Raw genomic sequence first — 72,089 nt, forward strand, 5'->3', positions numbered from 1 at the left:
AGCTGATCCTTCAGGCGAGTGGGAGGTTTGTAACATTTGGGACAAATTAAACAGCTTGACACAAGCAAAACAGCCCTCCTTTCAAAATGAAGTGCTCCTTAAGTGCCTAGACCGTTTCCCACCCAGCCAGGACGTTTCTCCTCCCCGGCTACCCCGTAGGACCACGGGAACCCAGCATCCCGGCCTCATCGGCAGCCACGCTGTCAGTCCTGCCAGGAGATCACAGTAGCACTCTCAGCCTGAACCCTGAGACGTGTGCTTTCCCGCTGTGGGACCCAAGAATTTTGGTGTTCTCCCAGTCTCCTCAGGTCCTGTCCACTGATATGTTTTATTCCACTTGTTCTCCTTCAACAACAGCAGCCGTAACATGCACCTTGAAATTTGGCTTCAAGGTTTTCATGTAAATGAATCTCTCTCCCAAGTCCTCTATTTTCATGAACTGCTGCACCCTGCCTGCAGCTGGAATGAATGTTCTCAGGAATTGAGCTGGTGGATGTCTCCTTCTCCTCAACCTTTAGTGACCAGCCATAGCGACTGGTCACCCACACTTTGATGAACTACTTCCAGGCGCATGAGGCACATCAGCCAAGAGTGTTGGGTTCCCTTGTGGGACAGTATCAGCTGCTCTTCTCAATTACATGGCCAGGCTTGAAAAGAGAATATAGTTCTACTTGCACTGGGGAGATCAGATCATCAGAAACAAGGGATAGATGATTGTGTGGCCCGTCCATCTGTCATTTCAGATGTTAGAGGACTGGATGGCCAGGACATTGGTTCTTGAGAGCTGCTTCGTGTAGCAGCAGCAGCCTGCCCTGGGAGTCTACCTCAGGTGACGTAGCGACAGTAGAGTAAGAGCTCCTATGCTTCGGCTGTCGCCACACTGACTTCACAGCACACTGAATTTCAAGTCAGCACATCTCTTCTTTCCCTTCCACTTGTGGCTGCCTAGAGGTTTCAACTGCTCACTCCCTGAAATGGGCCTGGATTCTGGATGTCACACAAGTACAGGGCATCACACACTCTCCAGGATTTGTCTGTCACTGCCCTAAATTAGGCACAAATCACAGTCAGTTTCAGTCTCCCAGTTTAATAAACACCAGATCTCCCAAATGTCAGAGAGTCTAGTCTTTTGCACAGTCTGTAACTTGTGGCTCATATTCGAGACCAAGGAAAAAAGTGGTCAGTGACATGAAATACGGAGGGGGTGATGGAGGAGCAGATGGGTTCCTCAGTAGGCCAGGAATGGAAAGACAAGTGGTTCGGAGGCCAGGCTCTACCATGTGGTTGGACGACGGACAAGCCTTCTCTGCCAAGGGTCTTGAGTTCTGATTAGGAAATCTGGCCTTGTGCTATGTGATGAGGGGTTCGTTTTTGAGCAACAGGGATGTTTCTAGAATGTGAGCCTTCCAGTTCTTAACAGGACGTCAGTTTTGCAGGGCCCTAGGAAACTTCATCTAGTCTTCATCTTGCAGCTACATGGCAGTGTTGATCTTGGTTTGTGCAGTACCATTACTATGCATCTTTTCTCGCTGGTAGACTTCCCTGGAAGTTTTCTGAAGTTTTGGGATAGGTGTGAAAAATGTAGGATCAAAGTCGATCTCACAGCTGGATCTTGCACAGAGTCCTACTGGGTCCCAAAACAATCGACCCAGGGTTTCTCGACCCTTATTGTTTATGCACAGCCTGAAGATGGCTTCAAATTCATTCACAGCACGTTATAACCTGTGCAGCACTGGGCGCCTCGCCACAGATGGATGAATAATGGCTTCCCACCTCCTCCAAGGCTTGCAGTCTGCGGGCATGTGACCGTGCATAGCAATGGAGGCTTGCAGATGTGATTGAAGATCACGAGATGGGAAGATGACCCTGGACTCTTCGAGTGTACTTAGTGTCATCACACAACTTCTCCCCAGAGGGAGGCAGGTGAGGCAGATAAAAGGAGATGTGTTAGAGAAGCAGAGGAAGTTGGATGGCAAGGTGCTGTGGGAAGCCTGCCCGCAGGCCCCAAGGTCACAGAGGGTGAAAAGGGGGTGCTCCTCAGCTGCAGAACCACCAGAGTCAATCTGGTGAGGAATGTCCGTTTATTGAGCACAAATTCCAGGGCTTTAAAGGTTAAGGAAGGGGAAGAGGGCATCTTCTGGCGGTCCCCTCTCCTCCCCACCCTCCGCCCACCAACCAGACACTCTAATTAGCTAGAAGGCACGTCTATTCCCCTTGACCTTCCAGTCATGTCAGAGGTCATGTTCTGCATACAGGGTTGGAAGCTGTGCCTCAGGTAGGGGCAGGTAAGATGCAAGGCATGCCCCCAGGTAGCAGACAGGCAGCTATCACCTACACCAGTCAAGTAATGCCCGCAGCGTCCAAGGGGAGAAAGACAAGGAAGCAGAATCTACTTTAGAATCTCTCAAACAGCAGCAGCCCGCCTAGCCAACACTTTGGCCTTGGAGTTTCTGACCTTCAAGTGTGACATTTGCATTGTTTTTAGCCATTAATTTAGGGGCGTTCTCCACGGCAGCCATGGGAAATAAATATAGTCAACTAGTATTTGATTTGCACGTTAGGATTTCACCAAGGAGGTCATCTGAGGATGCACTTCCGTGGTTGAATGGGCCAGTTGGTCCCTGTGGCCAACGTCAGTGTGAAATGATTGCGTCTGACTCTTTACTGGCAAAAGATAACTGGGATCTGTGCTGGGACTCTCACAGTATTCATCAGCACTCACACCTCCTGCCACACCCTTCTCTGTGCTATCTAACGCATTCTCAAGGAGGTAGGGCCACTTCTCTTGTTAGCCGTGGTATTTCATCTGCTGCTGCTGAATACTTTTTTTTTTTTTTAACTAACTAGCTAAATAAATGACCAACTGTTGGCTCTGGTGGGAATGTACTGTGGTTCAGCTACTTTGGAATATAGTTTAGAATTCTCTTACAAAATTAAACATTCTTACCATATCATCTAGTTTTCACACATCTTGGCACTCAGATATATTTATTTCACACGATTTTGCACCGAAATAATGTACAGGCTTCTTTTTAGAGATTTATTTTTTTATTTGAAAGGCAAATTTATGGAAAGAAGGAGAGAGACAGAGATCTTCCATCCAGTGATTCATTGCCTCAGTGGCCACCACAGCTGGAGGTGAACCCATCCAAAGCCTGGAGCCAAGAGCCAGGAGCTTCTTCAGGGTCTCCAACATGGATGTATGGCCAAGGACTTGAGCTATCCATCGCTGCTTCCCCAGGCCATAATCAGGGAATTGAAAGTGGCGTAACAGTACTCCTGTGGGATGCTGGTTCTAGCAGGTGGAAGATTAGCCTACTGAGCCAGAGCAACAGCCTCAACTTATGTTTGGAATTCTACTATACATAAACTTTTTAAAAGTACCCTATTTTGCCAAATCAAATTGAAAACTTGTGTCCATGCAAAAGCTTGCAATGGATATTCAAAGCAACTTTACTCATAGTTGTCCCAACTAGAAGCAACCAAGATGCTCTTGGTTGATGAATCCAGCTCCTGAGTGCATTCGGGTAATAGAAAACCATCTTCTGGATGGTTCCAGCAGTGTAATGAAAAAAACTGGGAGGGAATAGAAAAAGATGAGTGACTTTCAGGAGTGAAGGGGAGTGGAGAGATTAACAGAGAGGACTTTTATGATGCTGCATTGATGAACACGAGTTTGTCCAAGTCCACAGAACGTGCAGCCCTGAGAGGGAGCCCTGCTGAACTGCGTGGCGGTGATGTTCTGTCAACACAGGTTCATGGCCTCTCACAGATGCGCTGTGCTGCTGAGGCCTGTCGACAGCGGAGATGGGGAATTGCTACTTGATGCTCATATTGGCCATGAATTTGAAAGTACTCTTTATAAAAAATAAAGCTCATAGAAAGAATTTTTTTTCCCTTCAACAATTTATTTTTATTGGAAAGGCAGACCCACAAAGAGAAGGAGGGAGAAAGAGAAAGACCCTTTATCTGCCTGTCTACTCCCCAAATGGCCACAATGGCTGGAGCTGAGTTGATCCAAAGCCAGGAACCAGGAGCTTGCTCTGGGTCTCTCATGCAGGCACACAGTCCCAAGGTTTTAGGCCATCCTCTGCTCTCCCAGGCCTCAGGCAGGGAGCTGGATGGGAAGTGGAACAGCTAAGACACGAACCAGCATCCACATGGGATCCTGACACTTGCAAGGAGAGGAGTAGCCAGTGGAGCGATCATGCCAGGGTCATAAAAATCATTTTGAAGCCCTCTGACCTGCCTGTGATTTTTCTGAGCAGACCATGGTTTTTGTGTTACCCTAAACAGGGACTTCATTTCCCTTATTCTCTTGCTGTCCCGGAGCTGCTCCTCTTTATCCAAGACTTTGCTGATCTGCTTCTGCCGCCGCCCAGGCTGTCCCCCCTCTGCCCTCTCCACAGCTAACCTCTGGCCCGGCGCTAGTTCACTGTGCTGTCATCATCCACCATTACTCATGTGACTGACTATGCCATGAGTTCCTCAGGGATGGAAATACCTTTTGTTTCTGCATTCCTAAGCTGCAGCATGATTCCTCGCATGTGACGGGCCCTGCTAAATAGCTGTGGGCTGAATGATGGAGGCGAGAAGACCTAGATGTGCCTCATCGCTTCTATTTTGGTGTCAAAATTTCCCTCTTTTGTCTTTTCCAAACTCCTGATTCACTTCTTCAACTGTATTCTTCATGTTCCTTTCTTTCATGTCAGATGTGCTAAAGCATGTGTGCTTTTTTTTTTTTTGTTAAGAAAATACTCATTTTGTTATTTAAAAAGTACCTTGAGGGCGGTGTTGTGGTGTAGTGAGTAAGGCCATCACTTGTGATGCCAACATTCCATTTGGGCACCAGTGTAATGTCCTGGCTGCTCCGTTTCTGATCCAGCTCCCTGCCAATGATCTGGGAAAAGCATTGGAGAAGGATTCAAGTGCTTGGGCATCTGCTACCCATGTGGGGGACTGGAGGAAGCCCCTTGCTTTGGCTTGGCCCGTTGCTGGTTATTGCTGCTCTCTTGGGAATGAATCAGTGCATGGGAGATCTCTCTCTCTCTTTCACTCCTCCCCCCTCCCTACCTGTCTATCCTTTGCTCTGTGTATATCTGACTTTCAGAAAGAAGTTAATCCAAAGCATAAAATAGAGTGTCTTAGAGTGCCCTGAGATGGAAACTAATGTGCACCATTTTCCCGACTAGCATTGGTTTTCTTATTGTCTTTTTGAGGTATATTTGCGATTATAAGATGTATCCACCCTTCTATACTAATGTGATGAGTGATTGGAGGCAATAGGCAAGAATAATAGGCCATTGTGAAATCTGAGGAGTCATCAGACTCTGACCAAGGCATTCCCTGGTTGTAAGCAGTCAGTGGGATTTAGGAAGTGGCTCTTTTAATGAGCAGGTGGGCATCTCCCTATATATTCTCAGCTCCTGGCACATCTTCCATTCTGTTACAGAAGTGTAATATCTGACCCACAACAGGTGTTCTCTTATCGCTCATCTTTCCCTCTACGTGAAAGGTAAATATTCCTTTAATATTAATGATCAGTTATCCCTTGCAGCAGGTAGATTTTAATGTCCAGAAAGTGCCAGGGCCTTTGAGAGAACAAATGTGCATTGTATCTTTAAGAGATAGAGAGGGTTGTAAGAGAATTTCCAGAAGCATATTGAATCCCAATCACAGTTTTTGATTCTGAAGTTCCAGAATGCTAGCGAAAAAACGTGTTCTTGTCATTGGAGGTGTCAGAGAATCTAAAGGTTGGAATGGAACAAGGAATGAGTTTACACATGGACAGAGGCTCTGGTACTGCCTTTCTGGAAGAGGATATGGTTTCCACTCCACTGATAATGGTGAACTGTGGAAGGAATCAGGATGTGAAACTTAGAGCACTCCCAGAAGGTGGGGACCCAAGTGTAATGGGTCTGGATGGCTGTTTGCTGTCACTGGAGGAGATGATGGCAGAGGAGTGGGTATGGCCCAGGAAGAGTCGGCTAGAGGGCAGCTGATCTCAGGTCCTGATGAGAGGTAGTGGGTGCCCAACACTGAAGGCATCCCAGCAGCTTTTCTAATTACAGACTCTCAAGAGCCTTACTTCAGAGATTGTCCAGGAAGGTCCAGAGGGCAGGATTTAAATGCATCTCCAGAAACTGTGCTTCCCTAGGACTTGCAGGAAATTGCCTAATAAAACAATGGACATTCTTTGGGGCCAGGCAAAGCTGAATCTCAACCCTGGATCCTCCAGTAACTATTGTAGGATCTCTGAGGAAACTGAGGCCCAGAAATGCAAATCAACCTGCTCAGTGTGAAAAAGAGGAAAGAAGGGTGTCATGAGGTTAAACAAGGCAAAGTATACAACCCTGGTAGTGAGCAGTAGCCACCTCCCCTGCAATGCTGATGTTGAGTTCTCCTGGGGTCATGGAGGAGACAGGGCTTCATCCTCTGTGATGAAGTTGCTGGGCTGCAGGATTCAAGGTGGGCACCAGTGAGCCATCACTTCCACCTGGTGCTGCAGCCTCGCACCAGGAGGTCCTTATTGACTGCTTGCTTCATCTGGGTGGCAGTGCCAATACAATAGTCTTCATCCCCAAACATTTCTGCATGACCGTAATGCCCTTGTATACACTGCTGATGGATGTGATTCTAAAACACCTGGAAGTCAGAGGGACCCTCTGGATAATGCTCAATTCCATTGAGATTTATTTAATTCTGTTTATTTACCAGGATAGAAAAAGTAGGATTAAGCATTAAAAATTCATTTTCAACAGAATGAAAGTCTGATTCTGCCAAGCTTAATTGAATTCTTCTTTAGTCAAAAACTTGTATTTCTGTTTATCTAGATTTATATGCTGTCTCCATGCCTCTCTTGCCTTATTCCAGAAGTAGCAGACACGGACTGTTCTCACTGCTTTGGAAAGTATGCCCTCTCTCTCCTGACTGACAGCCATAGCAAGGAAGTAGTTGTAAAATATGAACAACAAAATGTCAAGATGCTTTTGTTTTCATTGACACAATTTGGGTGCTTCGAATCTTGGTTGATTGCATACACATAGCTGGATTTGAGAGCTGTTCAGAAACGTGTCTTTCACTAGAAACAAAAATAAACATAAACACTGTTGGATTCTTGATCTGGCAATATTAAACATGAATAATGTCTTTATTTCCTTATTTGTTTCCCCTAGGAAAGTTTGAGAAGGGAGCTTTTCTCCTTCTTTTTTGCATTTACCTTTTGTCACAGCAAACCTTCAAACTGCTATCTCAATAGAAGCTGAAACTCCCCAAGTTCAAGTGTAAAATAGCAGTTTGAATTCAGCTGCTTATCTTAATAGAGATTTGCAAATAAACTACTTATAAGATGTCAAGGAAGGAAGCACTACTCACAAGGTTAAATTTAGTCACTCAGTCAAATCACTTTTGTTTTTTTGTGTTTCTGAGGGAGGGCTATTAGAGAGAGAGAGAGAGAGAGAGAGAGAGAGAGAGAGAGAAGGAGAAATACCGAGACCCTGGTGTGGGTATCTTTGGTTTTCAGCAAGGCATATGATAGTCATTGAGAAAATTAGAAAAATATGCCTGGACTGTAATACATTGGGCAAAGGAGTTGGTATCCAAAATGAAGTTGATGGGTCACAAGTAACTGGAGGTGTTTGATCAAAACCACTCAGTTGGAGCATAGTAGAAGGGACTAGAATGTCTGATGGGAAGTTGGACCAGGTAGGCCTGTAATCTTCCTTCGTTCCTAAAAGTCCGTGATTTTATGAAAATATGTACTCAATTCAGGTATCAGAATTCTCAGGATCACAAAAAGAAAGGGACTTGACCCTCATAATAACAGCAGTCCTTTAGTCTTTTAGGATTTTATTAGCTTAATTCTGGCCAGTTATTTTTTTTACAGCTTTCATGAACCTAATTCAAAACACACGGAAAAGCCAAGACTTTGCCGGGCTTGAGAATATAACTAATAAAAAGTCAAATACGCCAAGGTTGCCAAACACTGCAAAAGAGAAGTATATGACACCAGCTCTAATGTGAGAAATTGTAGAACCTTATTTTTGTTCTCTTGATAGGAAACATAAGAGGTGTGTGTGTGTGTGTGTGTGTGTGTGTGTGTGTGTTTGTGCTCTTGGAGAAAGGCCCTTGTAATACTTAGCAGTGACTTGAAAAATATCCTTAAGATCCAAGGAGAAGAATTTTCATTTTGTGGCAATGGACAAGGCATGATCCATCCACCCACTGCCCTTGTCTCTAGGGAATCTCCATGCAAGGCAATGCCTCTCAAATTTAATGTCCTTTGGTGGCCAGCAAAACCTCAAATCCTGTTGAAAAACACAAATCTCATGTTGTGGTCTCCAAGGTGATGTTGATGTCCTGCAGGTAGCCATAGGAGAGCAGGCAGAGGGACCAGAATGTGTTGGCTGAGGACAAAGGAACCTCCTCTTCATCCCTGATCCTGGTGCCTCCTCATTATCTATGTCTTGTTGCCAGTTCAGGAAATCTATCCAAGACTCCAGCCCCTGCCCATTCGGTTGCAAAATGATGTAAAGTTTTTTAAAGTGAGGGGTGGTTCTGCCAGTTTGTTCTTCTGCTATGGCTTGAATATAGTTTGAGGGTTCCCCACCCGAATGACTTGATGGGATGGAATTTAATCCTCCCTGTGATGTATTCAGAGGGCAGAGACTTAAGTATTTACTGCTTAGACCTTCATGAATTGATTGAATTTGGATAAGGTCATAAGGGTGCAACCCCTACAACTCAATTCTGATGGTTTTATCATCAGAGCAAGAAAGACAGACACACGAGTACTTCCCCTGTCTCTCCCCTGTGCCACCTTGGGACTCTGCTAGCAACAAGGCCACCTGCAGATGAAGGGCCTCAGCCTTGGACCTCCAGAACTGTGAGTCCCAGTAAATCTCCCTTCTTCATAGACTTGCCTGCCTCGATGATTGTGCTATAGTAATAGAAAGTGGACTAATGCACCTTCCAAGTGAGATCCATTAAGCTTTTTCATTTAGAATACATGCATGGGGTGTGTGTCACTTCTCAGAGCCCTTTCTCGATCCAGGGTCCAAGAAGAACGAGTTGGATCTGATTTCTTTAATGAACATGGACATTTTGAAACTGACCCTTGGCAGAACTGTGAGCAATTTTCTACTGTTGGCAAAGAGGCAAATCTGTTTATCACAGCTGCCAAGTCATCTCTTCAACCATCTCTGAACCTTTCATACCCACCTTGTTCCTTCTACAGGCAGGCGTCTCTGCAGTTTGCCCTGTCCATTTGCAATGCTCTCCTTGTTCACCTGGCCAACCCCACTATGACTTTTTTAGATCTCAGCTCAAGCATGCAATCTGCAGGGGAACCTCCCCACCTCTCCTTTCGAACGTGCACTCTAGGCAAACCATTGGTCTCATCTTATAAAGCCAATTAGTGTTCTAACTTTTTGTTCATCTGGGTGATAGTTGGCCAAGGATCATCTCTTCAACTACTGCATTTGACATGAGAACTACTTGCTTTTTGGATATTTTCTCTTATCCTCCACCAAGTGTACGGTATGACCTGAAAACTCAACAACCTGAGCAAAGGGTTGTGTTCACTGTGCACCCAGTTCTACTGCTGCCATTCTGATCAGGTTGGTGCACATTTCTCTGGACTTCAGTTTTTCTAGAAAATCACAGTACATGCATTATAGCGCACGGGTTAGGATGAAACAGAGCATCATTCAGTGTCGTGTGGGAATTCAATGAAATATTCAATTAATGACTTAAAATGTAGCATCTCACTTTGGGGCTGCATGTCATTGTGTATCTTTCACTTATGAAATGTCTCATGTTAGGACATCCTTTTTTCTTCTCACACTAAAAAGTCTCACTGCTTGGTGTTTTACTCCCAGCACTTGTGTGACTGATACATGTGGCCTTAAACATCTTAAAGTTTCTTCTAAGTTTATGAGTTGCTTCGCAGTGCTAATCATGTGTTCCCATCAGTGATGGAATGGATTTAAGAGAGTGTAGTGTGTTCATGTAATGGGATATTTCACAATGAGGACAAGTGATTGAAGTTACAGGTTTTTACTCTAGCGAAAAAGGTGAAAGAGGGACTCAAAGGTGCACATATGTGATATTCTCTTCATGCAAAGAAGGAGGCACAGCTCCTTTGGATTTGAAAGTCAGCATTGCAGCCGTCTTCAATGGGAGAAGAGATTAGAAGGGTGAGAGAGCTGCCAGGCCACCTGTTCTCTAATCTGGGAGCCTGTTCCTTGTGTACACTCAAGGTGGGAAGATTCCCCTGTGCCCATCTCAGGGGCACGCATGTCTATGTGTGTCCTTCACGTAGTTTTCAAGCTGCTTTCCCATACATAATTTCCATATTAATGCTGAGACTTGTTAAGTCAATTTCTAAAATAATTCTATTTGCACACACGCACACGCACACACACACACACACACACACACACGCACATTGGTCCCATTAAACAAAATTTAATTCTCCAACTTCCCCAACATCTAGGGGCTGGCCAGACCAAGGCCGTGAGCATGAACCCAGTCTTGGTCTTACACATGTAAGATGGTGATTTCAGCTGCATGAGAACTTCATTTTTGCTTCCTAAGTGCACATTAACAGGGAGATAGAGTCAGAAATGGAGTGGGATTAAAGCCGCAGCTCTCTGATATGGGATGTTGGTGGCCCAAACAACATCCTAAACACTGTGTTGAACACCCACCCCAGGCAAACATTTCAAGTTCCAGTTTAGAGAAGAACACGTTTCACAAGTTTCACAAAACTTGGATCTAGAGCATATAATAGTTGAGTTTGAAGCCTGTGTTCTTAGAGTCTTTTACCAGCACACGTTATCCACACTAAGTTGTAAAAGGCTATTTAAATGTGCATCTCTTGGAGGTCCATGAGAAGTGGGGTAAGGTAACTGCTGAGGGCCTAACCTTGGCTCGGGGAGGCTTTCCGTTGTACAGCTCTACAGTCGACCAGATGTCGTTGAAATAGAGCAGAGGTGTGTTTCCAGTGGAGAACTCTCCCCGCCTGCATCACCTCCCACTTCAGCTTCTGATGACTGTGCTGGGAGATCCAGATGCATCCCAAAGACTGAGGCAATGACACCCAGGCTGTGTGCCGCACAGGACATACTTGAGCAGATGTTCAACAGCTGGAACCTTGTCTATAGTGTTCAGCCAGGTCCCCGGTGAGCTGATTTTCTATTAGTATTCATCAGCCCCGCACCCCCACGTGCTGATCCTTGCAATGGGATGGCAGAGCTCTGGCTCACACATCATCAAAGAGGGCTTAATGGAGGAGCAGAGATTTAGCAGATCTCTTTATAGACACCACGGGCTTCGTGGTGGATGGGAAGGAAAAGCTTCCAGATGTAAGTTCACTGTAGGAGTGGTCGGAATTCTCGGCAAAACTGATTACAGAATTCTTGAGTGCAGAAGACTTTTTAGAGGAAGAGGCAAGAGAGGATAAAGTTGCTTCTGGAGTAGAAAATAAGCAAAGATTGGAGATGAGATGTTATTTCTTTTTTTTTTTTCCTAGATTTTATTTCGTTTTATTTTATTTTATTTTATTGTTGTTGGAAAGGCAGATACACAGAGAGAAGGAGATGGAGAGAAGAAGATACAGAGAGAAAGATCTTCCGTTCACTGGCCCACTTCTGAAGTGGCCGCAATGGCCAGAGCTGAGTATATCCAAAGCCAGGAGTTTCTTCTGGATCTCTTGCATGGGTGCAGAGTCCCAGGGTTTTGAGCTGTCTTCGGCTGCTTTCCCAGGCCACAAGCAAGGAGCTGGATGGGAAGTAGAGCAGCTGGGGCATGAACTGGCACCCATATGTGATTCCGGCACATGCAAGGCGAGGATTTAGCCACTAGGCTACTGCACTGGGTCCATTAAATGTTAATTCTAAGATATGGAATTTGAGTCTATCAACTTCAAGTCTGAAACCTAAGTCCTCTTAATTTCCAGACCATAATTTTCTCTCTAAAGCACCTGCTGTGTGACCTCAAGCGAGTCATTTTACCTCTCTTGACCAAGAATGTGGTACTTCTACTCCAGACTCTGTGATTCTGCCCCTCATGGGGTGTGATGATGCATCCTAGCAACCGAAGCCTGTTTGTGGACAAGGAACAGAAAAACAAGTTGGAGGGATCATAAAAATATGTTCCACTGAAGGAAAAATGAACATTCCACACTTTTCTTTTGCAAAAACAGCATGCATGTACCTCAAAATATTTTACAGATCACATCTAAATAGAATCATTATTCAAGATAATGCATAGCATTCTTTTGAACTCCTTTTCTTTATGGCTTGAGATGATTTTTAGTTGCTTTTGCATTGCTTGATTTTCTTGCCATTTTCAAAAGTTGCATTGTATCATGGGACTTAGCTTGGACCCTTTTCTCATGTTGGCTTTGTTGAGGAGCAATATTTTTTTTTTTTGAAAATTGAGGTTTCCCGAAATCTGGTTTTATTTTCCCAATAAAAGCAGAAAAATCCATATTTTGATTTTCCTTTCTTATATATCGTTTGCTCCTTTCCTGAATGTTAATAAAACGTTCCATTTGTAATGAAGAAAAATGTTCTTGTGCCCCTTGCAGAAGTTCACTAATCAGAGTTCATGTTCCTTTCACACAAATATTCCAACCTGCCAGGTTTCCGCCGTCTCGGAGGGGCCCAGTGCACACATTTGTGGACATTCATCTTCTATTTTGAGTGGAATGCCTTCGTTCTCGTCCTGAAGGCTCACATAGCTCAGAGCTTATGTTTTTACCTCTGGATGGCTTCAATCAGTGTGATAGACGTGGAGGCATTGGCTGTTGAAAGTGGGTTCTACTCGGGTGGACCACTGCTTATTTTGGCTTTGTCTCTCTCCTGCAATCTCATATTTTATTGAGTGCATAATTTCCTATCAGCTACAGACACCAGAATCACCAACTGAGAAAATGTTGGGAGGCCAGGCTTTGACAGTGGTAAATTTGATTGTGTTTTAAAAAATCCTAACCAACACACACCATATGCTGCCATCCAAAGGGAAGACTTATTTCATGGTTTAAACTTTATGGCCTTAGATTTCAGCATGACATGAGTGATGTGGACGGGAAGTCCATTTGGATGATAAGATGAGGATAATTTGTACTGGGAAATCATTCACAATTGTGATAAATAATCCCTGGCACACCATAACAGAAAAGCTCAACCCTTGAACTGAATTATATATGTTTGTGTCTCATAAACAAGGTAGAAAATACATTTTTTAAACTGCTGTGTTTGCAAAGTTCTCTTACTTCCAACCTACCCTCGTTAATAATCATAAAGAAACACAATTCCAAGTTCAAAATCCCATTAATCTCCCCCCCACGTGACCTGATCATGCACTTGGGGGAGAATGGATGGGATGCAGTTGCCTTTGTATGTAACTGGTTTTTTTCCCCCCTCTCGTTTTCCTGTTGGATATCTTAGAAATACAGAATCTGGGAGAATGATGGAGACTCTAGTAAGATAAAAAATTAGTGTCTGCAGAAAATTGAACTTTCTGTAGTTAATCACTAAAACAATGATGGAGTGAAGAGATAAGGCTCTCCCCCTCTTGCTGCACTCCAGAGAAGGTGAGAAGGAAATAATGTTTCTGTTCTTTCTTGTGAACCCTGCTATCCTATCTGGAGCAGTTGATGGGGAGACTTAACAGGACTTTTCTTTTGGAAGCCTGTGCTTTCCAAGGGGAGGAGGTTATCCAAGGGTTGGCGGACAGGGGACTGGCTGTAGGCAGGAAGGAATGCGAGGATTCCTTGCGAACGGGATGGGGACGGAGGATGATGTAGAGAAGCAGAGGAGAGATGAGACAATTGTGCAAGGGAGCCTCGTGCCTCCGTCCAAGATTGTCTGCCAGAGGAAGAAGGTGCGTGATGATGGGGTCATGTCTGTGGAAGAAACTGGATGCTGAGAGAAATGTTCCTATTGGGTACTGTAGGCCTTGACAGCCAATGGATGACCAGTGCCCTGCGGCGGTGTGCATAGCCTAGCAAGAGGAAAAGGGGCATTGGTGGAAATCTCATGGTACATCATGAACAGGCTCCAAACCCTGCCAGCCTTCCTCCTTGGCATGTCTATGTGTATTTTGGAGGTACTAGAGGATGGAGCCTTTATTATAAAAAATAAACTTTGAAAGCCACTGGTTGAATTTGAGCTCTGTTTTTTTCAGAGACAGAAAAGCCCTAAAGAGATGAATCCCGGTCCATCCGTAGGCCACAGCTTGTGTGGCACCTCAGAGTGGTTCTGAGATGGGGACTTATGTAGCAGGGACAGTGACAATGTCTTGAGTCTTCACACTGCATCACAGTGAATGAATGAGGCTAAGTATCAGGAATCTCTCGGTGTGTGTGTGTATCATTAAGTCTTGGTACCTCTGCTGCCTACTTGGTAAGTAAGACTGTTCCATGCATACATGGGCATTGAAAGCAGTTGGTGTAAAATTTGAATTAGAAGAGGAATTTATTTTGGTGCAAAAATTTGACATCCTTGTCTGCATTTTTTTGAAAATGATCTTTTTTATTCTTTATGAACTTTTTCAAGACCTCTCCTATGAACTTTAACTCTGCCTTACAAAGCTACGATGAGCTGCATCCATGTCATTGGAGGTAAAGGTTGGGGATGCTCAATTACCTGTTAGGGTTTTGATGCGCAGTAAGGTTAAACTTTTCAGCAAAGGCTGAGCAAAGGGGAGTTGATGCTTCGGTATCAAACAGGCTTGTGTTGCATCCTAGCTCTTGCCATTTCATAGTTGAATGATTTAAAGCATTGCTTTCAGTATCAGTTTTCTGGTGTATGAAGTGAGGGCTATTACCTCACACAGAGTGTAGGAATTAAGTTGGAGTCCCTAGACAGTATCATAAAGCACTTAGGAAAGGGTTTGGCATGACTAGGTCTGGAAAATAATATGCTTGCGGAACCTCAGGAGAGGGAAGACAGAAAGGTGGAGCAGTGGCCATGTGTTCACAGGTGTCTGCAGAAGAAAGTGCCATTGTATGAAACAGGATTCGGGAGACCACACTGTAGGTCCAGGTGTCCAGGCTGTTGCCCAAGTGATGACCTTGCATTTGTCCATGTGTCTTGCCCAGAGTGACTGAATCTCAGTACTTTCTTATGTTTGGGACTGGATAAATTCTTACAGAGCTTGTGCAGGGGTAGGGCTTGGGGCCATACTGTGCCTCAAGGCTGTTTAGCAACATGGTTGGTCTCTGTCTGTTGGATGTTGGTAGCACATTCCTCTTTTGAAAGTCAACAATGTCTCCAGACATTGTAGAGTGGCCCCCAGGGAACAAACTTGACCCTGGGTGAGAAGCCTCGGTCTAGCTGGTGAGCATCTTGGCCCAGACTCTCCTTGCCGCTTAGAGCTGGGAATATATAATAACTCTGCTGAAAGCTGTCTTTCCCCCCTGAATTCCCATGATTATACAGTGTTTCTTTTCAGCTTTCAGCTTTGGGAATTTGTTTTTTCTCACTCGCCAAAGCCACAGCTCTGAGCAACCATGAGAAAGTGATTAACACGGTCTGTCTGTGTAGAAGCTCTTGGAGAATCACAAGGTCTATGTGTTCCCGGTAGAGTCCGAGCTTCTATGATCCCACTTGAAGGCCACGTGATTTCGATATTTCTCTTTTACTGTAAGAATACTGAGTGAAATGTTTTTCTTCATTTTGTCTCCTTTACTGTCTGTTGGGAAAATTAACATTTTTATCTCCTCATTCTATTGATCATCTCTTTGCGTCATTGTAAACAATAATGAGAATTCCCTGGAGGAGGTCTTCAGGAAGCACTTGTGTCTGTGTGGACATTGAATGCAGTCTAGCATGAATAGCTGTGGGATATGCCCTTCAACATCTATGTTTCTGATATAAAATGCAAATTTACAAAGAAGAGGAGAGACAAAGAGAAAGATCTTCCATGTACTAGTGCACTCCCCAAATGGCTGCAACAGCTGGAGCTGAGCCAGTCTGAAACCAGGAGCCAGGAGCTTGCTGCAGGTCTCCCATGAGGGCAGAGTCCAAGGCTTTGGGTCATCCTCTGTTGCTTTCCCAGACTACAGGCAGGGAGCTGGATGGGAAGTAGAGCATCTGGGACACGAACTGGCACATATGGGATCTTGGCATGTGCAAGGTGAGGATTTAGCCACAGAGGCATCGTGCTGGGCCCAGTTCCTGCTATTAATCTTAGCAGGAAGGAGGAATCCTGGAAACACAATAGAAGAGGAACTGTAGGGTTGTGAGATTGAGGGTCACCGTGTTAAGCATCTTATACGATGGCCTCATTCAATGCTGTCAGGAGGTCATATGAGTTGGGGTTGCTATTACTTATTCTGTGCAGAAAGTAAATAAGACTTAGATTGGCTTACTGAGCCCATATTACACATTTTGTAATCTCAGCTGGGATTTGCCCCTAGCCTGTGCCCTTTAGAGCAGTCAGCAGGACTTCCATTTGCACGGTCACTGGTGCAGGAGGTTCTAAGTAGCCTGTTGGCACCAAGGCTTTCTTTGACTCTCAGTAGCAGGCAGAACCTCAGACTCAGGAGTAGATTGCTCAGTAAGGGCTGGCCAGGAGGACCAAGTAGTAAATTTGGTTACATCACCAGAAGCTCACAAGTGACCAAGCAGACAGGCCACACCTTGCCTCGTCTTACCAAGCACACTGCGATCTTCTCCGAGTCTCTGAGTGCCTAACACCTTTTAACTCGTGTACTCTCTAAGAAAGCCAAAGAGGCAGGCTTATCAGTTGTTTCATTTTTTTAACTGAGTACACAGGCAGAAGAGGTGAAGTAAATTTCCTGGGGTCATGCAGCTGAGACCTGGGACTGGCTACTAAATCTGACTTTGGCCTGTCTGCCTGGGAAGAACCTTATACAATGACAAGAAGCCCGTGGATTTGTCACCAGGGTAAAAGGACGCTGAACTCTCTTACCAAAAAGAACAAACCACATGACTTGGAGACCTGACTGGGTTCTTCCAGTCTAAGTAGGTTTACTTGAGGGTGTGTTGGATGCCACTCTCAGGGCTTCCACCAACCAGGGGAGCAATTAGAACTGGCAGTCTTCCAAGGAGAGTCTCTTTACCTGGGGTCTCTGGGGGAATAAGCAAAGGTGGCACGCCGGGGTGGGCTCAGCAAGTATGCTCCACTAACAGCTGACAATGAATGACAAGAATTTCTAGCCTCCCTGTCCTTCCTCATCCTCTCTGCTCTCCTTCAGAAACAGCCCACACCCCTGCGATTCCTTGTATTCTTCCTCCCTTCTTCCTAGACAAATCATGCATTTTGCCTGTGGATTTCATTGTTGGTCATTGAATATAATCTCGGTACAGAATCTCTGCTTATATGTTTGTATCATGAGTCTGAACAGTTCTGATTGTTACCCTATTGTGGAAATCGGCCTAAATCCTGCTTTTTTCATCTAAGCCCTTTTCTTTTTTTCTTTTTCTTTTTTTTTTTTTTTTGTCAATAGCAAGTTCATATTTTATTAAACGGTTTCTTAAAAAAAAAACCCTCGGGATGGCTACCTGAGCAGAAGACCCACACTGTAAACTGTCCTCCTATGGTTGGATGTCTAGCTTATTTCCCTTGTTTATGCCAAAATAATAAACATTTTTTTTTACATATGTTTCTGTCTGAGTTTTTTCCCCTTTCTTGTCTGGGTAAATATTTTTGTTAAAAAGTACAAAGCGAAGTGGAAGTTTAATTTTTATGGGATAAATATGTTTGGGGCATACAGGAGGCATGAGCTTCTTACAGGATTTTATGCATTTTTATATGTATTTTTCCAGATAATTTGTACCAATTTACACTCCTGTGAGATGAGGATGTTAGTAGTTTCCCAATGTTTGCTTGTGAAAACTCTGTCCGCTTTTAAAGCTTTGTTTATTTGATAAGCGAAACAAAACAAAACTCATTTCAATTCTCATTTCTTGGAAGTGGTCCATTTATTAACGTCATGAGTCACTTCTTATTTAGTTTTCTTATTTGTGTTCTAAAATTTTATCTCTTAATTCAGTTATTTGAGTTATGGAGTGCTTGTTCACTCCATAAATGCCTAAAACAGCAAGGGTTGAGGCCAGGCCAAAGCCTTGAGGACTCGGAGTGGATTTCTTAGGTGGGTGCTGGAGACAACAGTTTGAGCTGTCACCTGCTACCTGACTGGGCACACAAGAATAGGGATTTGAATCTAGATCAGAGATGGGACTCAGGCTCAATTCTTCCCGTGTTTCCCGGGCTCTCTTCACTGCTGCTCCAAAGACCTGCCCCTCCTGTTGTATTTGTTCCTAGTTACTCATTTGTCTTATAGGAAGTGTGCTCATTTTGGTCACATTTTTTCATTGAAAATTGAAGGCTTTAATGATCCATTTTTGTGAGAATATTTGCTGATTTACTTGCCTATGGATCTTATTGATTGATTTTTAGCATATGTTTCCACATAGGGAGGTCCACAGTGTCTCTTCATGATGAATTGAAAAAAACCTTGTGCCTAGGAATATGTTGGTAAAATTTAGAAACAGATCATTTCTTTGTCATCTTTTTGAAAATGCTGGAATTTCGTTTTGTAACTCTGGTGTTGCTGTTCCCATTTACATCAGGAAAAGAATGATGGCTTACACTCTTGTAAGAAGAGTCAGCGTTAGAGGGTGAAAAGTCACTTTTAAAAATTTCCCAAAACATTTTCCTAGTTTCAGCTCCTTTTTTAAAAAATGAGCCTTGATTTTCAAGTCTCCCAGACATATTGACAAGTATTCCTTTCACATCGTCTTCTGTTCCCTGCAGTGTCTCTCTCTCCTGTTCTTTTGGTCTTGGATATTCTTCTCTCTAAAGACTGGTTAATTCAGACTTAGAGTTCTGTGTGAAAAATGGCATTTGTGGATTGGATGGGATAAGGGTTGAATAGACCTCACACGAAGGAGTGCATGCCACGACGTTAGCAGCTGGAAGGTTTGCTGTACAGGGTTCAGGACATCTGTACAAAAATTCAGATTAGCCTCTTTAACCTTCACCCATTCCTGCAACCATCCATTTCCTGTACATTGGTCCAGGGTACCTGGCATTTACAAGTCCAGAACCTTCAGAGGGTTCTGTCAGGTTAACAGATACCCTCCTATGGGACAGCACTCACAGTCTGGGTCCCAGCATCTTTGATCCTGGTCTGTGGACTCACAGCCTTTCTGACTGCCCGTGGGCATCAGCTCTGGTGGTCCTGGGCAGCAGCGGTAAGTCTAGTCTCATTTCACACAGAGTGCAGCTTCCCCTCGAGTTTTCATTCCTTGCAGATGCACGTCAGGGATGCTGGACAAGACTCAATGCTGATGGAGCTCGGTCAGTGCCAGCAGCCCCTGCCAAAGCAAGCGTGTGAATGGAAGGAAGCTTTGCGAAGTCAGCCCTTGGCTGGGCAACTCACTTGATTCCATCCTAAGATCCAGTAGGATCAATTCCGATTGACCTTAGTAATGGCCTTGGGAAATAACCTGTTCTGTGTGGCCATCCTTCCTTCTTTTCTTGTGATGTTAAGCTACATCAAACCCTTGTCTGAAGCTTGTCTTTCCAAGGGATCATACAGAGTTTCTCAGCGATGAATCTTCCATCCTTCCTATCTTCATTTCCGAAGACTCCTCTCGCATTCTGCTCAGGACAGTGGGCTCTCATGTCAAGACAAAGCTTGCGGTTATCATGGTGTGAACTGAATCAGGAGAATTTAACACTATTGGTTCCTCTCTGTGTTTAAAGCATTACATTTGACTTTAGAATGTTTGCCGTTATTCCTCCCTGGTAAGCACGAGCTTACTATCAGTTTTCGCAGAGAAAACAAAAGATATTTCATTCATTTTTACCTGACTCAGCAAATGTTGAAGAAATTGGTATGTTCTCAATGGATATTCTCTTAAGGGGAAAAAGTAAATCAGAAACATGAATTGAGCTCACTAACTTTTTTTTTCTTATTTTAGTAAGGCAAGAGGCACTCCCTGTGGAGCTGTGGGATTTCTTAGAAAGGAGAGATCTGAAGGGACTTGTAGGTTTATGTTAGGAAGTGGCCTTCTACCTCTTGGGGTTCTGTTAGGAGGTAAGGATGCTCCAGCAATTCTTTCCCCCAAAAAAGGTGTGGGAAAAAGCAAAGGTCAAACTTTCATGTGCAAAGGAATAGCAGTCGCTTACATTAGCTGCAAAAGGATGACCCTTGAGGCCATTAAATCTTTGATTCCTTGTTATTATTTGATCTGGACTAGGTATGCGTTTTCATCATTGCTCAGCCAGCATTGTGGAGTGGCTTTGTCTTTGCCTTGCTCCATCAGGGATATTTCTCATCAGAGCTCTTCTCACCGCTGGTTTTCTGTGAAATGATACTGAATGGTCAAGTGTCAGAGCTTTGGTGTGAGTGCTGGGTGTGTCTTATCAGCACCAAGTCTTTGCTATGCTTCCAGGTCAGACCCTGACTGCTCATGGGTACTTCTGAAAGCTGTCATGTGGCATAATTTCAGCCAAGTTTGACTGGTACAGTGCAGGCTATGATGGATAGTAACAAGCCTTAGAGTCCAACTTTGCCCCATTGCTTAAGTATGTCTCCTTAACTATGTTAAGTTCTCTCAGACTACACCGTCCCATGTATATGGTGATTATGGCTGCCATAAGTGAGATAGTAGTAATGGATATAAAAGAATATATGAAGTGCCCAGTAGATGATTTAGTGCCTCACATTACACACATGATATGTATTCTCTCCCTGTCTGTATCAGTCTATGATGCATTACTGCAATGAAGTGTCTGAATCTGGGTAACTTTACATGAAGGTGAGATGTTCCCTGAGCTCACAGTTTTGATGTTTCAAGAGCGAGGACGGTGCTGCCATTAGCTGGGCTCTGGCAAGGGCCTCCTTGGACCCACAATGGCAAGGATGCTCCTGTGAGGAGGCAATGCCATCAACAGACAGGAAGCCAGAGCTGTGGGCGAGGGCCAGGCTTGCTCTTTCCCAAGAACTTGAAGTACTAACCCCAGGGTCCTCTAGGGACTCCTTAATTTCTTACATCAGGCACACCTCCATGGATGAAAGAACCCCACTTCTCAAATATCCCCAGGCTGAGAACCAGTTTCCCAACACATGTCTCCTGGAGAAGCAGCTCACACAGCACCAGCATCTTCTCAGTCTGCCTGAGAACTGACTCCTCCTGGACAGTCACTGTCCCTGGAGGAGCTGCCTGCACCTCAGTGGCTGTGAATGAACCCCTTGAAACTCTGATAAATATGCTCTCCCCTCCCCCTACACCCTCTTCTTGCTCTTGAAGCTGGTTTTAACTGTGACACACAGCTGGATGGCTGAGGCTATTTAAGTCCTAACTCAGATTTGTATTACATATGAAATGTTTTGGATCAGTATTTTTTTTCTTTACAAAGCTGGAAATAATTAATCCCATTCCACTTACAACAATGAAAAAATTGATAGAAATTTAAGAAGCTTTAAAAAAAAATAGCAAACATCCAAGCACAGTCTTAAGCCTTCTCTCAAAATAATGCAGTTGTGACAATTGCGTGTTATATTTAACTTTAAGCATCAACTTCTTGGGCATAACTTTGGAGAATTAAAAAAAAATGTGGATTTGTTTAGAGAAATGGGTGTGATCCTTCAGTGCTGGGATGGAATTTATGGACAGAGTTCACACAGGCACCAAACTTTATTCCTGTGTCTGCTCTAGTTTGGGATTCCCAGAAGCAGAGCCTAAGCAAGGACTGGGATAGAAACAGCTTGCTTGGGAGAAGGAAAAGAGTATTGCCAGTCATGGAGTGGGCATGAGAGACATTTAAGAGAAGGTAACTAAAAAAGGATAGAGTTTCCAACTATGAACTCCTGACCACTGAGTCTGCATCCTCCTGGAGAACCCCAGGAACCAGTGTCTACCAGACAGCTCCCTCTAACTGCTCCAGAATGAAGCAGCAGGGGTCTTTATTTGAGGGTGCTCCTAGGAGATTTTGCTGCACAAACAGGTGGACAGTGAACATCATCAGCCAGAGAGGAGGTGGAAGCCCGCCGGTCCTGAAGTGGTCAGTGCCTGTGGTTGGGAACTAATAGCTGAACACAAATTTTAATTATCAGGAGGATAATTAAATTGTATTCCTCTTTCCTTCCAAATTCCTATGTTGAAACCTAACATCATGTGGTGGTGAAGGTGGGTGCTCATGAATGGAATTAGCATCCTTGAACTATTGGCTCCAGGGTGCTCCTTAGCTCCACCTGTATGAGATCCCAGTGCATGCAAGGTGAGGATTTAACTGTTGAGCCATCACACCAGGCCCCACAATAGGTTTTTGTTTTTGTTTTTGTTTTTTATTTTTATTTTGAAGGTGGGAGTTACAGAGGAGACAGAGGTCTTCTATCTGTGATTCATTCTCTGGCCATAAAGGTGTGATGGCTCAGGAGCTTAACCTGAGTCTTCCATGCGGGTGGCAGGGACCCAAACTACTGTTTTTTTCCCAAGCTATTAGCTAGGAGCTAAATTGGAAACACAGCAGTTAGAACACAAACAGGTGCCCATACTGGAATGCCAGTATTGCAAATGGCAACTTTACCTGCTATGTAACAACTCTGGCCCCTGATTTTTTTTTTTAATTTAAAATGAAATCATACTTTATTTTTAGTTTTCTTTCAGTAAAGAAAGTTTATTAGCCCCATTTGCTCTCAGAAATTAGCTGAGAAGACTGAAGGCTGAACTGAACATGAAGTCTGAAGCAGTGCTTTTGCCCTGCATTGGTCATGGTTGTGTGGTAGCTTGCTGTCGCTCGCTCCTCCGGATGATGCAGACCAGGCCTCTGGTGTCTGGAGCTGCTCTCCGTTTTGCTGTTGTCTTCAATATCACTTCTTCCATTACCATGGGTGGAAGGCATTGATACTGTGGGGTTCCTTTATTCATTAAGAGTTTCTGATTATTGAAATCAAAGCCCCTTTTTTTTCTTCTAATAAAATCTGTTCTGTTCAGGTGACCTCAGTGATAACTTCAAATGCACTAAAAGTGGATAATTTTAATCCTTGTTTGGCCACTGTATATGTGTGCTGATGAAAAGCCAGCATCCTCTTTGCTTCCATGTCACTTGGTTGAGAGATCATTGAGTCTCAGTGTGCCACAGACAACTTCTGCTACTACTGTTACTATTGATGTAGTAGCCCTTGCTTCTGCTGCTGCTAACACTAACATTCCACAACCTGACAGTGGCTACTATGACCACTGTTACAAGTGTCACTACAAAGTTGATGTTGTATTATTACTACTTTCATGCTTGCTACTCTTATTGTCTCTATTAATTAACAAAGAGGAAGAGAAGCAGAGATAAAGAGAGAGGTCAAGAGAAAGCACTTCATTCTATTGGTTCACTCCCCCAAATGACCACAACAGTCAGGACAGGGCCAGGACTGAAGGCAGGAGCTAGGAACTGTATCCAGGACTCCCAATGGCTAGCAAGACCCATGTACTTGGGCTGTCATTTGTTCTTCCTCAGGCCCAATGGCAGAGACACGGATTTGGAGGCAGATCAGCTGGGACTTGAATCAACACTGTGATATGGGATGCCAGGGTTATTAAGCAGTTTAGCCTATTGTGCCACAACACCACCACTGCCAGCACTTTTGCTGACGCTTTTGTTGAGACTTCCAGCTGCTGTGAAGTGGTGCAGAGCTTTTGTCAGTCATCTGTAATGTGGTCGTAGGCTGAGATTGTTTATCCTCCCAGGAGCATCGTGACAGAGCCATTCTTTATATTTCATTTTACAGATAGGGACTGAAGTTATAGGAAGTTAACTTATCTACCATCAAAGCCAGAATCAAAATTTGATGATCAGTCTGCTGCAAACTCACGCTTAGCCGCTCGCCACCAGCCTCAATGCCTCTTTTGGAACCCTTCCTACTTTCTGTTCTTTGCAGAAGGCCAGGCTGCCTGAGCACATGACAAGAGAACAGAGCCCACTAAGATGAATAAGAAGTGTCATGCTATGAAATTTAATGCTCCTTTAATGAAGGAACATGAGAATGGGAAAACCACACAGCTCGAATGCATGGCAAGCACATGACACTGCATTTTCTTGAACCTGTCTCTTAACCTCTGAACCTCGGGTTCCTGCACCTATCATGTTGAAACAGCGACAACACCTGGGCCCAGAGTCATTCCGGGGATCAAAAGGACGATCTTGCCATGAAAGGTCTGTGTAAATTACAGGCCTCTTCCATCGGAAGCTGTTATTACTCTAATAAATTCTGAGGCTATGTGATGATTAGACTAAATATGTTAAGGGAAGTTCTTGAATAAAAGCAATTAAGCAGTAGTTTTAAGCAAATTATTTTATTATTGCTACTTTGTGTATTGTGCCAAGGTCCATCATCACATAAAAAATATTTTAGGGAGACCATTCTTTGATGTTCCTGGTGGTGACTAAACAAGGCACAAAAAGCTTCTTCATTTCCAACTTCTGTCTTCCCTTGTCTCCCCCAGTAAGTACCCTGACCTACTCGTTTCTTCCTACCTCGAGAAGAACTTTGTCCTTTGCCAGACCTCATGTTGAAGAAGCTCAAAGCTGTAGAAAGAGCAGGGGGTGATGTGTCAGAGCTCCCGGAATTTCTGTTGCTTTTCATAACTCAATGGTGATTTGTTGAATGAACCTATGCTTTTGGAGTTCTTGAAGAAGGGACTTCACCCTTCTCATGATTAACTGAGAGCATGTATGGCCCTTGAAGAAGGTACAGTGTAGTCATATCTGTGTTTCCAGTTTAGATTGTATCTTCCAATCCGTTGGTGAGAGGTGACAGAATGACCCATGAACTGTCTTCAACCCATCCCAACTCCATTCCTCAGTGGGAATGGCTGACAAGATACAAACCTTGAGGCTTCTTTTCCCACCCCACTGTCCACAGGGCAGGCAGGAAAACCATTCAGGAAATGCAAATTTCTTCCTCTTCACTTCATGTTGACCGAGATCATTTAGCTAGTCTTTCCTCTTCCTGGAGTGCCACACCTGATAAGCTGTCCATTATTGTTTCCTGCTTTGTGTGAATAAGAATTCAGATGGGGAGTGAGCTCCAAGCCTTTGTCGTTTAGGCAGGATACAACCAGAAGGCCAGGACAAAGCTGTGTTTACCTCTGTGGGGCTAAAGGGGTCATCTTATTTGCATCTCTCTTTGTTATTTGCATTACCAACTCTTCTGTGCCTTGGAATTTTTTTTTTTTTAAATAAAAGCTAAATGTTAAACTTGAAGAAATGTAATCACTAGTACGTGGTCAGTATTCCAAACTTACCTTCCCAGTGGAGAAACGATGGTGTAAATGAAGCCACAGCAGAGAGGGGTTCAGAACACAGCCATTCCCAGAAAGTGGAGACTTTTCATTCTATGCTTTGTTCCCCTGGAAGGTCTTCACCACTCATGTCGTTTTAGTAGTGTTTGAGTTATTTGGTACTTTGCTAAACTTCAGTTGTTATTGAACAAATTGAAGAAATGATTGATTCTTATTATGTTTGACATTGTTTTTATTTTCAGAACATGCTAATTCCTGTTAGATACATGGAGAGTGTTGGTCACGGGGCATATTGGAGATTTCCTTCCCATTTCCTTTTGCCCATTTAATGAGTGTCCCATTAATAAGGGAAGCTTGGTCACCACCATTGTTCTGGCCCTGAGTTCACAGGTGGAACCAGTCCGTCCCAGAGTGAACCATTAAGGACCAATTAGGACAGATGGGCCAAGGTGTTTTATATATCCATCCCTGAGGTCTTAAGAATTTTCCTTTGTAATATAAAACTAGGCCCAGAGTTTACATCATTAAGTTTTGTTATGTATGTGTCCAAATAAATAGACTGTTTTTAACCCATAGAAGTACCCTTATATCCCTTATATATTACATTGTTGGGCTTCTGCCTACTTTTTTTTTTTTTTAACCTAAGATGTAATAGGCTTCAGGGTAATTTGGCAAAATTAGATATATTAAGGAAAATATGGGAGTTTTTTTTTTGAGCTTCCATTTATTTGGATAAAAAATTTCTAGCTCAAATTAAAAAGGTATAATTTTCTCAGCTAATGTAATGCTATGTCCCTGGATCTTCCAGTTTGCAAAAGAAAAAAAAAAGATCTTTTTATAGAAAAATTCAAGAGAACATGAAATCACCTTTAAAACAATGAGTAATCATAAAAATGTTCCTTGAAAGCATTCAAGTTGCTGCCTGGTCCCCCATCACTGAGCTCTGTGAGATTCCCAGTTGTAAGAAGCAACACATAGGAGCCACAGCTGAGGGGCTGGCTGTAGGAAGCAAGCATCAGTTTCAGAACTAGCTTCGCAGAGGGGTGGTTTCTATCTTGTGTGGGGTCCTAACACGGTCTCCAGTGTGATTCTAGAGCCCAGAGGCAAAGCTGCAGTATGCTCTTGCAATTTTCCCTAAGTCTGTGGCGCTTTAGTCATGTGCTCAGACAAATTCCTGGCCACATCCTCTTTGCTTTGCTTAGTTTCTGCTTTCAGTAAACAGAAAGGCCAGGTGTCCCTAGGATGTGCAGCTGCCCCGGGATGCTTCCCACTTGGTTCTCAGAATGTTACTCATCCGGCTCCCTCACCCTCAGAGTCTAAACGCAGCCCTCTGTGGGGCTGTAAATCATGGATGGAATAGTTAAAAGCACACAAATGAAATGCACACCGCTTCTTTCCCCCGGCTACCTATCTGTCTTGCACTTTATTAGGAGACGTGGCAATGGGAGATTCTCTAAGATCTTGCTCAGCCTTGGGAAGTTGCCATAGGATGCCGAAAGATCTGCCCACCCTGAGATGGACCAGAGAAAATAAGAGCTCCTTTAGGACTTGGCTCTGCAGAGCCTCAAAAGGGAGGTCTTACTGAAAGTCACTCCTGCGCACTTTAGCAAGTAGGAATGTGGCTTCCGGTTGACAGATGCTCAGTGGTCCTCACAGGCTTGCTGGCTGAAATGCTGGAGAGAGCTCACTATGCAAGACGTTGGCTAGTTCTTGCAAATAATTGTGATAAATGTAAACCAGTAACTAATATTGATGGCCTTATAAGACCAATACTGCATTTTAGTTGAGTAAACTACTTGCCCCTTGGACCTTGTCCTTCCAGTTCCACAAACAAGTATATAGAAGCCCCCAGGATACACATAGTTGAGCTTCTGAGCATTGTGCCATGGCCATGGTGGTGATTTCCCCACGTGAGCTCTGCTTCTCCCTTTCACATGCTTATGCCAATCCCTTAAAGCAGGCACACCCATCCCTTTTGCTGCTTGCATTCTTCAAGGATCTGCTTGTTTGTGTCTTTCTGAAATTCCTATGTAGAAATTATACCTGCCTGACAAGTCAATGGCATATGGATAGATGGATGTGGGGAGCCAAGCTACCATGGGTGGGAGTAGTACCCAGACATACTTCACCCCATCCACTACATGAGGACATGGCCAGAAGACACCATCTGTGTCCCAGAAAATGATCTCTCAACAGACACCACATCTCCTAGCGCTGTGTACTTGGGCTTTCCACCTTCCAGAAGAATGAGGAATACATTTCCTCTATATGTGAACTAGCTAAATTGGGGCATTTTACTATACCAGTTCTGAAACTTTTTTTCCTAGAGCACACCTATGTTTGAGCCTTTTAATGCAGGATGTATTGCTTAGCCATCTACAGTTACCCTAAGAAGAAAGCATTAGTATTTTCTTGTTGTAGAAATGTAACTTGTAATACTTTCTGTAATCCTATGCCTGGTCAGAAATGACCAAGGGCTCTTCTGACCCAAGGTTCAGTTAATCTAAGGGAAAGAGCATCTTTAGCACATTTGGACATGTATGTTCTAGCTTCACTTGTTCAGCGTTGAATTCCTTGTCTGGACAGCCTATGATAAGACCTTGGCAAATCATCTCCAAGCCGATTAATTCTTTTTCAGCACTTTTAGTATGTAATTCCTTTGTAGCTTAATGTAAAGATATGCTTTTGCCAAGAACTGAATGTGGAAGACATAAGCAACACCTGATTCCTTTCTTGGGCTAGTGTTTATAAGTTCCTGAGGTGTCGAATCGTTGTGTTTTGAGGAACGCAAATCAGGATGTCTAGAGGTGTCTTTGAAGAAGAGAAAAATGAAGACGCTGGAGTTCATTTTCTCGCCCCGTCTCCTCTTTGTCACTGCCAGGGACACGTTTGAACTTTGTTGCTGAATCACTCAAGTTCTCCCACTTCTCTCCAGCAATGAAGTATCTATGCATGTCTCAGGTCAGCAGGCAGGGGTAGTAAGTCATTTTCCCTACTGCTTTTCTTGGAATCCCCCAGCAGGCCAAGCAAGAGGAATTTCTCCTGAATGTGTAATTTACAGTCTTCTCAGAGATGATGGATTTACAGTTTGGTTGTGAAAATGGAGCCTGCATCCCAGCTACCACTTGCTTGGCAGTTGCACTTTGGAAAAAGCACATGTATTGAAGCTGATCTTAAGCTCATACTGAGCCTTACTTTGAGTTTTGGGATTAGAAATTATTTATCTTATAATTGTATTACTGAATGAACAAGCTGCTAATAGTTTAAACATTGGCTAACTGTTTCACTGGGTTAAAGAGAAACTGTTCAAACATGAGAAGTCTGTTGGTGAGTCTCTTTCCACAGGACATAGTAATAAAAATATTCTGAGACTATACTTTGATCTCAAAGTTTAAAAATCTAGTTAGTGTACACAACATTTAAGATGAGTTTCTCCTTTGATGTTTCTTGTCATTAACTGAGTTATGTTTATTTTCTTGAGATCAGAACAGCCCATATGTTCATGAGCATATCAAGAAACCTGCACATGGTGGATACTTTATTATTTAATATTTGAAAGCTATGAAGAAGAAAGTTGTAAAGTAAACTGTAAAGTTTGTTTTTCTATTTTCTACATAAGTGAGGAGTAGCTCCTGTCAAAATCATAAGAAACTGGGGCAGGTGTTTGGTGTCACAGTTAAGAAGCTTCCTGGGGTTGTGGCAGAGTGGGTAAAGCCACTCCCTGTGACACTGGTATCTCATATAGGCACTGGTTCAAGTCCCGGATGCTCTGCATCTGATCGAGCTCCTTGCTGTGTGCCTGGGAAAAGAGTAGATCATGTCCCAAGCATTTGGGCCCCTGCAACGTGCGAGAGACCAAGAAGAAGCTCCAGGCTCCAACTCCATTTGGGGAGTGAACTAATGGATAGAATCTCTCTCTCTCTCTCTCTCTCTCTCTCTTTCTTACCCACTCACTAAGGAATGTTTGCATCCCTTGTTGGAGTAACTAAGTTCAAATCCTTGCTATGCTCCTGGTTCTACACTCTTGATAAAGCACATCTGGGAAGGCAGCCAATGATGGTTCAAGTGCTTGATTCTCTGTCACCCAGTTCTAGGCTGCTAAGTTGGGCCTAGCCCTGACTTGGTCTTTGTGGGCATCTGTGGAGTAAATCAGCAAACAAAAGATGTCTCTTTTTCCTCTCCAATACAAACTTTAAAATGGAAAAAGAAAATAGGTGTGATCTCCTTTGCTCCTACTATCCAGCTTCCAGTTCTGATAGAGCATCTTACAAGGTTGGAAATGGCTTACCCCAGAGGATGCTTACTTATCTTTTTTTTACAATGCCATGGCACAGTTCCACAGGCTCCGAGATTTCCCTTCCCCCTCCCTAATTCCCCATCACCCCCACACTGATTCCCAACCACCTGTATTGTAACAATAGTATAGTCCTTCACAATCAGTCCTGTCCATTATTCTGTATTTAAGCGTATCCCAACGTTGTAGGCATGGACAATGGCAGAGAATCCAGCATCCTATTGTTAAGATACATTCAACAGTTTCACTGGGAGTCCATCTTTGATTTGGAAGTAGAGATGCACACACTGCATTGTATGTTCAAACCTGTATGTGATAATCTCTGCTGTTCAGTTACAATACATCTCCTTAAATGAAAAGCCGCTACCTTATCCTATACCTGTATTCCTTGCTTTGGTTTTTCATCCTAAGCACTAGGGACTTCTCTGCCTGAGCACTAGGGACATGAAGGGACAGATTACTGGGGGCTTTCTTGTGCCTTGTAGGGTGCTCAGTAGCATTCTTAATCTCTAGCCACTCTATGACAATTGAATTTCCTCTTCTTGGGTTATGACAAAATGTCCCCAGATATTGTCAAATGTCTCTATGGGTCCAAAATCACTCTTACATTACACAATGTAAGACAGAGGCTCTTATTTACTCTGTCATTTAGAGTTATTGAGATAGCATCAAGAGTCATGTTCATTGGGGTTGCCGTTAACCATGTGTGTCTGTTGTCTCTCTTGGGCAATTAGTGGTCAGAGAAGGCAGAGTGGTGTAGTAGAAACAGCTCTGTTTTGGAGGGACATTACAGTATTTTAGTTAAGTCTCTACCAATTTTCTAGCCTTTCTGAAATGATACTGCTTTTTCAGCGACTCTCATGGTGTTCCTGCTATCATCCTATGTAAATAGGAAATAAAATAATGCATATGAAAGGACTCTGCAAACTCAAGGGATGGTGCCAAGATCATTTCCAGCAATATAACATTAGGTTGTTAGAGCATCACCTCTTCTGATAACTTGATGTGGAAATTGCTTACATGCACAAGTTTTCCTAGTGTTTTTTTTTTTTTTTAAAGATTTATTTTTATTATTTTTTCATTGGAAAGGCGGATATACAGAGAGGAGAGACAGAGAGGAAGATCTTCCGTCCGATGATTCACTCCCCAAGTGAGCGCAACAGGCCGATACTATGCCGATCCGAAGCCAGGAGCCTCTTCCGGGTCTCCCACGCGGGTGCAGGGTCCCAAAGCTTTGGGCCGTCCTCGACTGCTTTCCCAGGCCACAGGCAGGGAGCTGGAAGGGAAGCGGGGCTGCCGGGATTAGAACCGGTGCCCATATGGGATCCCGGGCGTGCTAGGTGAGGACCTTAACCACTTGCGCCACCGCGCCGGGCCCTTCCTAGTGTTTTACTATGGCTCACACATGTTGGTGTAAGTTCTTATGGTTTGGTGAGTATACACCTGTGTGACTGTTTCAGAAGTGGGAAGGCAAGTTGATAGAGGTGGGATGTCACGGCTCTGTTCAGGAGGACCTCACATTGCGTTTGTGTGTCCAGAATTGAGGGGAGTGGTTTGGAAGTTTTTATACCAGAATGAGCTTCCAGAACTTCAAAATGCAGTGTGATGCAAGAGCTCTGGGAAACACCTGGTAGGCCTCTATTTGGTCATTTATCTATTAAGTCATTGGACTTTGGGTCATTTTCCATCACAGTGACTAGTTTTTGTAAAGTTTAGAAGGAGATATTATGTCCATTTTCTACATCAGAAAACAGATGCTTAGAATAGGCAGATGGTATAAGACTTCTGCAGATTTGTATCCTACCCCATCCTCTTGAAATAATTAGAGGGAAAATAGCCTAGATTTCGGTATTCTTCAGTTCATGTAAAGTTTATGGGGAGCTTATCAGAAGGAATGGTTAACAGTATGGATCAATGCTTGTTATTGCATTTGCTTTGTCATTCATGTTTCCTGAAATGCCTTTTGTCCTCATATAAACTTGAATTTCTACTTGTTCTTCAAAGCAAACTTGAGGTCACCAAGAGGTTGTTTTCATCTCTTTTGGCTCCCAGAGTACCTCTGCTCATCCTTTGGGCCCTCCTGTGTTTCTCTGTAACTTTAGGGTAAACAGCCTTCCAAAATGGACTGGCATCAACTGGTAAATCAACAAAGGAAAACCTGGAAGGGTTAATGAGTGCACCGGAGTAGCTGTAGGCACGCTGCTCAGTGGACTGATCAACTGAAAGTAGCTCGGTTGAAGCTAATTGGTGGGCAGATACACCAACTAACTTTGAAAGAGTTCAAGTCGATTCAGGGAAGGCATGTCATTTTCATTTTCATGTGCCTTTAAGAGAACTAGTCAGCTCAACCCAAGGCGGCAAGGATGCTAATTAACTCTGATTAGAGAATTTATTTTCAGTGCTTTGTAGAGGGATAGATAATTGTAATGTTTGTAGTGAACAAATTACTTATTATCTCTTTGAGGCATTCCCACTTGGCCAAGAGCTCTTTGATCATGGCACATATACACACAGGCGATCATGTATTAGTTTTACATATGAAAGCCTTGAGTTCCTTTAATCCTTATGGGACAGCAAGATTTATCAGTGGAAAACAGATCTGAACTCTTCTGACCTCACCTTTACACAGAAATCCTTAATTCGGGTGTAACGACAGGCTGGAAAGCGCAAATGCTTTTAACTAACGTCAACATACTCTGGCACTCTTTGTAATTAATCAGGGCAGAAAATTTGCAGACAAGAGAGTAACATAGGCTGCTGCAAGTCATATTCCTGTCTAATCAGCAATAGCACACCCTTTTTCTTCACTCCACTTGGCGTTTCAAAAGAGCCATCATTTGAAAATGACAACTGCTATTGTTGGGAATCATTGGAAACTTGGTCAGCCTTTGAAGAATCACTGTTTATTGTTGCAGGCAAGGAATGGTAATGTGCTTTGGTTTCAATTAGTGATCCCAAATAATTCCCCCCTAGAAACCACTAAATCCACCCCTCTTACCGGGACAAAGTCTGTCTCTATTAAATCTATGTATTATTTCATACCAGGGAGGGTAAAAGCATGAAAAACGATGGCCGAGGATGTAAATAAAAATACAAGTGGGAGAGTGGGAGTGCAGAAGTGAATGATTGTATTAGTGCCGTGTGCACAGGAGGTGACTTCACGTTCCCAGCACGTGGGGCGACAGCTCCCACTGCAGTGAGAGTCAGCCTCTTGCCAGAAGCGCCTGGATGCTTCCACATTTTTCTCATGAATTGGTAAACACTTTGGAGATGGCCTCTTAGAATAAAAAATCATTTTGTCTTAAAATGAATGGGAACAGCTGAGAATAAAACTCATATTTTTTAACAGGAAACTTATTTTTTAAAAAATGTTCATTCCACAGACCAGGAGAGATGCCAAGGCATGGCAGAAAAGCTTAGCCTGCACTTTGGCATGAAGGAAGCCATTCAACTCCTCACTGCTTTTCACGAACATGCCCACTCTGCAGGGCTATTTGGGGGTATAAGTGGAACTGTGCCCATCGAGTCCCACCATCGTAGCAATCTATGGGTTCCTTTTGGCTGTAATGGGCTCACGTTTTGTCTAGGTAGTAACTGTGAGCACAGAAAGGAAAAAGAAGCACATGGGTATTGTGAAGTTGAACATCCTCTAAAACATTTCTGTTGGAAGTGGTGATACTCCAGCTGTTTTAACTACTGGAATGACATTGACACCAGCCCCACTGGGTAAAGGTTCCATCCCTGGATCTAAGCACAAACTGGGCCAGGCCAAGTTTTAACTCTTTGGATTCTGCAAAGGTGTTGTCTAGGGCTGCTGGGGAAACGTGGAGCATCTATGGGCTGGAGAAGCAGCTATGGGATAAGACATAGAGCTTCCTTCATGTATGGAAGCATTTAAGTAACCAGGACAGCCATACTGTATGTATTCTGTCTTGTCTATAGAGAAACTAGTGAAAATACTTGCACATGGAAGCTGCGGAATGATGTGACATGTGATGGGTGAGTGCTGAGTGAGCACCATTCTGTGTGGAGAGGGCTCACGAAGGCAAGACTCGAACCCCATGCATCTGGGACCACCAACAGAGCACCGCTTCTCAGAATGTGGCCAGATCTGACTCTCCAGAGGCAACCGAAGCCAGATCTTACCCCTATTTTCTTTCTTTTATCTTTGTAGGGTTATTAAAAATCCTAATACCCTAAGGGTTCAGCCTTTTGGCAGCACCACCTTGGGGAATCCAAGCTGCTCATACACACCTAAAGAAGAACTTTGAAGAGGACCCAAAGGCACCATCCACAATACTACTGAGTGTTTTCCCTTCCAGTCATTCTCCGGGCATGTTTTAGCATCTTTCTGTTCTCTGCTAGGGTTTGTGCATATGCCATGTGTTTGTGTATTTGTGTGTGCAAAGTGAATACATGTGTCTCAAAGGAGAAATCTGTACTCAATATTTTCTTCTCTTTCCTTATCTTTCCTTTCAACACTTTATTATTTAACTCAGATTAATTAATGCTGGACATGAAAGAAACAAAGAGAATACTGGGCTGAGAATCCAAGTATTTTCTCTGGATCGTTGGGTAAAAATAAAAGACAAGGCCCCATATGAATAAAATACCTAGTTTATTACATAAAAAGTGAAGTCCTTTGGTTCAGTGATCACTTAAGTATCTTTTGGATCACAGAATATACTCCATTTTCTCAAAGACATAATTCAATAAAAAATAAATGGAGAATTATATACAGCAATCACGTAAGGAAAAATGCACTATTGTGATGATCTGCCCGATGCACATCCTCCCCAAACTGGCCTCTAGATCCAAAACAATGCCAGTCACTGTCCCAGCAGGAGTTTCTTTTGAGAAATTCACAAACTGATTTTCTCACTTTTGTATATGAAAATGTTGAATACTTTTAAGAGCCAAAGTGATTTTTATAAGGTTTGGAGTTGGCTGATTATTTCAAGAACTACTAAAAATAAGAACTTTCACCTTTTTAAATGATTATTAAACAAATGCTGTACTGATGACCTATGTCTATCAGACTCAAAGCCAGCTGGAGGAGCTAATGTCCCTACTCTGCCTCCGGCCTCAGGGATGCACTGGATTTTCCTCCCTCCCTCCTTCCTCCATCCCTCCCTCCCTCCCTCCCTCCATCCATCCCTCCCTCCCTCTCCCTCCCTCTCTCCCTCCCTCCTTTTCCCTCCCTCCCTCCCTCCCTCCCTTCCTTCCTTCCTTCCTTCCTTCCTTCCTTCTTTCTTCTTAAAGATTCATTTATTTTCATTGGAAAGGCAGGTTTACAACAGAGAGAGAGACAGAGGGAAAGATCTCCCATCTGCTGGTTCACTTCCTAAGTGGCCACAATAGCCAGAGCTGAGCTGATCTGAAGCCAGGAGCCGGAAGCTTCTTAAGGGTCTCCCACAAGGGTACAGAGTCTCAAAGCTTTGGACCATCCTCTGCTGTTTGCCCATGTCACAGGCAGGGAGTTGGATGGGATGTGGAGCAGCCAGGACTCCAACCGGCACCCACATGGGTCTCGGCACATGCAAGGTAAAGATTTACCCACTAGGCTATCCTGCTGGGTCCAGACTGTTTACTCTTCAAAGGCAACCTTCAGGTTAAATAAACATTAAGCCATAGTCTGACAAAAATTTTGTAGTATATACATCTGATAAAAGACTACATACCAAAATATTAAGAAACTCTTAAAACTCCATAATGACTAGATGAAGAGCCTAATAAAAAATCAACAAAATACTTGAACTTTTACTTCATGAAAGATGTGAATAGCTCATAAGTGTATGTGACAATGCATGCAATTGCTAGTTATCAGGAAAATGCAACTTAAAACCAAAATGAGACCCGTTTCTTCATCTACCAAAATTTGAGATGAAAAATACCAACAATAGCCGTGTTGGCAAGGATATGACGCCACTGGAAGATTCGCACATTGCTGATAGGAGGGTAAAATGCTACTACCACTTTTGAAAATTGTTTGACAGTTCCTGGAAAAGTTAAATCTATCCTTCCCATATACGCTAGAAATCCTACTCCTAGAAAATTCCCAAGAAAAATAAAAGCAGATGTTCACATAAAGTCTTACACACCAATGTTCACAGCAGCTTTATTCCTAAAGCCAGAGTGAAAGCAGTTCATCAGAGGGGACATGGGTAAACAAAACCTACCATGCCTGTGAAATGGACTGTTTCTCAGGGGAATGGAAGAGAAATCCTGAGCATGTTACAATGAGAATGAAGCTCAGGTAGAATTGCAGTGACGTGAGGTGCCCAGCCAGGGCACATTGTAGAGAAAGGAGTCTGATTGGCAATTTCCCGAAGGTGAGGATTAAGAATTGATGGTAAGGTGTAGGGAAGCTTCTAAAGAGATGCAAATGTTTTATCTATATCCTGATTAATGGATGATTACCCACAATCTTCTGTGTGTGAATGATGAACCTATGTCATGAAGTTGAGGTAAAATATTTGATTGTTATATAAGCAGACAACTTAACACTTCTTATTACTGCATGGAGCCATGTCTACTTAGTTAGCAAGCACATAGAAAATGCAGGTTATCCTCCCTAAAGCAAAAATCTGAAATGTACAAATGCTTCAAAATTGGAAACTTTTTGAGTATCAACAAAATCTCAAGATCTGAGTGTTTTAAATTAGAGATACCCAATTGGTAACCAATGATCTTAAAATCTGAAAGCGTATTTCAGTGAGGGGATGCTAAGCTTGGGGTAAGCTCTTGAAATTTCCTTACCTCCACCTTATGGCCTCTCTTCTTCCCTCCTCCCTTCCTTTCTTTTCCCATTCTCTCTGTACCGGTTTCTCCTTGACACATATCCAGAGCTAATCTTTGCTAAGGTGTGAACGGCCTAGTATGTCACCAAGTGGTAGCTCTCAAGGGACTCTTAACGATGATCTCTCGAGATGGTCTGTCTGTGGGCTTTATGAGGGATTGGTCTCAGGGGGCAGAGGTTTTTCCATGCAGTAGACTTTGAAGGAGAGCTGTTATTAATTAGCCCCATGTATTGTTGTCTGGGGAAATGTTGTAGCCATTTCTTTAGTAGAAAAACAAACATCAATCTCTAGATAGGCACTCTGTGTTAGGCAGACAAGTGGAATTTCAAGGTTTATTTCTCATGTTTAGTCTTTGTGGTGCTAGGAGGCAGGGTGGCATTTGTGGACAGGATGTCACCTTTTAAGTGTGGTGGAGTTCAGTCTGAATAATAACACCACTTGTAAGCTGTGTGACAGGGAGCCCCAACCTTGAATTCTTGCTACATTTGAACGTTAGGAAAGCAGACATTCAGAGGAGATATGAATTAGACTGAAAGAGGCTCCCATACTGAAATCAACAGACAAGTCTCACTTTCCTGTGTAAAACTAGACATTTCTGTTGAGAGCTCTACCTAAATGGGACATATGGCTATTCTCATGCAATGGTATCTGCGATCAGCTTTTATTTGAATTTTCTATTCCATTCTTTCATGAGGGGGAGGAATGCAGACACAATCGAAAATGCATTTTAGGTTTAGTAAGTTTGCTTAGTTGACCTGGGGTCCAGTTACCTGAACCGGTGGCTGGAAGCCAAGGTCCAGAATGCCAAGAATAGCCAAATATTGCATTCAAAGAGCATCACTTCATTTAACATCCATTTATCCCTCTGAAGATGCGTCTACAGACATTTATCTGTGTGATTATCACACAGGCCTGGAAAGAGGAGGGTACAGGGGGATTCTGCTCATCTGTGTTTTAAAGGTACAGAAACAGACACCTACCTGTGTTGGGTGACTTTTCAGTATTCATAGCTGGAGTGGCGGGGTGGCATTAGGCACAGCGGTTAGATGTTGCCTGGGCCATCAGCGTCACTTAGGAGAAGACCTGGATTCACATCCCAGCTCTGCTCTCAACTGAAGCTCCTGGATACTACACACTCTGGGAAGCAGCAGCTAGTGACCACGGCGTTTCACTCCTTGCCACACAGATGGGAGACCTGCATTTAGTTCCCAGCTTCTGGTTGCAGCCTGGCTCAGCCCCGGCTTCTATGCACATTGGAGAAGTTAACCAACAAATGAAAGATGTCTCATTGTCTCTCTTTCTTTCAAATAAAAGTAAAAAGGGGGCAGGCTGGTAGTGGTGTCATAGCTGCTAGTGGAAAAGGATAGCTCATTAGAAAAGCGATGAGTAAAAATTGCCAATCTTCTATGCCCCTCCTGCACGTGATCCTCTGTGTCATCCCTTGCTTTAGTCTTTGCTGGTGCTCTCTGTGGCCCTTCTGGTTCCATTGAACAATTACAGATGTGGGAGCTGCATATTCAACATCAGATTAGTGTAGCTTTGAGATGCAGCAATATCTTTGTGGATGGCACAAGTCAGATCTTCATGGAGGAAGGTTGGAGTGCTGGAGAGGGGAGAGGCCATATCCACGATGATGTTCTCCATTGAGTTAACTGTTTTGTAAAGCGTCTTATCATTAAGTCTCCATTTCCTCATCGTTCAAAAGGATTTCCTATGAGAAAGGGAGTAACGTACACACAATTCTAGATCTGTAATAATCACCAGAAAATGATGACTCATCACTTCCTCTTCCATTCCTACCCACTCTGGCTAGGATTACACCAAGAGCGACTGCTGTGAGAAGGGTAGTGAAGTCAAAGGAGGCACCAAAAAGAAAACAGAAACCTACTCCTGCCCTCTCTTCTGGCATTACAAAAGAGGTCTTCCTAGTTTATTATGGCTAATTGTTAACCACTGTTTATAGCTTCAGTGAACTTTTAAAACCCAAGACTATACTTTCTCAAAGCTGAGTAGATAGAGGCAGAATTAGGCCATTGGTCTAGTCTCAGTTCTTGATCAAAATATAGCTTTCATTCTTGCTTTGTCTGAAGAAATACCTTATTATTCTGGTCCCATAAACTTCAAAAATTTAACTATGATTTTTTTTTCTCTGGGGAGAACCCACCAGAATTCCTGCGGGTCTGAGACGTAAGGGCTCATTATCTCATCGACCAGGGTGATTTGGAGAGCTGATATAGCACAATCTTTTCATGTCACAGATGAAGCAACTGCTGTAGCTTGAGCAGTTCTCCTAAAACCATGCTGTGGAATGCACATGATGACACCTTAATACAGAATGAAAATTCTAGACGTGATCATCAACCCCTTGACCTTCTTAGTTACTTCATCAGAATGGAAAACTTGTGCTGCTCATTTCAAAGCAACAATAAGGGGCTGGCATCGTGGCTCAATGATTTGAGCTGCCACCTGTGAGGCCAGCATTCCATATTGGAGTTTCAGTTCAAGTCCCAGCTGCTCCACTTCCAGTCCAGCTCCCTGCAAATGTATCTGGGAAATCAGCAAAATAGGACCCCAGTGCTTGGGACCCTACCACCCATGCAAGAGACTTGAATGGGGTTCCAGGCTTGAACCACCAGAAAGATATTCTCCCCCCTCCTCTCTCTCTCTCTCTTTCTCTCCCTGCCTCCCTTCATCCCTCCCTCAGCCTTTCAATTAAGTAAAATACATCATACTGTATGATGGAGATTCTCAGCAAGTATGTGGAAAAGTGAAATTAAAAGACAAGCTTGTTTTTGAGCAAATCACTTTGAAACCCACACACAATTTTCTGATAATATATATTTTTGGGGGATGTTTTTAAATATCCTCATATGTTTGGAGTAATCTACAGACTTTGGGGCAATTAATTTTGTTATCAGTGGTGAGTGAAGCTATGAAAAGCAAGAGATGTTCCTGCTATCAGAAAGATTATAATTTTGCTTTCTTTGCCCATTCCCACCATTCACCGACACTCCTCATGCTAAAGGTATAAGGATAATTCCATTTGTCTTACCTTCAATTCAGTGGCTATTATAGATACATTTAATTGATTTTAAGTTTTCTATTAATTAATTTTTACTTTTCAATTTGAAAGACAGAGAAACAGAGATCTTCCATCCATTGGTTCATTCCCCCAAATGTCTGTAACAGCAAGCACTGAGCCAGCCAAATCCAGGAAGCCAGAACTCAGCCTGCGTCTCCCACATGGGTGGTAGGGAGCGGAGTGACTGAGCCATCACCTGCTGCCTCTCACAGTGAGCATTAGCTAGAGGATGAGTTGGAGTGGAGCAGCTGGAACTTGAACCCAGGCTCTCTGGAACAGGAGACAAGCTTTTCAAGCAACGATTTAATTATTAGACTCATGACCCCTATTTACACATTTGAAAACAGTCAGATTGGATAGTTAGGATTCCAATGCCTTGCACTGTAATTGATACTTTCTATTTAAAATTTTCCAAAAATTTTATTTTTTCTTCTACTTGAAAGGTAGAGATATACATGGATGGATGGAATGATAGGTAGATAGATAATCTTCCATTGATTGGCAGGACTAGGTTGAAGACAGAGACCAGGATCTCCATCTGGGTCCCTCACATGGGTGGCAGACGCCCATGTGTTTGGTGACCTAATTCACCATAACAAATTCTTACCCATCCGTCTTTAATGAGGCCTTTTGGCCAAAGTGGGTGCCAACTCACAGATCAGTTTTACGCGGGGAGCCTTTCCACTTGCCACAGTGTGCAATGTCCACTTCACAGCTGCAGTGCTCATGAGGAATAGGAATCCTTTGTATCCTGTTAAACCACTGGAAAAGAAACTTGTTCCAGCATGCTCTCAGGGCTAGGATTTTACACCTGTGTTGCATTTGATTGGACTGTCTCACTCTTTGAGATACTCCTGGTTAACTCCAAAGTGTTCTTGATGATTCTCTTGGCATATTTTCTGCTTGTAAGCTTTTTAGAATTTTCCAGATGGGATAAATAAGTCTCTTCTGTGCTCTCATGTTCCCTTCTCTTTATATGTGAAATTTATCCATCACACTTAAGGTAATTGCTTATTTTTTTTCTAATCAATCTGAGTACAGAGATTCCTGAGCACAGAGCTCAGCAGGTGTCTGTCGGGTAAATACATCAGGGAGATTAGGCAGTACAAGGTGTCTTGAGATGTGAACTCACAGTGAGCCCTACTTTGTAGCTGTGTGATAGCAAATTATTTAGCATCTCTAAATGTGTTGTTTTGTTTCTAAAATGGTGATGCTTCTACTTTTCTTATAGGACTGTTGACAAGATTAAAAGGAATTTAAAAAAACCACAGCTAATCCGAAGAATGTTTTTTCATGAATGTTTACTATAATATAAATATGAACTATTTACATGGACTGGGAGACAAAATTTGAGAGTGCATCTCACTCTCAACAAGGACAAAAGGAAAAGAATAAGATCCTTCCATATGAGTATTAAGAAAGCCAGCAAAGGTTTTACAAAAGTAAGCTCCACTTCTCAAGCACCTACAGGGAGCTCACAGGCAATGTACTTAGTGTAAGTAATACCATCAGTCCTCATAGTTGGTTTGCAAGATGGGAATTCTGTGTATTTATGAAAAGAAGTAAATAGTCTCATGAAGGGCCATAAGAGTTGTAGACTAAGATTTGGATCCAAGCTTGTCTAGTTCACTCTTTCACAAGAGGCCTGTGGGTGGCACTGGCCATGATTACAAGCTGGGCAAGCAAGTGTGTGTGCTGCAGCCTGCAGTGCTTCTCAGTGTCCTAACAGGTGCAGGGCAGCCCTTGCATTGCAATCACCCAGCGTGAATTGTCAGTCCTGCTGGGTTGTTTTAACTACATGAGGGCTTTCCTCCTTTCATTGCAAAGATCAAAAGATATTTTGCCTTCGTGTAGGTTTCATGATGTAGAATCCCCATCCCAAAGCCTGTTTCTGAAAGGGCTTGGTTCCAATATACTCCGTACATCACAAAGAGGGATGGAATTTAAAAGGTCCCTGTAGGGAGATCTGCAGTAAGGTATTTGGTCCTGACCCTCTGCAGTCAGGGGTCTTGGACGTAGGAGGAATATAAAAGCCTAGGAGCAGGAGGGTTGCAGGGAACTCCCCTCAGTAGCAGCTGGTTGTCCTCGGGACATCTAACAGATCTGTTGGGATCTCTTTTCTACATCTGAACATTGGAAACCTCAGCACCTGTCTCAGAATGTTGCAAAGAGATTCCATGAAACTAGAAAACACAGTGTGGTGAAGGATGCAGTACGTAGCAGATAAACCTCAGATAAACCTTCCCTGAGAAAGTGGTTTGTCTACTTTGCCCTCTGCATGTGAATTGGAGAAACTGGAATCATGGTCCAAGCTCACTCTGAAGCCTGTGCTCTCCTGCCTGCTTTGTAACTTCCCAGGACCCAGCTTTGACTGATGGGCTGGGTGCCTGTGGACTTCAAGAGGCATCTCTTGGTGCCTCAATGAGGTGGAGACAAATGATGCTCTTTGGCTAACAACCCCTCACTATCCTGTTGTCTTTAGCCGCTTTCGTGGTCTTTCCTTCTTTTGCTGGGTAGAAACTTTCTGGTCCCCATGCAGCAGAGAAGGGCCCCAGGAACAAGGGTGCTGAAGACATTGGCTCTCTGTGGTCATCAACATACTGACACCTGCTAGATGTCTTCTTTGACTGTTTTACCTATGGGGTATTCAATTGAGCAAAATACCTTCCACACGCCAAAACGTTTGCTCATTATTTTGTATGCCTTGTATGCTCCTCATAAACCCCAGCGAAATAGTCAATTTATGCTTGTTTAGTGAATAATTCATGCAATAATATTATGTAGTAAGGACCTCACACCCATATCACACAGACTCAAAAATGCTGGTGATGTGTTTAAGGTTAAACATTAATTGTGGGAAAAGACTTGTGCCTAGACCCTGGTTGTTTGACCTCAAATGACCACATTCATAAGCAGGACAAAATAAATATAGTTGCATAATGACTAGAGCTCCAGCTAGCACATCCATATTTGCAGAAATCTGCCTTTTAAGAAAGTTTCTCAGATGTTGCTGCCATAAAACTAGTGTTTTTATCTCATCGGCCAGTACTTGGTCATGTGGATGATCTATTTGCAAGGGAGCCTGGAAAATTGTGGGGGCACATTTCTGCTCTAAATGGAGTTTTTGTTAATAGGGAGTGATGGGAAATAAACAGACGTGGGTAGGCAAAAAAAAAAAAAAACCTTAGTCCAATATGGCTGGTACCTCCATAAGAAAAGAGTCACACACACGGACACAAGGGCAGACATAGAAGGCAGACAGCCACTCAAGGACAGACACAAAGATTGGAACTGTGCACCTGCAAGGCCAGGACCACCAAGGACTACCTTAGTTACCAGCAGCTAAGAGAGAAAGGACAGTTCTGTTGACAATCCATTTTATAACTTTGGCCTCTGGTACTGCCGTTTGACAAGACCCAGGTTGTTGTACTTTGAGGTGCAACCACAGGAAATGAACACAGTTTAAGTCATTATTGGCAGGACCCTTCCCAACTGACCACACTGTGTCAGTTCTTGCAGAATCCCAGTGATTCCTCCCCCAAATGGATTTTGCTAGAAGGGAAGACATGGTGGAGAATGAGAGGCACACTTCCTAGGAGCAGCAAAAGGAGTGGGCAGAGCCGTCTCTGCAGCCTGGCCTCCATCCTGTGTGTAGTACAAACTGAGGACTTGGTTATATCTCTTGGCCCAGTGGAAAGAATTCTCTCTGCCTAAGCTTATTGGCATAATGTCTTCCTTCGTTCCGAAAGAATGAGTGACTGGGGTCACCCCCAGGTCCTCGTATCTCCTGCCGCTGGAGAAAAGGGGATATGGGGTCATCCAGACTGCATCCTCTCTGTGGGGAGGTTTGGATTACCCCAATATGGACTTCATATAATTAAGGAGAAAAATAAAGTTTCATTTGCCCCAGATTACTGCTCTGCTTGAACAAGTGTTCCTCGTTAACTAAACAAGGGCTTTTTTTTTTTTTCTTTCTCCTCTGAGTGGTGATTGCTCTTCTTACCAGCACAATTTTTTTTTTGTCTAAAGAATTGTTTTAAATAATTCGAAGAGAATATATTTCAAGAGTAACAGCAACATGGTGGCAAAAGAGACAGGGAGTCTTCCAGCAGGGGTTCAGACAGACTTGAGTACCTACTCCATGACCTTGGTCAGTGACCTTCCTGAAAGTATGGTTTCTTTATTTAAATGTTCATTTATTTATCTGAGAGGGCAGGGGGAGAAAATATCTCTCATTACTGGTTCCCTCTCCAAAAATCCTGCAACAGCCAGAGCTGGGCAGGGCTGTGATCAGCAATCCAGAATGCAGTTCAGGCTACACACCTGGGTTGGCAGTGCCATCGTTGTCTGCCCCGCAAGGGGCACGGTCCAGGAAAGCTGGGTCAGCACCGCAGGAGCTGGAGCCCAGGGAATCCAGACATGCAATGTGGCCTCCCAAGCAGCAATCTAACTTCTGTGCCAAATATCTGCCCTCATGTTTATTTGTAATGTTATTGCCGAAATGCAACAAAACAGTGTACAGAAAACTCTCAGAAGTATGTTCTTCTTTTAAATAAAGATTTGTTTATCTTTTTTTTTTAAAAAAAATATTTTTATTGGAAAGGCAGATAAAGAGAGGAGAGACATAAATATCTTCCACGTGCTGGTTCACTCCCCAACTGACCGCAATGGCTGGCACGAGCTGATCCGAAGCCAGGAGCCTTCTCTGGGTCTTTCATACAGGTGCAGGGTCCCAAGGCTTTGGGTCATCCTCTACTGCTTTTCCAGGCCACAGGAAGGCAGCTGGATGGGAAGTGGGGCAGCCAGGGCAAGAACCAGAACCCATATGGGATCCTGAGTATGCAAGGCAAGGATTTAGCCACTAGGTTATCGTGCCAGGTCCCTGTTTACCTCTTTGAAAGTCAATTACAGAGAAATCTTCTGTCTGTTGGCACACTCCCCAGAGAGCTACAATGGGTAGGGCTGGGCCAAGCTGAAGCTAGGAGCCAAGAGCTTCATAAAGGTCTCCATGGTGAGTGGTAGGGGCCCAAATTTTTGGTCTGTCTTCTACTGCTTTCCCAAGCCATTAACAGGGAGCTGGATCAGAAGTGGAGTAGCAGGGTACATGAGCCAATGCCCATATGGGATGCCAGTCTCACTCCCAGCATCTTTACCTAATATGCCACAATGCCAGCTCCAATAACCTGTCTTTTCTATTTTCAAAAAAATATTTATTTATTCTTATTGAAGATTTATATTTACAGAATGAGGGAGAGACAGAAAGATCTTCTATCTGATGGTTTGCTCCCCAAGTATCCCCAAGAGCCAGAGCTGAGCCTATCCGAAGCTAGGAGCCAGGAGCCTCTGCTTGGTCTCCCACATGGGTGCAGGGTCCCAACGCTTTGGGTCGTCCTTGACTGCTTTCTCAGCCTAGCAGGGAGCTGGATGGGAAGCAGGGTTACTTAAGACACGAATCAGTGCCCATGTGGGATCCCAGCGTATGCAAGGCAAGGTCTTTAGCCACTAGGCTACAGCACCAGGCCCACCTATCTTTCTTAAGTCAAGTACTATTACTCTGTCTTGAGTATATGGCAGCCTAAACAATGATTATGTTAATCCAGAAACTGAGATGTGGGGAGAACAACTGGGGAAGACCCAAGATATTTCCTGGGTTGTATCACTGAAGGATGCATAAAACACACAGACACTCTAAGAGTGCCACTTGAGAGCATTTGGACTTGGTTTCGGTGCCAAAAGACAAGGAGGAAAGACACTTTCCTGAAGTTTCCATTTCTCATTTGCCCATGAAGTTGCTATGGTACGGTCTCAGATTTGATCTTCCTTGCCAACTAATAAGTTAATCTCACAAGATTTCCTGTACATTGGCAGAAAATATGGAACTCTTGGGTCAGCCACAAAGGATTTTTTTTTTTCTTTTTTACTTGCAGCACACCAAGTAGCCAGAGCTTTGTGTCTGCTTTGGTTTCCCTTCCCCCACTTCCCACAGGTAAGAGCCAAGTAAGCCAAGTAACACCAAGTAAGAGCCACAGTCTTGGGGAACCAGGGTCTTCTACTGGAAGTCAGCATGCCTACCGACTAAGCCACGGGGCCATGTTCTCCCTCCGTGCTAAGCCTGCTTGCTAGAAATCATCTGTAAAAGACAGTGCAGAGCACAAGCCGTCACTCATGAGCTGGGTGAATATGTGTGACTCACAGAACTTCATGTCCCAAAGCAGTATCCATCTCTGGATGTTGTTAAAAGTTTAAAGCATTTCTAGCAGTTTAAACACACACACACACACACACACACACTTCATGTCATTGCGCCATCTTCCTCTTTTCCCAGACCTCTTCTTACATTTGGTTCAGAGACAGGACGATGGTGGCAAGAATGTAGTCCCGGGGATGTGATGTTGCTGGGAGTGCTGGGACTGCATCCTGGATCCGCTTTTGATTCATTGTGGAAATGTAGTCAAGTAACTTGTTCTCACTGAGCCTTAATGTTCATCTGGGAGAGATAAGGTTGCCTGCCTTACAGGGCGAAAATAGGTATGGTTGTGTAACAGGTGCCTAATGAACACCGGCAGTGTTTGATACCTGAATTGGCATGTGTGGATACTCTTGTGTGGACCAGGTACCAGCCTGGAGGGTGTCAGGGCGGGGCTGGCCCAAGGCTAAAGTTGCATGAGAAGCTGGCTTTCCTTTGTCCTCCCTCCTTCTGGGCTTCTTGCGGAAGGGATGTTGTGCTGTGAAGCCGTTGGACTCCCAGCGTGCCAGCTTCTCCTCAGGCTGGAGTGAGGGGACATCTTTGGTTTTTTGAGGTGCCCATGGCCTAGGGCTTCTCAGCGTCCTCTTTTGCTTGTTCACCCGTATACTTCTCCCACAGAAGAATCTCAACACTCCCACTGCATTCCTCCCTGGTCTTCTCTGCCTGCTCAGGGACTGCCCCTTGGATAGCCTCCTTCTCTGGCCCCTCTCCTGGGAGCGGAGCTGTCATTGTCAGCCTCTCCTCCATCTTCCTGCCTTGGCCAGCCCCGAGGAATCCCATTGGCTCTGCCACGCTAGGTCCTCAGACCCCAGGCGTCTCAAGCAGGGAGGACAAAGGGCATCCATGGCTGCTGGAGAGATCTAGAGGGCTGCCTGGAACCAGGGCTTAGATCCCCCCTGAATGGGTAAGAGGCATGTGACAACCCATCTCTTGTTTCTGTCTGTGTTGTGATATTTTGCTGTTCTGTAGGGTCAGAGTTCACCTGAGGACAACGTCTGAGTCCTGGCATTGGTACAGAAAATATGAATTCATTCCAGTAAAGCTAATGATTATCTTGGCCATTAGTCCAACCCATCGATTTATAGATCTCGCTATATAACCCCCTATTGACCCATCTTCTGCCTCTGTGTAGGACATTCTATTTCAGGTGGTCTAAATGTGTGATTAAATGTACCATTGAGAATGAGCATTTATTCTGTTCTAACTTTTGTTTTCTTTCCAATGAGGACTGTTTGCAAGAGCCAAAGTTTGCAGACATTAGTTTCCAGCTCCTAGTAAATCCTTTTATTTGTTGCATTTCTTTCTTTCTTTTTTTTTTTTAACATTTATTTGAAAGGCAGAGTTATGGAGAGAGGGACAAACAGAGACAGAGAAAGATTTTTATCTGCTGGATCACTCCCCAAATGGCTACAATAGCCTGGGGGAATCAGGCCGAAGCCAGGAACCAAGGGGGCTTCTCCCAGGTCTCCCACACAGGAACAAGGGCCCAGGCACTTTGGCCATCTTCCATTGCTTTTCCAGGTGCATTGGCAGGGAGCATGATCCCAAATGGAGCAGCCCAAGCTCAAATTGGTATGTGTGTGAGGAGCCAGGGCTGCAGGTGGCATTCTGTGCCACAAACCCAGCCGTGTTTGTCTCATTTTATATTCTGTCATGCATGTAGAACTTCTGTTTCATGTGTTTCATTTCAGCATGGCAACTATACTTTGCCTATTCAGGGTCCCTCTATTAGAAGGATGTTAGGACCCAATTCTGGACTAGCTGTTAGCCGGACACTTTCCTTTTCCACCTTGAGGAGAAAATGTAAGTTTTCTTTCAGCAAATCATTCACAGGAGCTTGAAGGCCCAGGTATCTGTGCAGTCTCCTTGGGAGCAGGGCATGCGAGGCCTTCACGACACCCCATTTTCCCGTAATTGGGGGAATGGCAAGAAATACCAGCAGGCGAGAGCCCCAACAACCACTAGGAGGACCCGCTGTGAGCGTGGGAGCAGGAAGAACAGTATCTGGGCACACTCAAGGCCGTCTTGCTTGGGTCAGAACAGAAAAGGAGTGGGTGCTGGGTCACAGAGAAAGGTAAAAACAAGTTTTGGACTAACAACTTCTCCAATCTCCTTTGCAATGACTCTAGAATGTTGTAAGGGCGTGAGGTGGGCCCATGGCCTCAGTTACACAGAAAGTGGAATAGAAATGCCAGTAGGGGTCAAAGTTGAGGTGCACTTATACTTATGTGTGTTCATTTTCCTTTACTAAATAACAGAAGAAATATTTTAAACCACAGATGCAGAAATAAATGGGTCATTGGTGGTTTATTGGAAAAAAAATTTCTTGAGAATGTGCATATGAGCTATTGAAAGGTATTTGTTAAGATTGGGCATTTTACACCGAGCTCTAGAACATGTCACAATTGCCAGTCTAGTCTTATTTTTCAGCCTACTAAGCCTTCACCATCAGGGTCACCTGCTGCCAATTCCTACCTATTCCTGAGTCTTCCTTCCACCATTGTTCCTGAGATGGCTCCTCAAAAGTGATGCAGTTGTTGGTCCTTTGCATCCTTGTGTGGTTTGTGCATCCTCCGTGCATGTCAGGGGACATTGTGGTAAAGGAGACTTGCAGGTTGCCTCCGACTGCGAGTCTGCAAAGAAACAGAGGCATCTCCCTGGTTTCTCTAAGAAGATATTCTTTTCCACTTGCCTTCTGTGAGCCCAAGCTTTCTCTTTTGCCAAATGTGTTAGCAAACCAACCTCCACTGACATTAGAGAATAAGAAAGAAAAAGCTGAGCATGTCTGTAAGGGAAGTACCTGGTATAGTTCCTGGCACACAATAAATGTTAAGCAAGGTGGTGATTGTTATTGCTACTTTTATTATCATCATTCATATTAGGTGAGGCTTTCTAAAGCATACTAAATTCTACTTTAAAACCTTAGGAAAGGTGGGTCTGCACGACACTGAACTTCTCACACATTGGAGATTGCACATAAAACGTGCCTGTCGTGGAGGTGTGTGCTTTCAAGTTGACAGAGAACCTTGGCAGTCGTGCAATGCTGATGACAGAGTGGGAAGGTATCAGCTTGGTGCCCCAACAGTGAGGAAGCCACCCTGACCAGACAGAAAAGCTCACAGTCTGGGAGCCCGCCTTCCAAACGCAGAGACGGTGTTTTCCTCCCTGACTTTTATGTCCTGTTCTTTTGAAGACAGATGTGTCCAATTGAGACTGAGGTTCAAAGCTCGTCCTTCCTGCACTCTCTGAAATGTCAGGGGATGTTCAGGTTTCTAATTTTCTGGGTGGGCGTGTTGGAATTTCTCACCAACTGGCGGCCCTCTGGCTGGCCGGGTCCTACAAACATTCCTGCTAAGACTTGGGCAACCTAACGCCCAGGGGGTGCCTACATGAGTGGAAAAGTAAGAGGAGGTAAGAAACAGCTAAGGAGTGTTTGGGGTAGGGGATCTTACCCACCTGGGGGTAGTTCCCACTTGGGCGCTGCTCACAGATGTTGTTGATAAACTGCTGGGTGCCAGCCTTGCCCAGGGGCGATGGTGAGGAAGGAGACAGGCCACCAAGGAGCTCATGGATGAGAACAGTCGCATTTGCGATTCTCACGCATGCTGCACATGCCATTCAAGTCAAGCACCAAAGGGTTACAGAGTGTTGCTGCTTGGGTTTGGGGCAATTTGGTGAAGGCTCCTGAAAAGGGGATTTGATGCCATTTCTTTCAAGGATGAGTAAGAGTTTAGTAGGCAAGGGGTGCTATTTTTAGCAGATGAAATAATACATAGAAGGAATAGCACATGGACAGGTACATCCTAGATTCCACACCCCTTTTCCTTTTCTTTTTCCCTTGGTTTTTAGAGAGTAGAGAAAAGAAAGGAGCTGGAAGGCTGCCAGTTGTCAAGATGTTTTGTGCCAAGGCAAAGGTATCTGGCTTTAGAGCAGAGGCAAATTAGTGCGTTCTGCCACTCTTGTCGCCTTCTCTAGTTTGTTAATTCCACCTTGCTCTTTCCTCCCTGGCAGTAAACTGTAACACGTATGTTGAGTGCCTTATTGAAACCTTCAGCTTCTTGATAATTTCTTGAAATATTGAGGGGTATTTTACCAAATCCTGTCTGATGGGCAGACACAACAAGACTTGCTGAATCAATGAAGAACTGAATATACAGGAACAAACTTTTGGAGGATTCGTCTTAAGTACAAATCTAGTCTTTCTGTTAAGGTTTGCTTATTTGAAAGGCAGAGTTAAAGAGAGGAAAAGGGATATGGCAGAGACAGAGAGAACTTCTCTCTGCTGATTAACCCCCCTCAAACTGGCTGCAGAGGCTAGGGCTGGACCATCTGGGTCTCCCCCGTAGATAGTAGGATGGGACCGAGAAGTCACTCCCTCTTCTGCTTCCTTCCCAGCTACATCAGCAGGGAATTGGACTGGAAGTAGAGCAGTCAGAACCCAAACTGGCACTCATGTGGGATGCTGATTTCACAAGAGGTGGCTGACCAGTCTTATCTTCAGTCCTATGCCACTTAATCATCTGGGTCATTGTATGTGTTGGCAATTCCTGGAGTCTCCAGCTTCTGGAGATTTTCTTATTTTCTGACCAAGGTTCCTGACCAACGTGTAACACATAGTTAGGGGCTCTGTGAAAGGCGATTGTGGTTAGGCTTCTGACGAGAGATGGTGTTTCAGCAGGGCCCAAAGATTGATCAGGAGCCATGTGCAGGAACTGCTGAGAGAGGGCCCTTCCAGGTGATGAGAAGAACTGGCCTAAATGCCACACTTACGCCTTGGTTTACCCCATGTGCTTGCAGGGAGCAGAAAAGGCCTTCAGGAGGTCATGGTGTGTGAGGAGGCTAGAGAGAGAATTTTGACAGAGTTTACTTGTGACCTCTAGGTCTTCTGCTTTAGGGAAGTCCCTAAAGGAAGAGATCGTGGTGAATTCACTGACAGGCACATGAATCCCCCTGCTGGTACTCATACCTTATGTCACCCTCTCCCATCAAGTATCGGCCGAAATCTGCTGTAACCTGCTTCCAGTCAGTAGAAGATGGCTAGAAAAATAGGTGTCCCTGCTGAGCTCAGGCTCTAGAAAACTGGCGGAGGCGGTGTTCAGTGACCCCTTGGAATGCTTGCATCAAGATATCAGAGTGTGAGTTCTCGGTCCTCCCTTTCTGATCCAGCTTCCTGCTGATGGTTTCTGGAAGGCAGCAGAGGAGGACTTTGCATCTCTGCCACCCATGTTGGAGTTTCTGATTCCGGGCTTCAGCCAGGCTCAGTCCTGGTCACTGCGGACATTGTGGGGAATGAAATAATAGATGGAATATCTTGCTTTGTCTGTATTTCTCTCTGTGTGTGTCAAATAAAATGAGAATAAGCAAATGTTTTCTAAAAAGTGTTTTTTGAAGATTGTGACTTATATCTTGCAGCCTTGCTATTTCTCTTACTCTCCTTGCTTTCTTGCTCTGATGAACAAATGGTCCTGTGATGGAGAGGCCTTGAGGTACCATCTCCAGCCACCACAGATCTAGGAACTGGGGCTTTTAGTCCAACAGTTCTCTTGGAGCTGCATTCTGCCAACAGCCACGCCCCTTGACAGGCAAAGCTTCTGCAGCTGTGCTTTTGAATGAGACCCCAGTTCTGGCTGGCACTGCAGTAGTGGCCTGGACAGAAACCTCACACCAGAGCTGGATACCTCAGCCACAGAAAGGGTGCTGTCATAAATGTGTGTGCTTTCAAGCCAGTACTTCTAGGGTCATTCGTTAAGTAGCAATGGATGACTCCTAAGTTTGTATTCCCAAGCCCACTGAGACACAAAGGAGATTGTGGGATGGGAGACAAGCCAGCAGTGTGGCTGAGTCATTGACCTACTGCTCCTTGGAAAACCAGGCCAGGCAAGGTCCTGGGTTTGGCCCTGCAATGGAGCTGGCACCAACCCACTGAGTTCTGTAGAATTCAGGAATGAAGCTTTCCCTAGAGAAAGTCAGTAGATCCAAGTAGGTGCCCCAGTTCTCACACACTTTAACAGGAACATTCTGTGGAATCTTCTGGGATCCCAAGAAAATGGAAGAGCTTCCTTATGTTCCAGAAAATATTCCCAAGAGCTGTAACTGCCCACACAGGCCTATAGAGTCTAGGCAAAGGCTTGGCAGCAAGAGACAAGAAGAACTCGTTTAGAAAAGCTATTGTTTGCTGAACATGTGTTGGATGTGAAAGAACTCTTAAGGGTAGATGATGTCATGAGCAGTGCCGTCTTTGTTTTTCTGTTCTGTTCCACCTCTGAATTCAGCTGTAGGAGTCACTGCAGGCACAGCTTGCGGTTTCCTATGCATGGGACTCGAATGGAAACCAAAAACCATAGGACAGCCAAATCTTCTTTCTCTCTTTTTCAGTGCATGTCTGAACTTGCATCAGATAATGTGATTCTTTCCCCCAGCTCGAGTTTAGAGTTCTGGGTAGGATTACACTTGAAAAGCACAAAAAAATTAAAACCCAGTAAAAAATATAATAAAAAATTTAAATGTCAGCAAAACCATGGATGTTAAGCATCTGTTAAAAAAGGTTGACTATCTAAATTGTAAAAGATGATGCTCATTTTTATATATGAAATACATGTTGACACAATTTGTTCAAGGCTTGCCCTGTTACACACACTTTGATAACTTTATTTCAGACGTTGTGTCATTCATGTAATGCAGATGTATTTCTAACTTCCAACAGGGATTGAAATGAGCTCCCAATGGAGGCACCCTAGTCATCTGAACACCTGCTATTAAGGGTGATGCAGATGAGTTGCAGGGCTTATCATGAATGTGACCCAGAGTACAGTGTGATCCAGTTTCCCAGGCACTTCCCCTATGGCAAGGAATAAGGCTCGACACTCTTTTCATTTTCAGAAAGTTCAGGAGGTATAATATTGTCCACCAGACATGCCAGAAGTCCTTTGTGTGTTATCAGATGTGGTTTTTTGGTAAAACCGGGTCTCCTTTCCTACTTGTGCTTCATATAAGTAAAAAGTGACCATCAACACTGAAGAAACGTACCTACTGATAGGTCAGCTTCATTGTGGGGATTTGCTAGACATTGTTGGTGATTTTCTAATTCTCTTATTTGCGCTATAAAATCGGTATGGCTTTATTAGATCAAGGGAAACGGACCTTTATTTGACTCACTTGTTTCTCCTCTGACAGTTTGCTAGTTGCCATGGATAGGAGGTTCATGCAGGGGAAAGCATAAATATCAACTTTCCTATATGGATATGATGACTATTGTGAATTTGTAGGGAGGGAACCTACCACCCACACTGTACTTTCTTTTTACTTTTTATTCCTCCAAGGAATAATTGTAAATCAGGGAAAAACTATATGAAAATCAGAGTTGAAATAGCCTATAAATCACACTTGTCATCAATTCCCCACACTGGGGTTGATTTATGGGATGTCCTAAGTCCTCACTTCCATGGCTACACCATTCTCGTGATATGAAATCATATACACACATCATCAGGGACTACTTAAAGGCTGAACAAAGGGAGAAATAAAAATAAAATGCAACCAATGTTGGCGAATGCTAAGATGCCACTGGGATACAAATATATCACTGGGGGACGTGGGGGAAGCAGGAAGTCTCTGTTCACACAATGCACAATGAGCAGCACAAGGCGGCCAGTCAACACTGCATCATCTAGGCCAATGGACAAACGGGGGTGTCTACAAATGCTTAAGCAGTTCCATGCTGGCCTCTGAGTAAGAAGATGGTCCCATGACCTCATTCTCAGGCTCTCCAAATTGATTATTTGTAAGTAAGGGGAATAGTCAGGGTTTGCTCCAGCTGATCCTGGGTGAAGGTTCCTTAGTCATGTGTTAGCAAAATGTGCTAGGCAGAAGGGGGAAAGAAAGAGCTGTTTTAAGAGAAAGGAAAGCTAGAGAGAGTAGGACTGGATAGTGGCTCTTCTGTGTCCTCAACCGAAGATCTGGGGAGAAAGTGAAGGAACTGCCCTTGTGTTTGCCCAGATTAAATGCGCAGAGCTGTGGTTTAGCTTCTAAGACCTGCTGGCGTTACCCGGAGAACACACTTTTCTGATGAGTCAATATTTGAGCTTGTTCTAGGTGGATTACCCTTTGTGAAGAAAACTCTGAGTCCAATGTAATTCCAGAAATCTGTCTTGAAGCTATTTGGTAAAATATTTCCACAAAGAGAGACAGTTGATGGTGATGTCACAAGAGAAGCTAATATGAAATCCAATTGTCCTTCACTGGGATGCCATGAGCTGTACTCCCTCCAGGGCACGTCCAGCATCAGCTAAAATCCATCAAAGCAGGATTCATAATGGGAAAAGACAAGCAGGCAGGGACCTGGGGTGTACTGGCCCGTTCCAAAGCACTCCCGCGCCTTCCAGCAGCCTGTCTTTTTCAATTGCATGTGATTTCATTGGTGATGGTTATTGGGAGATGATTTCACACTTGTGGGTCGTCTCCCTTCACAAGTTAATTTGTTTCATTTTGCCTCATTACTTGTCATCACTTTGGGAATTGAACACCATCTCTGGGTCAAACAGACTGAAGTTATAAGGACTATGGATCTTAGAAGCTATGAGATGTTAATCAGGGCCTGGCATTGTGGCGCGGTCAGTTAAGCTGCTATTTGTAACAACAGCATCCCTTGCAAGTGCCAGTTCAAGTCCCACCTGCTCCACTGCCTAGTCAGCTCCCTGCTAATGTGTCTGAAAAAGCAGTGGATAATAAGCCCAAGGGCTAGGGCACCTGCTACCCATGTGAGTTATGTGAATGGAACTTTTGGCTCCTGGCTACAACCTGGCCCAGGCTGAGCGATTGCGGCCATGTAGGGAGTAAACCAGTGGATGAAGATCTCTGTCGTGCTCACGTTCTCGCTCTCACTGTCTCTGTAACTGTCTTTCAGATAAACAAATAAGTACTTTTTCAAAAAAAAAAGTTCCATTACCCAAACCCTTTTGCTAATTTATAGAAAGGGAACAAATGTCCTATATTTCATAGATACAGTAATTATATTTCTCACCCCCTAACTCTCACCGTCTCTCCTTCTTTCCTTTCTTTTACTTTTGACAATGGCTTAGTTTCAGTGTAACCCTCTGTTAGATAAAGAATTCAACAATCAGCAGGCAGGAAAAACTCTCTTCCTCAGAGGTTATTGCATTGGCAAGGGCTATGCAATAATCAATATCAGAATCCTGACATAACTCCAAGTCTCAGTATGCTTGTCTATAAAATGGACATAATAAGAGCTGGTCTGTCAGGCGCATCGGAGGAGTGTACCGACGTCACCAGCTGGATAGAGTGCCTAACACATAGCAGGTATTATAGTAGGACCATGCATGTGTGTGAGTATATTGCACAGTGTTTAAAAAAATGGAACTGACAGGTAATAGTTAATTTTAAGGAATTGGCTTACAGAATTGTGGGCATTCGACAAGTCCAAATCCTGCAGAGCAAGCCAGTAGGCTAATGACCAGGGAAGAGGTTGCCTTCCCTGGAAATGCCATGGTGTGCTTCTTTGTGTTTCCATAGAACCTATTACAGCACTCATCAAGTTGTTGGTGGTGTGAGATCTATGTCTCTCAGCCCTGGAGTAGTTAGCCCCCTCACACAGGGATGTAGACTCATCATCTTTACACTGCCAGTGTTAATCACAGACCCTTTAGCAAGCATTGTTAAGGAGATGGATAATTGTACAGAAGGACCCCTCAAGACAACCTCAGAAGTGGCAAAGTCAAAATGTCTTTGCTGGCTCTTCCTGCAACTCTCTCTGGCTTTCTTCTAGGATCCAAACGAAGGAGCCTGCTGGCAGACAGCTGAAAGTTTCCTGTTCCAAAAATGTGTGCTCCCAGCACCCTGCTAATTTTGGTGTAGTAGGCATCCTCTCAATGAAAATTCTTTGTTTTTTTTAGAGGCTCAACATCCTACAAGCCACCCAGGTTGTGCAGCTATACCTGCTGGGAATCCAGCGCAAGACCTGTTCTTTGGACTTGGTAGGAACATAGAGAAGAAACACTGGTCAGATTCTTCTTGGGGTGCTGGCACTGTGGGGTACCCACTAAAACCTCTGCCCCTGTGGGTGCCAATTCAAGATCTGGCTGCTCTGCTTCTTATCCAACTTCCTGCTGGTGTGCCCAGGTAATCAGAAGATGATGGCCTGAGTGCTTGGGCCCCTGCACCCACATGGGAGACCCAGAAGAACTCTGGGCTCCTGGCTTTTCCTTTGCCTAGCCTGGTCCCAGCTGTTGTGACCATCTAGGGAGCACACCAGCAGAAGACCTTCCTCTCTATATTGCTCTGTTTTTTTCTTTCCCTGTCTAACTCTACCTTTCAAAAATCTTCTCCAACCCCCTTGAATCCTGTTTTAGCAGAGGACAGAAGCAGTTATGATCCAAAATTAGTCCTGTGTCCCACTTACATTTTCTAATCCTGAGTCAAACCCATGCTGTGTGATTCTTTACATGACATGGAAACTCTCGCTAAAACTTGGGGATGATAGTATGACCTACTGGTAGCATGATAATTAGTTTTGTACAAGATGATGCATGTAAAACGCTCAACCCAACAATCGGCACGATCTAACACCACTACATTACAAGCACATCAATTACCACTCACGAGATGTTTGTTTTGCTTCTTCAGCTGACAGGCTACGAGGCGAGGCAACAATGTGTGTGCTTGAAGCCACCACATTTATAGAAGTTGGGGAAAAGGGTTGAGCTTGGAATTGGAATAATCAATTTCAGGGTGTGTGGATTAGTTGGGCTGCCCCCATGTAAATTGCTCGGAGCATCAACTTACCTGTCAGTGAATGACTGACTTGTTCAGTATCCAATGATCTATTTCTGTATAAAACACAAATGGTTCCATCCCGGAAATTTCCACACAGATTTACTTGTGCAAATGACATACAATATAACATGTAACGGAGTTTCTAAAAATTTTAAGAGTTTGCCCAAAATTCCCTTAGGATAATCTGAGATGAACTTTCTGTTTTCTTCCTTACCTCCAGCAGTCATGCGCAACAAGCTAAACATCCTTGTCCAAGGTCTCTTAGTTTTATTCCCTAGCCTGAGTTGTCTCTGCACATTCATGAAAAGCAACCAATGACAGTTACTTATCAAGAATTATGTTTATTTTTTTATGTTAAAAATAGCAAGAAAGCTTGACTGAAAAACAGGTTGATACACAAGTTCATAAGCTCTCCCATTCATAGATATAAATGCAAGTGAGAACAAAGTAGAATAACAGCATCATGGATTACATTGGAGATTATAATCATTATCTGAAAAATACTTGTGCACACTCAGAACTATGATGTACTTATAATAACTGCCCCACAAAGGATTTTAAAAAATCATTAAACCCACAAAATTTCCATTGCCCAAAGCACCTGTACTTGTCCCTTCTCCACCCATTCAGCAAGCACTCTCTTTTATCAGGTTTGATTTCATATCATGCCCCATCTCAGACTGGGCGTGAAACAGGAAGTTTGAGAATCCCTGAACAATAGGCCTCCCAGACTAGATGGCTTCTCACCTCCGGTGCCCCCAAGGCTGCTTCTCTGCCCCACATTTCTTTGGCTCCCACCCCTCAAAGCTGCAAAAGGAAACAATGGCTGTCAGCCGCAGCCAAGCTGTGTCTTTCTGCGATGCAGCTGAATAATCAATTATGGGGTGAGTGTATCTGAAGTTCCCTGGCTGCCTTCCACCTGCTTTCCAAACATCAAAGCCTACAGGAGTGGGGGCTGCCCAGCCCTCCTCCAAGTCCCTCTCACCAGCCTGCTGCTAGACCCTGGGCCCTCACCAGCCTGGCCTCTCTTGTCCATCTTTCCTGGAGATGTAGAGAAAGAATGACCATTGTTCCCTCTTCAAAAAGGACCAGTGGGAAAGGAGGAAAAGTATAGACAGAGATGCTAGGCAATTTTATAGCTTAGGGGTAAGAACCAGGAATTGTGGGTAAGACAGAGACTTACAAGAGTTTTGATGGGTTTGGACGCACTTAGTGGATCTACGGAAATAAAGCCAACAGATCCAACTTGTGAGCCTTATCACAAGCCCAGCAGAAGGCTGAATGCTCTTGCTCCCATGTACCCAAATCCACACCTCTGAAAGTGTGTGCCTCTGGGTGTTGGCGGAGGAGGAAGAGTGATTCATCAGAGCTACCTTGCCAGCTGGGAGAGCAAGCTGGGAAAGAGTTTAAGAAGCAGACAGATTCTTGTCTGTGAAAATGTGAAGGTCTGATGAGTGTGGGTGCGGATGTTCATGTCCCTTTGGGGAAAACCGTGGCACAGGTGGAACTCCTGATGGGAAGGTGGTTGGGAGCAGATCAGAGAGCAGGGTGCAATGGTTCACCTTGACTACAGATAGTGTTTATGGAACAGGTGGGAGAGCGCAGGCCATGAGAAGCCCTGGGAAGACAGCACTTCCTAAGGGCCAGGATTCGCATGATTATTTTTTTCTTGGCTGCAGCCGAGGGCTGATGGGTCTGTTTCGAGCAGGTGGGTGAACAGTTCTCAACATCTGCTGCCTAGCGAGGGGCGAACTGGTCTTGAGGGTTCTCATCTGTGAAGTGGGCGTTGCAGTTGTGCTCTTCACAGATTTCTGAGATGGAGGCAAAAGTAGACGGTTTTTACCTGGTGAAAAATGAGATTTCATTGGCTTATTCTGCATACCAAGGGAAAGTAATAAGCTCCACCCCCCCCAAGAAAAAGAGCGTTTGGAAAAAAATGTTCACCAGGAGACTATATGACAACTCATGGGCATGGAGTTTCTTTTGTGTGGAGGCAAATTTTTCTAAATTTGGTTTTATGGCTGTATAGTCTTTCAAATATATTCAGAAACATTAAATTACATGAAGTGGAGCCAATTCCCTGCTTTAGGAATTAAATGTCAGTAAAATTAGAAAAAAAAATTACAAAGAGCAAAAAAAGAAAAAGAAAAAAAAAGAAAAAGCTAAAAAGAAAAGAAAAAAAAAAAAACAGGAAAAGAAAGAAAGAAAACCAAATACTAGAAGCAGCCCTTGTTGTAGAGTACAACAGACCGCCCAGGCTCCTGTCCTCCTTGGCTCCCAAGGCCGGGAGCAGCTACACATGTGCAAATGCAGCATCAGTCTTGTGGATGCACCTGTTGGATGGTTGCCGGGGAGACACAGAATGTATTCTCGCCCTATCTCTGGTACAACTGAATCACCGGCGGCATGGTGTCTGGAGGTGGGCTTTTGGGACAGGATTACACCAGGCTGGATGAGCCTCCGACCCCACCTGCAGCCCCCAGTGCAGGATTCCTGAGGATACAGGTGAAAGGAAGACGCCTATGAGCCAGGAAATGGGCCCTCTTCACAGCGTGGCTGGTGCCTTCAGAACTGTGAAAAGTGGCTGTCTATGTGGTAAGCCTCCCAGCCTATCTTGCTTTGGCAGAGCAGCCCATAAAGGAAATCCAGAGACAGGGAATCGAGTTTCCCCATCCCCTACTGATTGTTTCAGATGGCCTACTTCTGGTTAGCGTGCAAGAGAGAAGTGTATGTCAGGGGCTTGCATACAGGCTTGCGTCCCTCTCAGCTATGTAAACAATCTTAGAAAGAAAATAAAATCACCACACTGTGTGACAGAAGAGTGATTCTAGGCTAGGAGGAGTGGTGCCAGAGAGGACAGTGCATGCAAATGCGATGCTCCAAGGTGGAAGAGAGCTTGTTTTAGCCTGCAGAAATTCGGGTCAGTATAGCTAGAATGGGATCAATAACAGAGACTGAGTAAAGTAGATTCAAATAGAATCCAACGTTATCTGTTTGTTTGAAGTAAACCAGATAAAGTGATTGCTCACTCACTGGGTGCTCCCCAACAGCCAAGATGCAGCCAGGATAGAGTAGGTACTCATTCTGGGTCTCCCACATGAGTGGCAGTGACTCAGCTAGTTGAGCCCTCCTGCTGGGCTTTGCATGACGCACACAGGCAGGAAGCTGGCATTGGGAGCAGTGATTCTAATGCAGGCATTCCTGTGTGGGATGCATGGACCACAGGAGCCTCACAGGCGGCAACCCAAGCATTGCACTGTATACCTGTCCCCAGAATCCAATTCTAGTTGTGTGTGGCTTACTGTGCCTACCCTAGACCATTCTGTTGGTGAGCATGAAGGAGCTTGTATAGGGAAACAGTGAGTAAGGCTGTTGGAAGAGTTCGGTGAAGAGATGGCAAGTTGTAGCAGTGGTTTAGTGCGGATTGTGTGGGTGACCAGACCTGAGTAGATTTTATATATGAACTTGTTTGTGAACTGTCAGAAAAGGGAGTAGGGAAGTCAGGACAACTTTGGATGGGAAAGAAGACTGATTGTTTGGTAAGGGGAAGAATTACGAGGTTATAATTTTTTTGTTTTTGATTGAGTGAGATCTTCTGACTCTGATTCTGGCAAGTAAGTTTAATTTCCAGTTCAGTTATCGGGACAGAAATGTGTATAACACTGATTAGTTTGGACAGAGGTTTCTGATTCTGTCTCAGTCCACTGCGCTGGGGAAAGGTGATCTCCTGTGAGGCTCTTCTTAGATCAGGGACTGTCTCCATCATGCTGGACCCCTGCTCTCTATCTGACACGTGTGGCCCCATGACGATATGCATTTTCTGTCATTTTCTTTTATCTCGTGCCACTGATCTCTCTCGAAAGTCACAGGTCGAAGGTCACAGTCGCTCCCAAGATTTTTGTTTCCCTCCAATATGCTCAGCGAGATGCCAAGCAATCATCTAATTGATGCACTCAGAAATGACTCGTCCTAACTCCACTGTTTCTGAACTCTGAGTTTATCATGGCTATCTTAGGAGATTCCACTGGAATTTCTACAGAGATAACCATGTTTTCTGCAAATGAAGATTTTTTTTTTTTTTTTTACTGCGGCCTTTTGTTTCTCCTTGGCTCTGTTTTGCTTTTTGCCTGATGAGATGCTTAGGGACCTGCAGCACATGCTGAGTAGCAATGGTCAAAGTGGGAACTTTGTTCTACCCTTAACCCTAAGGAGAAAGCGTTGCATTCTCTCACCATGCCACTGGCATTCGCTGTACATTTTGCATACATGTCCTTATCAAATCCATGAAGTTACTTTTCTTCTCTTTGCCGAGAATCTTTTTTTCCTTTCAGGCATGGCTATTTTCTTTTTTCAAGTGGTTTTATGGATCATATTGCTTTTCTTCTTGAATGTTGATACGATGAATTGCACTGACTGATTTTCATCACTGGATATCATTTTTTAGATCAACCCCACTTGATGTATTATGTTTTGCACACTGTCAGATACCACAGTCTAAGGCACAAATTAATAAATTGAGTCTATGTTCGTGGGTGATATTGTCCTGCAGCTTTCTTTCCCTGTACTGTTTTGGCCTGCATCTGAATATAAGGACCGTGCTAGCCATGCAGTCGGGAGGTGTTTCCTCCTATTCTGTTTATTAAAACAGTGTGCGTAGAATCAATGTTACATGAAACCATTTATCAGAGAAGCTACAGATTACAGACAAGGAGCCTTGTTTTGTGTCTTTTTTTTTTTCAAAGTTTCAAACTGAAAAGGCAGTTTCTTTAACTGCTAAAAGGCTAATAACGGATTATGTGTGTGTGTGTGTGTGTGTGTGTTGTCTTGCGTGTATGTTTGTCATGAATATGGCTTGATGCTCTTAAGGAACCAGAAATGTTTTTCTTAAGGAACCAGAAATGTTTTTCTTAAGGAACCAGAAATGTTTGGTTTTATTTGTTTTCATCATTGTCTTTCTGTTTCTTTTTTGATTCTTCTCACTTTGATCTTTATTGTGTCCTTAATGTTTCTTATATTAAAAGAATACACTTCCTTTTCTAGCTTTGCTTTGATGCTGGAAGCTGAGTGATTGGTTTGAGACTTCTGGTACATTTTGCTATATGGGTGCTCAGTGCTGCCAGGTGTCCCCAAAGTGTCTTGGTTGCATTCACAAAGTGTCCAGTGTTGTGTTTTCATATCTGCCACTTCAAGATACTCTGTTTCTGTGCCAGTTTCTTTGATGACAATGAGATATTTGTAAATGCTTTGGTTTCCAAATATCTCAGGAGATTCCATATATCTTTGTTTTTCATAATTCTTAGAAATGTTTATTTATTTTTTCATATATTTGAAGGATAGAGATAGATAGAAGGAGAGAGAGAGGGAGAGAAAAGAGATCTTATACCTTCTGGTCTGGCTGGGCCAGGCTGAATCCAGGATCCAGGAACTCCGTCTGGGTCTCCCTCTTGAATGACAGAGGCCCCCACATGTGGGGCACCATATATGCAGCTTCCTGAGATGCTCAGTAGGAAGCTGGGCTGAGAGGGAGGAATAGCTGGGGCTTGAATGAGACACTCTGGTACAAGCTGTGTATTCCCCAGGTGGTTATTTAACTGCTGTGGCCGCAGCGGAGCCCTTATTCAGACATCCTTCTGTTGTTGATTGTGATTTATTTCACCGTGAATCGACAATTTGTTTTATTTGACTTGAGTCTTTTAAATATGTTAAGATATGTTTTATCACCCACAATCTAGTGTTTTTTGGTAAATTTCTTGTGTGCTTGTAAAAGGAGTTTATATGTACAAGGCCAGCCATGTCAGTCAGGACAAACCAGTTCACTGTGTTAGCAAATCTTCCATATTATTAGTAAGCTTCTGGGGTTTTTGTGGTTGTCCTATAAATTACTGAGAATAGTAACACTGAAGTCTTGCAGAATCATTTTGAATTTGCCCTATTTCTCCTTACAGCTCTCCAAGTTCTGGCTTCTTAGCTTTCCATTGCCAGATATCCAAACAAGTAGGATGATGTCCTCTTGATGGACTGACCCTTTGGACACTGTCAAATCATCTTTCATGGTCGTAGTTTTCCATGTCCCAAATTTTCCTTGTTTGATGCTAATTCAAGCATTCCAGCTTCCTTCTGATAGTATACACACAGCATATTCTACCTATGCATATTTTTTATATAACATGATCTTCCTGCAGGTAGCATAAAGTTTTATCTTTCTTTATTATTCAGTCTGAAAATCTATACCTTTTTGTTGAGAGCCTGTGGACAATTTACCTTTAATGGTTGTTGATATTGTTTGATTAAAGTTTAGCATTTTTTCTTTTTCTTTTTGTTCCTTTCCCTCCATTTTCTGCCTTAATCATTTTTAATAACTGTTTTTTAATCTCCTTTGATAGCTTGTCAGCTACAAGTTTTGTACAGTTAGTGACTGTATTTTAGGGGGCTTATAATATAAATCTGTAACATATTCCACTTCCAAGGGACATTATACTGCTTTATTTATAGAATAATTATCTTAAAATAGTGCATTTCTATTTCTCCTCTTCTGGCATTAGTGGCAAATATTCTACACTTACTTGTAAGTACACTACAAAATCTGTAATTCATTGTTACGATTTTTTCAATAACTATTTTCTGAATATATTTAATTGATAAGGAAAAAGTCATACACTTGCTCATTAAATTATCATTTCTGACACTCTTCTTTGTATAGGTTCGTATTTCCATCTGATGTCATTTTCTTTCCTTTATGTTCCTTCTTTCTTTAACATCTTATTTTTTTTTTATGTGTTGATGACAAATTCTTTCAGCTTTAGTATGTATGAAAATGTATTTATCTAGACTCCACTTTTTGAAGGATGTTTTTCTTTGGTTGTTTTAAAACATTTTGCTTGTTTTGTTTCTGATGAAAAATCTGCTTTCAAACACATTTTTATTATTTTTTAAAAACCCGACATATATTTTTCATTCCCCACTACGTTTGGGATTTTCTACTTATCTTTAGCAAATTTTTATCATGATTTGATTTTTGAGCAAATCTTGATTTTGGTGCGAGGGAGACGGTGGGCTTCTTGGACTTACAGGTAGGTAATTACAATTAAATCTGTCAGAAGAATTGATCACTGCATCTTCAAATACCTTTTCCTCCATCTCTCCTTTATAGACCTCACTGTATCGACAAGTACACTAGACTTCTTCAGTTGTCATTTACCTTACTAATATTTGTAAAATGTTTTTCTGAGTTTTACTTTGAACACTTTTTATTACTATAACTCAAAGTTCGTGACTTTTGTCTTCTGAAATGTCTAATCTGGAATCAATCTCACCCAGTATATTTTTCTTCTTAGACACTGGAGATTTCATCTCTAAGATGTTAATGGGAGTCTTAAAAAGAAACTTTTATGTGTTTTTGAGTCAGAGTTTATTAAGTCAAAACCTAATTCTTGAACATCTGGATTTCAGTTATAATAGCTGTGTTGATGTACTTGTCTGCTAATTCTAACATCTGTATCTATTCTGAGTCATTCTTAATGTATTGGCTTGTCCCGGGCTGGATCACGTTTTCTGCTTTTTGTCTCATGCCTAATCATGGTGCTTTATTAGCCATTGTGAATTCAACCGGCTGCATGATGAATATTTTTTTTCTATACGTTTGCTATTTTCCCTGTAATTATTCTTGACTTTTTCTTTAGGAGGGAGGGTGCTTTAGTGAAGTTATTTGGAAACAAAAACGTGAAGTCTGCTGTTAAGCTTTCCTGGCCCACCAGAAGGAGTACTCAATCTAGGATTAAGAAGAACTCCCAAGGCATCTACCTTGTTGCCTAGGAAGTATATGTTGGCTTCAGGGGAAAGATACCATTCCTGGTGGTGTTTGAGTAGCAGTAACTGTTGTCTGTTGTCTTTCTGGATGAGTGTTGTTAGAGGTAGTCTCTTCCTCTTCACATGCAGCTTAGTGCTCCACTGAATGTTCGGGCAGGACCTTCCGATGACCTTGGGAGCTGACAACAGCTTTCTCCTCCCAAGACCCTGCCCTAGCTACTGTTGGCCGCCAGGGTCCCTGGATACTCAGCTCTTTGAGTGTTCCAGATTCCCACTCCCTGCGTCGTAAGCTGCAGATTCTCTCCAGGAAGCAGGTCAGGACTCTTGGTGGTATTCCTGTTCCATTATGCAGCTTCACTGTCATTGTTAGTTTAATGTACAAAGTCTTGAAAACCATTTTTGTGCATACTTTGTCTCTTTCTGGTTAATTTCACTTAGGAAGATGAATTGTACTCATCTATTTTGTTCGGACTCAGAAAGTACTCCCAGGGTCTATTTCTTCTAAGAGGTTTTCCATTTTATATGGAAACAAGGTGGAGTTTAGATAGGAGCTGACCTTCTAAGCTTAATGCAGCTTGCAGTTGGTACAGCCCACATTTCGTTTCCTATTTGTCTCTTAAAAAATGGTTGTATGATTTACTCTTCTCTGCATTCCCTTCCCTTGGAATGCTCTGGAGGAGTTAGGAGCCGAGTAGGGATTAGGGTTGAGAATAGAACCACAAAGCGTTCTTTGGAATTACTTCAGCCCAGTTCTGTTCTCCTTTGGGAGGTAAAAATTAAGGAAGGGTGGAAATCTGAACAGATGGTGCTGATACAGGGACCACACCAGTCAGAGCCATTTTCCCCTTCCTAAGAACAATCATACTGTGCCAAATTGGAAGCATTGTTGAAGTTCGTCTAACTCAGTGGAACTCGACCTATTAAAAACAAAAAAGTCACACACACACACAAATCACCAAATTCTTCATGGGGGAGGACATACAAAGTCTGAGTTTATCGAGCACAATAAAAGTGAGCAAATGCACAAGACAGTGAAGAATATACACTCAATTCTGTTACTGAGATTTTGACACAGCTTCCCACCAGATCCCCTGAGAGATAGGGACAGATTCTTCAACACGGAGAACCCCCTGCCCTGAGGGGACACATGGGTGTATTTACTTTCTGTTCCATACACTCCTTATTCTGCGGATGTGTTCCACTCTCTGTAATATGGGTGACTGAGACAAGGGTAGGTGTCACTGAGATGCTACCACATTTCTGCAGTCCTGCCAGCTGGCCTAGCTTTGACTTCTAGGCCCTGGGCTGACTCTTTCAACACATTTTCTACAAATCTTTGCTCATCGAGAGCCAAAAGAAAGGAGATTTTGAATTTCAGGACATACAATTGGAAGGTATGAGTCAGGGTCATCTGGGAATACTCAAAGCGTCCCAAAGAAACTGGTGTGCATAGAGAAGATGAGACACGAGAGAAACATCTGCAGACACACGGAAGACTGAGCACAGGGCAACCACCTGAGCGTTACAAGAACATCTTCAGAATTCAGTCATTATTACCTCCAGATTCAGAAGCGGCTGAAGTCAGTAACGTTCCTATGGACATGATCCAATCACTCTCATTATGCTAAAATCGACTATGCGTTGGGTTTCAGTCACTCACAATCAGAGGAGTCCTCATAGAACATAACAAATAATTTACTCAATATTAAGATCCTGCATTCGCTTGTGTGGGAGGCCTAGAAGAAGCTCCTGGGCTCCCAACTTCAGATCTACACAGCTTAGGCCTTGGTGGCCATTTATGGAGTGAACCAATGGATAGAAGACTCTCTTTCTGTGTAAGTAAAATATTTTTTTAAAAAAATACTGAATTAAAAGGGGAGCAAGCAGATATGTGTAGCCTACTCATTCTATTTCAAGTGCTTCAGGCAAGGGAAAGAATTTGATTCTATTCTCCTTGGAGTGAGCAAGGGCTGCTCTGAATCCTGATGCCTTTCATTTTTGCCAGCATATGCATCTCAAAGCCATAAAAGCTTACTTGCTGGCACATTCTATAGGTGTTCTGTGACCTTCCCCGCTGTGTGCAAGATGTTGTTATCATCTCCCTTTGGAAGTTAAGGGACCGGAAGTATAAAGAATTCAAGCCATATGGCTGATCTCTTGGGACTGGTGCCTGGGGAAGCCAGGATCTCCAGTGGAGGCAGCTGAGCTCCCAGCCCTGCTCTTGATGGCCCTGCTGTCCTTCCCCCACCCTGCACATTGGTGCCCTTGTGCTTGCGCCTCAGGAATCCTCCATCACTGAGGGCACAGTGGGCATTGTCCATCTGAATAGCACTGTCATTCAGATTTCCCACTGAAGAATGAAATGGCAGATGGAAGCTGCCTGGGAAGAGAGAGAGAGAGACCACAGGATGGCTTCTCCATGTCAATCTGTCTTCTTGTGGTTCCTCATCCAAATGACTTCTCATTTCAGGTGGTCCCCACCGAAAAGCACTTATCAAGACTCCAAAGGGCAAATTCTGGCTCACACGAGTTTGTTCTGAACACAAGATTCCCCTAGATTCCCCATCCCATGACAGGCATCATGTTTACCTAGCTCTTGCTGAACAAATTGAATCTGTCCTACAAACAGATAAAACAAACCAAACTATTTTTTTTTCTTTCATTGATACCAAAACATTTGATTTTACTGAATCCAACCTCTCCCCGACTACAAAATGAACACATAAAAATCCAAAGGGTAAAAGTTCCAAGGCAGTACAATGTTGGCAAGTTTGGGATCGGGATGAATATCCCATCTGTGACTCCACACTGCCTGTTTGCTAGGAAAGTGAAGCTAGGAAATAGTTTTCCTATGGCATTTTTTAAAATTTGAAATGCTGTAATTGTTGTAAAGAAGTGAGTAGATCTTCAACCATCAGTGGGACCAAATCTAGTAAACACAGTGACACAGATACCTCTGGCATCTACTACCACAGCTTTTGGCTTTTACCAGCAGTTGGTTTAGCAAAGTTTTGCTGGGATCACTGGAGGAACTCAGTAGGGGCTGCGTGTTTAGACAGGGTGGGGCTGGGCAGGCAGCAGAGACGGCCCACCCTGGGCCTGGGCTGTGGCAACAGCAAACACAGGGTAGGCCCCTGTCGCAGGAAGGAAGAGACTATATTAAGAATGGAACAGCAGGGTCTCCACCAGCTCCGGATTGGGGTCCTCTTGTCTGCAAGGTCACTATCACATATCTTTCTCACACACCAGATGGTCCCTGCCTTGCCATTGGCAAGTGGAGGCTCCTCTTGTCCCAATTGGCCAATCCCTACAGGCTGGACTTGGCAAGATGAGAATACATTTGGAACTGGGGACGAGTGGAATATGCCCCAGATTGCTTGGGCAGCTTTGCTCGGCAGATGGAGAACCGGGAGCCTTGGGTGCTAGTGTTGGCTCTGTTGCTTCCTAGATCTGTGAATCTGGGTGAATTCCCTTCCCTCTCTGAGCCCCCAGCTCATCTGGAAAGTGAGCAGCTGCTGCTTGGGCAGACCTTAGAGGTGATCTAAAGCAAGCCATGGCTCCACAGACGAAAGCAATATCCAGAGGAACCCATTCTGTTGCCTTACCGTTTTCAAATGGTTCACAATTTCCCATATTTCTTCTTTATCTGGGTTTGAGGAAAAACTGAATCTCTGAGAAAAACATCTGAATCCGGCACACATGCAAAAGACCATGTGTGCTCATATTTCCTCAATCTGTAAGCCGTGCTTTCCTCCCCAATAGAAATACATAAAGGAGAATCTTCATATCATTTGCCACACTAGGAGTATTAAAACATTGTATTACTTTCATTGTATTTTTTCCCCAATTACCTTCTAATTGGTTCTCTTGCCTGCCAAAGGTTCTAGCCGAGAGCCTGGTCTTGCTTTCATTCTTGCTAATCCCCTTCTTTTAACAGAGAGGTATTAAAGACACACTTGGCCTCAGTCAAAACAGAGCTTCTCCTTGATGTGATCAGCAAGTCAGAAAGTGAGTCCCTGCGATTTCATTCTTGAGCTGGCCTGTGCACCTCTGAAAATCATCTCCAGCCCTGCCAGTGGGAGCCAGCTCAGACTCCCTGCAGCAAGGTTTGAGAAAACCAAAAGTTCAGTTCAGCAGTCCTCTCCTCGACGAGCCGGAGTCAGTCCTGGCATCTGGAGAGAGTTCCCTGCAGAAGGCAGGACCCTGCAGCCCTTTTGCTACTTGCTTTTGTGCAAGCTTCATGCATTTCCTTCAAAAAATGGTACATTTTTCTGTAAGCACACTGCTGCTACCTGGCACTTTCTAGAGAGCAAGAAAACAGAAGAATCCAGAACAAATAGCAAGCATTGTTCAAGCCTTCTTTCTACTGATACAAAGCCAAGTTTCAGCTGAAGGGAGAAGTTTCCTAGCCACGTAAAACATCTCTGAGCAGATCTGCGTAAATTAGAATATGGCTATTGATGATGGTGATAACACAAGATCGCGGTCGTAAAGCTGAAGTGCAGAGAGGCTTGGTAGAAAAATTATTTTTCTTCTTAAGCAGTAAAGTTGAATATTGACCATGTGGATGGGAACCTGGGAAGGAGGATAATATTAACTCTGTTGAGATGACAGGAGAAATGGCTGCTAGTCGATGGACTTCATAAAGCAATGATTCCAGGACCTGGACCCTCACAATTTGGATCACGTGTTTTCTCCAGGATTGTGTCTGCTTCCAGATTCAAGAGTTGTGTCCAGCAAAGTGTGTGTGTGTGTGTGTGTGTGTGTGTGTGTGTGTGTGTGTGTGTGTTGGGGGAGGGGCTAGTTATGAGGCTGTGTGAGCCCTCCTGGGCGTAGGAGTTGTTTCATTTTTATCAGGGAGGAAATGTGGAAGAATTGCCTAATTCACCTTCAGAGTTCATGAGGGATTGTACTCATCCCTGCCTTTAATCCTTACCAAGATCAAATTAGAAGGGTCAGGTACATGATGCCACTTTTACAACAATGACTTGGAGGTGTGAAGGAATTCAGAGACCCAACTTTGCAGAGCCAGAGTCCCTTGGGATTGGAGGAGGAGGTCAAGGGCTCAGACTGTGGCTCAGCCCTTTGGACTCTGCAGTGGGTCGCTGGGGTCTGTGGAAAATCCAGCTGGGGCATTTTCAAGACACACATGAAGTGTTTATAAGACATTTGTGGCATACACACATGTGCTGCATGCGTGCACGAGCACACACACACACACACTCCTAGTGCTAGCACATTCGGAGGAAAACAGTTTATGGGAATTCCTTAGAGGAGACTTACAGACATGACATGAGCTGTTTTTCTTCCCATAGTAACACAGAGAAACATCCATGACTGAGGAAGAGCTTGTGCTTAAAAATAAAAACTTTATCTTTGCTGCAGAATGCCAAGTGAAGATGGAAAAAGCAAGTTCATCTGAATGTCACTAGGGATTTTGATGTTTCCAATGAAGTTAAATTGCCCTGATTTGTCATGGTGTCCTAGCAGAACTAGGCTAAGCGACTGTCTTTACTCTGTGTTCCATAGCATACTCTCATATGTTTTTGTCGAGAACCTACTGTGCACCTTGCGCTGGGAGAGGGATGCAGTTCTGAAGGAGCATTTTCAAAAGGCACAGCTCATGACCGGAGCCTTTGGCCAAGACCTTCAGCTGGTCTCTGCTTCTGGAATGTCATCCCCAAACATGTGATTGTAAAGCCTGCTTCCAAGACAGAATATGTGCAGGCTCAAAATTCCCTGGATTGGAGACATTTTCATTTACACAGAGATCTCTGATTTAGGGAGAAAAAAAAAAAACCTTTTGAGCAATACGTTTTCTACACTGCATTTTATTCAATGTTGTATGCACATACAAGTGATGAATGGATGGTTAGATTCAGGCAATAACATGGAAGCGTTTTTGAGTCAATGTATTCATTCACAGCACAGACATCATATAAAGATCACCCTGATTTTCTCCCAAACCACTCTAGAAATAAACCCAAGAAGGAAAGACAAACCTGTTCAATACAGCATCAGTTTATTTCAAATATCAATGTTAGAAGTCTCACCTGGGAAACGAGAAAATGGTATCAAAATTCATTCACATTTAAAGTTTAAAGTTTAAAACACATCTGGTAGCAGAGTACATATATAGCATAAAGTGTGCTATTATGGGCCATTTTTAAGTGTGTAATTCAGTGACATGCGTTACATTCACAACGCTGTACACCCTTATCCTCATCACCCCAAACAGCAACTTGAACCATTAAATAGTGATTCCCTTACCTCCATCCCTCTAAATATAATTTTTGGTTTTCTTAAGTATTTCCTATTAGTGAAATCAGACGATATTGTCCTTTTACTCCATGTACTGTCCTCAAGGTTCACCCGTGTCATGGTATGAATCAGAACTCACTTCTTTCTCACAGCTGAGTCTCATGCTGGTATATGAACCTACCACCTTACCTTGGTTCACTCATGTTGTCATAGGTCCTTGGGGTGTCCAACCTTTTGATAACCATGACTATTATTGCAATGTGTAGTTGGTGGACAACTACCTGCGTTAGACTCTATTTTCAACCCTTACCGCTCTGTACCTAAGCACGCTGTCACTGGATTGTACAGTAATTCCACAGCAGACTTTGGTGGAATTCGAAGCTACTTTCCAAAGCAATGACACCAGTTCACATTTCTGCCAGCAACATGCAAAGATTCGTTTCTCTACATCCTCTGAAGTGCTTGTTTTTTCCATGTATTTTGAGTTGGCCACCCTGATGCGTGCAAAAATGGCATCTCATGTGGTTTTCATTTGTACTTCCTGAATGGCTATTGCGAATGAATGTCATCTCGTGTACCTGGTATCCATCCGTGGATGCTATGGGGAGGAATGTCTATGGAAGTCCTCTGCCTGTTTTTCAACTGAGTTGCTTCTCCTTTTGTCCTTGAGTAATAGCTCTTGTATATTTCATATCTTAAATTATCCCAGTCTGACCCATTTTCCTGGTTTCATAGCCCATCTTTTGTCTGTCTTGATAGGAGCCTTTGACGGTCTAGTGCAGTGGGGCTTCACTGTTTTTATAATTACTGTTACAGCACACTGCTAAATCCCATTGCTTTCTCTTTGGTTTAACCAAGTTGCTTCTTTTTTATTTGTTTGTTTATTGTTTACTGTAAGCCTGCCACTGTGCCAGCCACCAATGAAGATTAAGGCAGAGAACCCGCTGCCACCCTCCTGAGACTTACATTCTTATTAAAGCAGACAGAAAATAAATAAGCAAAAAAGATAACATTAGATAGTGGCAAGTGCCATTATGAGGAATACAATAAACATCAATAGTATGATTGTATAATGGGGTAGTGGCTGGAGAAGAAAGGAGCATTGGTCAGGAGCATGACAAGTTGATCTTGAAGCTGACACCCGAATGACAAGATCAGATAGTGTAGGACCTGGGAGAAAATTGAAGCTCACTGCATGGAAAAACCACAGGCTTGAATCCAACCTATTCACTTGCTAGTGGCAGAGTCGAGATTTGCTCTCTGGTCTCCCAACTTCCACTTGACACCAGTTGTGTGACGTACTCCAAGATTAATCAGCAAGGTTGAATGACTTCATACTTTAACACTCGTGGGAGAAAAGGTAAGGGCCCAAAAAGGGATGTGGTTTATACTTCCTTACATATCAGATTTATGGAATATTTGGCAGCCATGAGGGGGTAATCAAATGACATATTAATTTGACCAGTATTTTGACAAGCTGCTCTGGAATGTAGCTCCCAGAATTACTCAAGATCAATAAACAATGTTC

Source organism: Ochotona curzoniae, unplaced genomic scaffold, assembly GCF_017591425.1.
Source record: "Ochotona curzoniae isolate NIBS_2020 unplaced genomic scaffold, NIBS_Ocur_1.0 contig_3622, whole genome shotgun sequence".
In the NCBI taxonomy this organism is placed as follows: Eukaryota; Metazoa; Chordata; class Mammalia; order Lagomorpha; family Ochotonidae; genus Ochotona; species Ochotona curzoniae.